The sequence below is a fragment of the Peromyscus leucopus genome, chromosome 5 (genome assembly GCF_004664715.2).
Source record: "Peromyscus leucopus breed LL Stock chromosome 5, UCI_PerLeu_2.1, whole genome shotgun sequence".
Lineage (NCBI taxonomy): Eukaryota > Metazoa > Chordata > Mammalia > Rodentia > Cricetidae > Peromyscus > Peromyscus leucopus.
Window position 1 is genome coordinate 78,120,572 of NC_051067.1, and position 72,089 is coordinate 78,192,660.

A 72,089-nucleotide genomic window follows, 5' to 3' on the forward strand; every position below is an offset into this window, starting at 1 on the left:
CCACTCCTTCCCCAAGGTTATAGAAGTATGGGTAGCTGAGAAGAGGAGACTCTCAGACCTATTGAGCTTCCTGCATATTGTACAAAGAGGTCCAGGATTGGACTTTGTGATCATCACCCATGGTGGGGTGGGCTTTCCAGCCATGCAGCTGTCTATGTTCCTCACATTATACTCTTGTAAGTTTGATAAATTCCTTGGTTCACCAAGTTGGACTTTGTTGGAATCCTCACTTTGGTCTGTCATTTGTGCCCTATCCGGGGTGGGTAGGTATTTGCTCATGTCTCCTTAGGAAAGTCTCACACAACAGACATGTAGATAAAAGTCAAAGAGTGGGTGAGTAAACCTTCATTTTGTTCTCATTTTAGTGCTAATACAGTAACTTGTAAAAAAAAAATAGCTTTTTTTTAAATTAAAAAAAGGAGAAACAGAAACAGAGAAAGAAGCGGTGAAAAAAGGAAGCTGTGTGTTGTGACACACATAATTCCAGCCCGTGAGAAATGGAGGCATGGGGAACAGTTAAAGGACATCGTCAGCCACATCACTAGATTGGGGCCAGCCTGGGCTGCCTGAAATCCTATCTCAAAAGGGGGGCAGAGGAAAGGAGGAATAGGAAGGAATGTATCCTTGCTAGAAGGGGCAAAATCCAAACACAGTTGTCTTATAGTTTGGAGAACACTCGGTTCTCCTAGCACAGATTCCTCACATTCAGCCTCATGTTATAAGATGCTCATTTCCTGGTCAGGGACTGAGAAACTTGGCACACCCGCCCTGTCACCTTCTGTCACAAGGCCCTGGAGACAGCCATGGTTCAGGAGCCTTAGATCCCTGTGTAAAACATGGGAATCGTCCCCAGTCAAACTCTTAGGAAAATAGTATTTCCGCTTGGCAGGTAAAAAAGAGGAGAGATAAAGGTTACATCAACAGGTACAACCTCAGCTTCCGAGATTTTATATTTAGATTGTGGTGGCCTGGAGCTAATTAGGCCTGGTTGTCTGTCTTCCCACTGAACACCACTCACCTTCTTTGCCTTGACTAATTAGCTTGAAAAGGGGTTCTAAAGGAAACAGGAAGGTTCTCGGGATTGGTGATGTGTGGTGGCAGTGGTCAGGAGGAATGACCCCTCGGAACACTTTTGCTCTTAGGCTATTTAGAAGGCAGCATGCTTTTCAGGACGAAGGACGGTACCAGACAGACTGGGAATGTCACAGAGGAGGCCCTGGAGGTGGCGTCAATCCATAAGCACTAGGAACTCTGGGTACTTGGGCTGTAGCCTGCTACCTTATTTAATTATGCAATGATCAGCAACCTTTACATTTTAATTAGTGAGTCACTGTAATGAAGCCATCCAGCTTCCACCCAGAGCAAGTCTGATGATTCTTTGCGCTGGAAGGGTCTTCAACACTAATTGGCTGTTTGGTGGCTTGGTCTTGACAGTGTGAGGTAGGCAGTGATCCCCTTGCATTTCTGCTAATGCGTTCTCTGGTCTCCCTACCTTCCTCCTCTTTGATTTGCCTAATTAGCGCTAATAATTTAAAAGCTGCATGGCCCTCTTTTGATCCTGCTGTCGAAGGCAGACAGAGCCATTCCATTAGCAGATATTAAATAGCACTAATCTGTGGTGACACGGTTGGAGCTGGCTTACACACACACACACACACACACACACTCACCTTATTCACTTTATTCCTAGAGAAAAGCCATTCCAGGCAGTGTCAGCTTAAACGTTGTGTCTTTATAACTGTTTGAGGTCCCCTTTATTGTGGTCTGGCATTGAAAGCCACATGATTTATTCCACATTTCAGGATTTTAATGATTAATTCATGAATGTATATGCAAGGATGCCAAGGTCTCTAAAATAACACCAGCCTTTCCCCCCTAAAGTTGTTTGTTTTCATTTCAAATCAAAGCAATCTGTCTTGGACGTTTCTCTCTCCCAGCTTTCACTCTCTGTGCACCCTGAGTGGGGGGTGCCCATTTCACCAGGGTCTTGATAACATTCTGACAAGTAATAGAATGCATTTACATTCATCAAAATAAATAGATAAGGCTTCCGTCTTCCCCTGCTTAGCCGGCACTGGCAGGCCTCTCACCTCCCACAGGCATCGGTAGGCTCGAGGTCATTTGCAGTGAGTCCAGGTGTTCTGAAAATTTCAGTTGAAATTCAAAAGGGGGCTAAGATGAGTGGCTTCTGGTGAGCCCCTTCCCAAGTTCTGGGAAAGCAGACACACGACTCTGTGTGACTTGGGCTCCTCAGCCATGAGCTACTTCCTTATTTAAAGACAGTGGGATGCCGTGGTTGAGAACGCTGCTTCTGTAATTGGATTGATGGAGTTCTAATCTTAGCTTCATTATTTTCCCACCAAGTGTGTGGCTTTAGGCACGCTATTTATAATGGTACTAGATACAGCCTAGAGTTTCTAGAAAGATTCAAAGAGGTAATGCGTGCGACATCTGGGGTGTGGGATACTTATTGCACTTGGCACATAATCAACTCTTACAAAGGTTTTAATGGTGGCGGTGGTGATGGAGAAGCCCTATCCCTTCTCTTGGGCCAGGGTTTATGCACAAGACTCTAGGGGGAGGGGTCACAGTGAACAAAAGCATTTGGGGCCTGTGGGGTCACTGTTGTTTTCCCTTGTGTTTGTCTTAGTTTAGTGTTTTTTTTTTTTTTTTTTTTTTTTTTTTTTTTTTTTTTTTTTTTTTTTTTTAAATTTCATTAAGCTGAGCACAGTGGCACAAACCTGCATCTGAGCACTCCGGAGACTGAAGCAGCGTGGGCTACACAACACAGGGAGACCCTGTCTCGATTATTTTTTTAATCTATTTACTTGGAAAAGTAACAGCCACATTCACTGAGTTTAAAGTCTGTGAAAGGAGAGACAGCGAAAAGTCCACTGTCTCCTGCTTTGACTTCTGGTCCCTGGCTGCCTCCTGGAGTCCGTCCTTATCTTGTGCTTTCTTTCAGAGAATTAAAACTCAACACACAGGGCCAGTCTCCCTCTCTTACCTTTTTCTTTCAAAAAAAAAAAAAAAAAAAAAAACAGTGCCACATTTTCTACTTTGCTTTATACTAAACGAGGCTTAGGAACATCTCATGTCATTGGATTTTGGTACAGACTTCTGCAGTTTCTCATTTCTGAAAAACTTTTATGTCTGTGAGGGTATCAGATTCCCCTGGAACTGGAGTTATATATAGTTGTGAGCTGTCATGTGGGTGTTGGGAATTGAACCTGCATCCTCTGGAAGAGCAGTCATTGCTCTTAACCACTGAGCCATCTCTCTGGTCCCTGTTTTTTTGGATTTAATCAGAGGAACACAGCCTTGAAACAGATTGAAAAGTCTGTCGATCTCTTTTGTAAGAAGTACAAGCAGGGTAGTAGCAAGTCCCTGGTATCCATTCTCTGTGACTTTTATGGCAGAACCAATTCCTTATGCTCAGGCATACTTTGTGGCCGAGAGGTTATGTGGCTGAAATCTCACTCCTTAGAATTCAATGTAACTAAGACGTCTGTCTGGGTTCCGAAACTTCTAGCCACCATGACTGGTTTAGGGAGGGCCATGTGACTAAGTTCTGGCCAAAGAGACTCCAAATCCAGACTTCTGTAACAGAGGCTTCCTCTTGGCATGGGATGTGGTAGGTGGGCCAAAGGGAGAAGGCTGATGATGGCCAGGGGGACGACTTGGTGGAGCAGAAGGTGGAGGTCTGTCCTCAGCGCTGGCTGCAGAACTGTGAAAGAGTCATTTGTTTCAGAGAAGAAATGGTAGGGCTTGCTGGCACTCTGCCGGGAAGGCAGGCCGTGTGTTGAAGACTCTGTCCGTGACTCAGGGAAGTCATGTGGGAAGGAATGAAGCCACAGGATGAGCATACACACTGGGAGGTGAAGTTTCCTGGGTGAGCACAATAGTAGGTGATTTGCCTGTACTTCTGTTCTCCCCTGTGTCCCAGGACTCTATGTCCCCTAGATTCCCTTCATCTTGAATTCAGGGAGACAAAAGCCAGAAGATTGGAGAATGCAAAGGCAAGGAGAATTCAGTAAGCTCCCCTTCCAGCTCTCTCTGTTCCTGGTAGCATGTCTGCAGTGTTAAGCCTCGAGTCCACCTGCAGCCAGATGATCTCTCTTCCTCTGGGCTCCGTTTCTGCCCCATCTGTTTGTAGGGGGTTCTGGACACCTTCAGCGTACAGGACCTGGTGGTACCACCTCCCGCGGCTGCTCCACTGCGGTTGATCTTCCGGTTGCCTCCGTTCTATCAAGGGAGTAACAACTGCTCACATAAACTTCTCTCTCTTTGAAGAACCTAGCATGGGTGAGTCATAGCTGGAGTGGGAGTCATGAAGTGGGAGAAGAGATGAAATGGGGTGGTGTACGAATCATGAGCAATTATGGAAACACAGGCCTGGGACTTGGTCATAAAGTAAGATGCTGAAGGAGAATGGGAGAAGGCAGGTGAGCATGGATACAGGACCTAAAGGAAGCACTAGGTAGCTGAGGAAGAGTAAAGACCACCAGTTAAGAAGGCCAAAAGGTCAGGTGGCTGAGAGGTCATAGCTTCCAGAGAGATAGGAGGACCCCTCAAATGCATTCTCATTGGAACTAGGAAAGAATTTTAAGGAATCGGAAGAAGAGCCAGCAGGTTCATGTACAACTGGAGGTGAAACAGGATGGAGAACTCTCGTTCTAGATTAGGTGGATCTACATAGTGCTGTAGCACTACAAATCAAAGAGACGTGTAGTGTGGTGGGATTAGAAATGGTCAGGGGACATTGGGGCCAGGACTACTGTTTTTGTTACAATAGTGACTTTATGAAACATTTTTCATGCTTATTTGGAAAGATGTCTTGGATATTCATTGTCAAATCAACTTAGTTATGAGCCATTTCTTTGTCTTTTAAAAAATATGGAGAAGTCTTTATAGTCTAGTTCATTGTCTGTAACTAGAACCTAACTCTAGACATTGATAACTGCTGCAGTCTGCTCTGGCTTCTCTAGCCTTATGCTTTAGGGTAATGATCTATAGAGAACAGAAGTCCAGTGGCTGAAGCGATGGCTCTGTGGTTAAGAGTGCTTGCTTTCCTTAAGGGGTTCTGACTTCAGGTCCCAGCACCCACATTGGGCCTTTGGCATCTCTGGCCTCATGGGTACCTACACTCATTTGCGTATACCCACATACATATACATGGTTGAAAAAAAAAGCCGAAGAAAAGAATACATGTTTACTATGCTTGGCTCTGAAGGTTAGGGAGCCCAAGATCAACATGCCATTGAATCCAGTATCTCACCAAGATCAACACACCATGAATCCAGTATCTCACCAAGATCAACACACCATGCATGAATCTAGTATCTCACCGAGGGTTGTTCTTTGTTTCCAGGATGATGCCTTTGTCCTCTGTGGGGCAAAAATAAAAAGGAAAATCACTCAAATAATTTAAACTGTCACAATCCCAACAACCCAAAGGATCTGACTTGTTCTTGATGGTGCTTGGGATCCAAGCCCTGTACAGCTTCATGCATGCTACAGAGATGTTGGAGCACTGGGTGCATGGCACCCCTCCGCTTCTTAGCACCACTGTACTGTGGATTGCATTTCAACATGAGTTTTGGAGAAACAAGAACATCCAAGACATAGCAAAAAGGAAACTAGCACTTAGTCTAGTGTCATGTAACCATCAGATCTCTTCTTTGCACATGTTAATTCCTTGAGGGCTGGGCTGGTCATGTCCACATACAGCACATTGCAAGGCCCACTAAAAGGCTCACTAAGTGACTAGTGAATTTATGGACAAGAGCTGAGGAAGAGATGATCATTCTGACAGTCTGCAGATACCACAGACTGAGGACTCCATGGAAACCTCAGAAAGTAAATGACATCATTTTCTGAATAGTAAAGCTTGCTCATGGAGCCACAGCAGACTGAGGGGGCAACATGATGGCTGACATATAGGGATGCTGATGAGTCAACTAGAACAGAAAACTCAGTGTTCTTTGAGTTGACAGTAAGGTGTATATGGATCCACAAACTGGAAGACCAGAGTTCATGTTGCCTGTCACTGTGAAGGCCAGTGAGCAGAGACTGGAATTGCATCTTCAGGTTGAGCTTAATTCAGAGAGTCAGTGATTTGAGAAGGCAGCAGCTCAACCTCTAAAACGACTGATTCATATCTCATCTCTAACCAGCAGACTCTACATGGAGAACTAGGGAATAAATCAGCCAATCACTTAGGAGCTCAATCTCGCCCCTCTGGTCAGGTGGTCAGTCATGTGTCTGAGACTTAAGATGACTGTGGCTCTCTTGTCATCCCACGCATTCTTCTCTTGTTCTCTGGATGTCTGGGTTCAGGCACTCGTTGGAAGGCTGAGTCTAGTTAGTATCTAGACAATCCGGTACTTCTCCAGGAACATGAGCTGGGAGAAAGGGGCTGAATTCAGAACGATCAAAGTATAAACTGTGGATACAGCTAAGCTATTAATAACATGTATGTGCAGATTCTACTTGGCAATATGGAGTATGAGTATGTTGTGGAGACCCACAGAGGTTTCCTAGTGAGAACCTACTCAGTCAGAGAATCTGGGCTTGCTTTACCCAGCAGAGCTGAATAATGGGATGCTTTGACCATGGGCATGGTTACCAGGTGTTTGGAAGGGTCTACATTCAGCTGTATGGTGTGCTTTGATCTTGTGGGGGATAGGGGGTTCTTTTTCTCTGCCTCTTAGCATTGTTATAAAAAGTCCTTTTGAATAAACGAAGTGGCTGTCGGTATTGACCCAGGCCTTCCTGAAGCTATCCTGTGTTTCTGTCTTTCTTCTTGATGGCTAGGTCTCTTTCTATCTGATATCTCCTCATTCCTCTCTTCTCCACCTAAGAATCCTTTGAAAGGTGGGAGTAGGCTCCCACAGATGGTGCTCTGGATGTGGGACTTAGGTAAGGAGGACAAAGAGAAGGAGCACTGCAGGTTAAGGGGGCATGCCTGGTAACTAATTAAAGGAGGTGGTGATCTTCTAATCTTCGGGAGTAAAATTGTAAATATAAAGCAGAGTAGTTAAAGTTAGGCTGTAGCAAGTATCTCTTCAAAGTTGTAAAGAAGTTTTGGTGAAGGTTTAACTTAGGGTAGAGTAGCTTTTCCCTAAGCACAGGGGACTTGGGACGCAGAAAGTGGCATCCAAGACTGAACAGACACTGTGAACCTTGCAGTCCGAGAATGAAAAGCCACTTCAGAGACTATCAGCTTCAGAAGCCCCCACCAAAAGCAGCAGCAGCACCCAGAAATTGGCAGCTGAGACCTGTGGGGCATCATCAAGTTCATAGGCAGCAGAATCCGAGAGCCAGCACAAGCAGTGGGATTCTGCATGCTTTCTGCCGTGGCTGAGCCGCAGTGAGGAGAATGTAGTTAGCCAGCCAGAGGACATGACTTAAGGTTACTTGCAACCTTGACAAGCCAAGCAGAGATGCCACACAGTGTGAGAAGTGAATGGCAGGCAGCAGCTTGGAGTGCAGTAGAAACTTCGGACCCCAGAGTCCAGAGTAGTTCTGTCACCCAGAGCCAGAGTTCCTGGCCACCAAAAGCTAAGCCACAAGAGAGGCTAATGGTGAGCAGCAGTGAGCAGCAGTGAGCAGCAGAAGCCCTGTGGAGAGACTGCTGCCCCAGGCAGAGAAGTGGTATCTGGCATAATCAGAAGCAGCCAGATGAGCAGCTGAGATGCACTGGAGCTCAGAAAGCTGCTCAGATGAGGCAGAGCTGTGCTCCAGGCTGAACAGTCAGACTGGGGCTTTATGGGAACTGCTGAGACTGACACAGCCTGAGCTCCCAGTAGCGCAATGCAGTAGAGCTGGGGGCCCTGAGATGGCATTTGGTCTCGCAAGCAAGGCAGCAAAGCAAGTAAAGGAGCTGGGGTGCAACAGCCACGACTGGCAGTGTCTGGGTTTCCTCTTGAATCTGAGGTGCTGCTTGAGAGGTCGTAGCAGCAGTCAGCATTCAGCTGTTCAGCACAAGGTGTGAGAGAGTCCTTAGGGCCTCAGGACATAGGGCTTTTGGGAGGACAATCCAATTATGAGAGGCATAGACAGACTGGGACTACGAAAACTGAATGGAGCCATGAGCCAAAAGCTACACAGTTTCTGTTTACTGGTGGTGGGCCAGTATGTGGCTCCTTTGAGAGACAGCTTTGTGGTTAATGCTGGCTGCAAGGAGTGCTTTCTCAGAGTAGACTCTGCATCAGCCTAGCTAGCAGCTTTTGCCCTGGAGCAGTTTTTGCCTAAGGGAAAGCTAACTGAAAGTGACTCTCTGTGACTGAGAGTGAGGCTTCAGAGATGCTTGTCTGAACTGGGTTGCAGGTAAGGAGAACTGCAATAAGTTTTGGTTATGGGACTCCTCATATTTGGAGCTGTTTGCTTCAGAGTCATTATGACTTGGACTGCTATACAAGGACTTCAGGGCAGCTAACAAGCCAGGCCCTGGTTTTGAGTGCTAAGAGGAACTTTAAGACTGGTACCAGAACTATCTTTTTGAACTGTTCAGACTTAAGAAATGAGACAGACAGGAGTGATTCAATTGCAATGGGACAATTTTGAATTCACTTACAAATATAGAATTTATTAATTGTGATGACTTAAGAATTATTTTGTGTGTGCATATATGATTTATTAACTGTGGTGACTCATGAATTGTTTTGTGTATAAATGAAACTTTTGTGTAAAAATGAAACTGTTTGGTGTAGGTACAGAGAAATTTGTTTTTTTCTACCCAGGCTCAAGATGAAGCTTAAAAAATTATAAAGAAAAATAAGAGTTAATATTCCTCAGTCTCTTTAATTAAAAAATATATATTTTCTTGTTCCTTGAGTAGACTAATGTTAACTCGTGTTAATGTACCCTATGTTTTGTATGGTTCTATTAAGAAATTGCTTTTGTATGTTTGCTAAAGTTTGTAAAGTATAAATACTTTTATTGAGAGTTTACTTTTGGATGTAAGTTTGTAAGAATTGTAATTGTGTATAGTAATATTCATGCTAGAATCATGTTAACCTGTTAATGTTAATGGTAATGCTAAGGAGTTCTTAAGTTTGATGCAATTGCATCAGGAGTTTACTGATTTATTTGATGTGGTTGCATCAGAAGTTTACTGATTTATTTGATGTGGTTGCATTAGAAGTTTACTGATTTTAAAAAAGGACTTGGTGCATCTAAGGCTGCTATAGACATCTTAGACCAATTAAAAAAGGCCATTCTATCTTTATCATCCTCTATTTCTTTACTAGGAGGCAGCCATAGGGAGCAGGAGTATTACTGGGATTGTTCCAGCTATTTGTAAGCTCTTAGTGGGAACCTGATTCAGAGCTGCATAGAGTTAAGCTCTGTACCTTTCCCTGCCAGAGGCAGGTAGTCAGAGATGGGTAAGTCCTTCTTGCCAGCTGTCAACCTAAGATAGAATGCACTTGGCTGAAAGTGTATCTTGAAAATGGGTAAGGCTGTCCAGTGGTAGAGAGTGACCTAAGACAGGCACAGTCTATCTGAGGGGCCTGAGAGGCACTTTAAAATATTAAGAAGGAGGAGCTGTGGTAACCCACAGAGGTTTCCTAGTGCAAACTTACTCAGGGTCAAAGAACCTGGGCTTGCTTTACCCAGCAGGGGTGCATAATGGGATGATTTGGCCATGGGCAGTTACCAGGTATTTGGAAAGGTCTACACTTGGCTATACAGTATGCTTTGATCTTGCAAGGGGGAGGCCTTTTGCTCTACCCCTTGGCATTGTTATAAAAACCCTTTTGAATAAACAAAGTAGCTGTTGGGTATTGACCCAGGCCCACTCAAAGCTATTCTGTGTTTCTGTCTTTCTTCTCATCAGCTAGGTCTCTCTATCTGATATTTTCTCATTTCTCTCTTCACCACCTAAGAACTCTTCAAAAGGTTTCTGGTACATGGACTGCTCTCACCCAATGTGAGGTCGAACTATTGACCTTGTGTACATCCTACTTCACAAATGAGTCTGTCAGATACACTAAGCCTATAGGATGAAGATGATGCCCCAACACTGTGAAGAAATCTCAGGAGACTGTCCAGGAAGCTGGCTGTTTCTGTCAACTCACAATTTTTTTTGGAAGCTGCTTGCATGCACTTCCTGTTTTTATTTTTTATTAGGTAATATTATTTTCCTTCTTGGATCTCTGAGGGAGTTGAAGATTAGTTAGTTATAGTTGAAGATTAATTAGGATAGAAAGTGAATTAGATACATTTTGGACTTAGAAAATAGGATAGATAATGGAATTATTTTCTCTGAAATTGTCAAATACAAATAGACTAGACATTGTTTAGGTATTTATTACTTGTATATATTGTATATAGTTATTGTACTTTTTTATATAGTTTTTCTCATGTTAGTTATAACTTATAGTGCACACACACACACACACACACACACACACACACACACACAGGGTTAATCCATGATCATCATGGCAAGGAGTATGGCAGCAGGCAGGCAGGTGTGAAATAGTAGCTAAGAGCTTACATCCTGATCCACAGGCAGCATGCAGAGACTGGGCCTCCAAGAGCTATTGAAACTTCAAAGCCCACCCCTAGTGACACACCTCCTCCAATAAGGCCATACCTTTTAATCCTTTCTAAACAGCCCACCAACTGGGAACCAAACATTTACACTATATTAGTCCATGGGGGCTATTCTCATTCAAACCATTCACACATGAACACACACAGATTAAAAAAAACATATGCAAACATATGCATATGCACATACATATAGTTTCACACACACTCAGATACACACACAGACACAGACTCAGACACATTCTCTCTCTCTCTCTCTCTCTCTCTCTCTCTCTCTCTCTCTCTCTCTCTCTCTCTCTCCAGAATGAGAACTCTGTAGAACCCAGGCTGAAAAATCAGTTGTTTAAATGGCAGTCTCAAGTGAGCACATTCTTTTTTTTTCATATTTTTTTTTGATTTTGAGACAGGGATCTTATGTGGTACAGGTTGATCTCAAGTTTTATATGTGTAAAGCCCAGGCTGGTCTTGAACTCCTGATGTTCTGACCTGCACCTCCTGAGTGCTGGGATTTCAGGCACTCACCACAATACTTGGCTTTTGTCTAACCCTTTGAGACAACAGAGGTACACCCATGCACTTCTCTGCTAGGCTTCTTTGTGCTGAGGTCTGTGGGAGAGCTGAGGTGTTCAAGTCTGCCTGAAGCAGAGCAAGATGCATGGGAGAGTACCTCATGAATAGGGTCCTGAGCCTACCCCAGGGCCCACCTCTAAGCTGGGATCATCATATCAGCCTAAATGCCATCCCTAAATGCTGAAGGTCCCGGAGGACATTTTGTTTTTCCCTAGAATCCTGGAAAATGTGGACATGTCAACGCACTGGTTTGATCATCTAGCATTTGCTGTGGCCACTGTGGTTCTAGCCAACCAGGAACACACTCTTGCTCTAGAAAAGCAGCTTGTGGAAAGTCATAGTTCACCTGAGATGGTGGCACACTCAGGTGGCAGAGGCAGGAGGATCAAATTCTAGACCAGCTTGTGCTACATAATGAGACCTAATTCCAAAAAGCCAAAAGGAAGAATGAAAAGTGAAAATCCTAGTCCATCTTCGAATGTGTCTACATCTCCCTGCCCCATGTAGAAGAAGTCAGCACATGCTGGAGATGGCTCTGGCACACCTCACCATGCTGTCCTTTCCTGCTCCTAGGATGGCCACAGTGATCCCCCCTGTTAGTTATCATAGCAGCTATATCTCTCCTTCAAGCCTATTCCTGCCCTAGGTCTTTGGCACATGCTGGTGTTACCTGGAGTGTTCGTCTCTGGCTCAGAGCTTCTTGAGCCTGACTTCCTGTTCAGAACTTGCTCAAAACTGTGCCATTAATGACACTTTCCTTGACAGGTGTCACACCTGTAATCTCAGCATTCAGGAGCCTGAGGCAGGAGGATCACACATTCTGGCCCTGTTTGAGTTACGAAGAGGTATGGCATTGTTAAATGTGCCCATTTCTAACAGCAGAGCAGGAGCTGCCAGACTTATCTTACCCAATCACAACCAGAACAGCATTCTGTGCACACAGAATGTCACTTGGATCACACACCCCTCTCCAGCCAGGACTCAGCCATTTGCACTGGTGATCTGCAGGGTTTCTGTGGCTTCTCTCTATTGTCTTGGTATTTTTTTTTATTTCTCTTTTGTTTCCCACTTTTTTCTTTTTCTTTTTTGAGATAGGGTCTTACTCTGTAACCTTGGCTGGCCTGGAACCAGCTGACCTCGAACTCAGAGATCTGTCTGCCTTGGCCTCTCAAGTGCTGGGATTAAAGGCATGAGCCACCATGCCCAGATTGTTTGCCAATTTTCTTAATTATACTTCAACCCTTCCATAAAAGAGGGTTGTCCCCTGCAGACTGTGACATTGGTAGTGCCTGTGTTTGAGTCTGTCCTGACATAGGCTCTCTGTAAGTTTCTGCTGAATGAAGAGAAGACATACCGGTCCTCTGGCAGTTACAGAGCTGTCTGCATGGACCACACAGCACAGCCTCAAAATCCATGTTCTGGAATCAGAGAACCTGTGAAGCTGGAGGTAATTCTAAGTTGGAGGACAGAGTGATCCTGTCACATGGCAGATGTGTCCAAGTTATGGGGGGCACAAGTGGGAAATGTCAGGAGGGTAGATGCTTACCAGAAATGGCTATAGTTCCAGAGTCTCTTTGCCACGTCTCTGGCCCGGGGCTGGGACAGCACTTACTGTTTGCAAGGCTGGCCCTTTGTAGAGCCTGCCAGGAACATTCCGCTTGTTACATTAAATGCCTCCTTTAATGGTACCACTTAAAATGTTTGATTCTTTGTGATGCTTTTGTAAGGCAGGTGAGTAAAATCAATCCCACTTTGTGGACCAAGAAACTGAAACTCAGTGAGATTAAGTGTCTTGCCTGAGTTACACACTGAGAAAGGGACAGGGGAACTCACATGGGTGCTATTTTTGCTGAATCCAAAGTGGGCTTCTTAGTGGCAGGGACCACGGTCAGCTCAGTGTCTCCCCAGAGCTCTCCAGGACCCAGGTGAAGCAGGACAAGTAGTTTTCCTGTCTTCTCAGACTCACCTTGGAGAAGAGAGAGCTCTGGAGATCCAAGGCTGTGTCTTGTCAGTCACAACAAGAGCTCTGGCTGGCTCTGAGTTTTTCTTCCTTAGCCTTCTCAACTGTGAAAATGAAGGGTTTGGATAATGGCCTAGGAATCACCCCAGCTTTGATGTAGGAGCCTGTGATGTCAAAGCAAGAGAGATTGTATCATTGCGAATTGAAAAATAATGATCTTTTATGTCTCACATGTAACTTTCTATCTCTCAGGCTTCCTATTATATAGTGTCAACGTTGCCTCGTATATCAGACACAGTGGTAATAAGTATGTAATTTGTAGCTGTGATTTCCATTTTATGGCAATATCTGATTTACACGAGGTGTTTTTTAAAGTGTGTCACTTACAATACACACACCTGCCAAGAGCCTGGTTCCCATAATGACTTTGCAGTGAGGTCAGAGAAAGTGCCCAAGATGAAGTAAATAAACAGCAGGCATGTATCCAACATCAGGTATCCTTCTCATTGCAGAAGGCTGCTGCATCCTCCTTAAGACCTTCTGGATAGGTGGATTAGGATTATGAACTCCTGACATAAACTCCATAGCCTGTCTGCAGACAGGAAAACTGTACCCCCAGGGGAGAGGGTCCTGTTGATCAATTTGTGGAAATAGCTTAGCTGAGAATTAACTCAAAGAATGGTCAGTTTATTGTGTTTGATCATTTTGATAAAAATTTTGAGTCAGGGTTGTGCGTGATGGCTCATACTGGCTATCCCAGAATTTGGAAGGCCAAGGAAGAAAAATTGTGAGTTTGAGGCCAGCTTGGCTAGGGGACAAGATTCCATCTCATTAAACAAACAGAGTCTCGGAGTCTCAGCAGTTAATATCACTGGCTGCTCTTCCAGGGGACTTGGGTTCAATTTCCAGCACCCGCACAGGGGCTCACAACCATGTGTAACTCCAGTTCTAGGGGATCCTGTTCACTCTTCTGAACTTCACAGGCACCAGGCACGCAAGTGATACACAGGTGTAAATGCAGGTAAAACACCCATGCACATAAAATAAAATAAAAACCAAGCAAACAAAAAAGTTAAGATAAATACTCAAAGGCAGAGGTAGAGGCAGGGTTAAGTGTGGAAGCCACCTAGGGAAAAAAGTACTAATTTGATGTATTTGCCTTTTTATAGGACTTTTGGGAAATTGGCTATTTTGCAAGTTGTATTTTGATGAAACCCGTTTTAGCAGATTGGTCTGTTCTGTAGGGCCAGCTCAGGTCTGAAAGCTGTGAACATTTGTGTTCTGCAGATCGTGGGGTCTAATTGTCCCTCTGCAGTTCGACAAGACACCTTGGACTCTAAACCCCAGGGAGGGAAAGAGTGAAGGGAGATGGGTCACGCTGCCTAACCCTTCCTCCACACCTGAGTGAAGAGGCTCCCGAAGAATCTTGTTCCTTAATTCCAGGGGGAGTTTGTGGCCTTTGAAACAGACCCAAGCTCCTGGAAGCTTGATCCTCTTGCAAGCCTCAGAAGCCGTTTACAGCAGGCCCTCAAATGCGGCTAGGGTGATTTAGACTGCTCTCCAAGGTGGTGAAATAAAGACAGCAGTACCCAGAGGCCAGGAAGGGCCAGGAGCAAAGCTGCCTTTGGACTGCTGTCTGCTGCCTCAGCTTCTTCTGGACAGACTCCAAAGCTCAGTTAAGCAACTTGATGCACATGCTGGCTGCCCCTGCAGGGCAGACAGCGGCTGTGAGAGGTGAACTTCTGCCCTAGGGATTTTGGCTGTTTGTTCAAAATCCTCCCAAAGGTCAGTCATCAGGCTCGGATTTCTTCCTGAACCTTATCAGCGGAGCAGATTGGCCTGTGAAGCTTGTGTTGATCTGCAGTGCTCAGTAGCTTCTCATTGTGATGGCTCGGGGTCAGTGCCATGGAAGGCTTGTTGGACACGCTTGGACAAAACAAACATTTGAGAGTGGATGCTAGTTTTGATTTTTCTGTGATGCTAGAGATTGAACCCAGGGCCCTGTACATGCTAGGCAAGTTCACCCCCACCAAGATGCCTCCTTACTTTAGGCTTCAGCTTGGGAGGGCATGAAGTCAGCAAGGTGCCTGCTTTTCTCTTTTCCATTCTCGACTTCTTTGTCACAGTCAAGGTCTTTCTTTGCCAAGTTATAGGCGTAGAGATGACAAAGATTTCTCACTCCTGCAATGTGGTGGCACTGCCTGCCATGCCCTTGAACATGCCAGGAATGTCTTCTTGTCTGTTAGCTTATCTGAACTTCTCTTCAATACTCAGCTCAAATATCACTTTCTAAGCAACATCTTTCCAGTTCCACCAGGCTCTAATTTCTTAGAATTTGTAGCTGTTTGCATATTTCAGTCAACCTCTGCCACTGTAACATTGTCAAGGAAAGACCTTTATTCCTATTTATTTATTCACTTGTTTAGAGGTAGTATAACACAGTGGTTAAGACACAAACAGAGTTCAGAGATAACGTGGGATTGAAGACTGGTCCCTCATTATATTACATACAACGAATGCCTTCATCTCTTTAAAACTTATGTTTCTTGTCTATAAGGATGGACATAGTGATAGTATTCACTACCTAGGCTTGCTTAGGCAAATACACATTTAATTTATTGAGTACTTACTCTATTTAGAGATTACTCTGATAACAGAATTGTTATGATTATTTATTCAACAGTTATTTATTACTATTAGTGCCTGATACTATCCTAGACAATGCCCACAAAATATAGCAAGATGTTTGGTACAGTTAGAATTTAGGTGTTGTTTCAGATCTATCAGTCAGATAAACGGGATTATGCTGTGTAACAAATACCTCCTTACCCATCAAATCTCCGTGGTTTAATTAAAAAAAATATATTTATAGTTCCTCTTATGTGCTTAGTGTGGGTAGTTGAGACTTCAGCTCATCAAGGGTCAGAGTGTCAGGCTGACTTTGGTGCCATCTTAACGGCTCTTCAGCAGAGAGAAGGGAAACACCAGTTCAAAGTCAGCAGCAGCAGCTGGCCCCAGGCTTCTGGGTTGGAATTAAGTTTCCAGCCTTGGTCTTTTTTCCTTTCTCACTTCTGCACTCAATTGTGTTTGAGCAGATGAGTGATCCTGTCAGCCTAGGACAACAGCAGAAAGGAATGTATTTATGGAGAGCGCTCTGCGCTCTAATTGAGAACGCTCTAATTGAGAGTTTCTGCTGCCCCCAGCTTTGAGCCCAGGCGCTCATTTGTACTTTTGAAAAATCAAAATCAAAACTCAAAGTTGAGAAAGCTTGCGAAACGCTTCCGTGTTGTTCTTCATGGCTGCTACATGAATAAAAACAGCTCTTTTATTCCTCCCACGGCACACACCTCTGCTTCTGTTGCCTGATGGCTTGGACAGGTTTCTCTTTAAAGACAATTAAAAGTAGCTTCTAAATGCAGAAGCCAATGAGGCAGCGGACAGGAAGGCACACACGGTGAGTTAAGTGGGGCAGACCTTAATCAGGCAATGAAGGGTCGGGAGGAAACTGGCCAGGACAGCAGTAACTCAACCACAGCCCCCACTTCCCTGTTCCCCCAAGTAAGGTGAGGGTATTCATTGTGTATTTCTGTTTAACTCCAAAGCTCAGCACTTAAAGCAACAAACTTTGCTGTTGCCAGCCTCCAGATGTCAGGAAGCCAGCAGCCACAGACGGAGATGAAAGGAAGGTTCTCAATGTGTGCTACTGTGAAGGTTAAACCACGTGATGGTTGGCCTGTGGATACCACACCTGGTCTGTGGGTGCCACACCTGGCCTGTGGGTGCCACACCTGGCCTGTGGGTGCCACACCTGGCCTGTGGGTGCCATACCTGGCCTATGGGTGCCACACCTGGTCTGTGGGTGCCACACCTGGCCTGTGGGTGCCACACCTGGCCTGTGGGTGCCACACCTGGCCTGTGGGTGCCACACCTGGCCTGTGGATACCACACCTGGCCTGTGGGTGCCACACCTGGCCTGTGGGTACCACACCTGGCCTGTGGATACCACACCTGGCCTGTGGATACCACACCTGGCCTGTGGGTGCCACACCTGGCCTGTGGGTGCCATACCTGGCCTGTGGGTGCCACACCTGGTCTGTGGCTGCCACACCTGGCCTGTGGGTGAGCAGCTGCTGCAGTTGTGAGCTCTAGGTGCTGACATTAACTAGAACAAATCTTTTCCCACTGAACTTGTATCTTAGCTGAGAAATGAAGGATATGTTATCACGCAATGCTAGTTGTCCCTTAATTTTAGGTAAGTTCTGAGGAAATAGAGTGAAGATTTTGCCTTGCTACTCTCTATTCAAAAGGAAGCTTTGAGGTCTAGTGGAGAGCATCTGAGTAAAAGACTGGGGAGACACACTGGCCAGTTGGCTGTGTGATTTTAGGAATTCTTGGCCTCTCTGTTCTTGCTCAGTTTTTCAGGTGAAGACAAATCCTTGGCTTGGTACCCTATGGTTGTGTCTTATGGTCAAATGAAACAGGGATGCACGATACAGTTGAGGCAGGTCCTTGGAGACAGGAACCTTAAGGAAGCATGGGTCCTAGAGGCTGGGGCTAGGGCCTTTCCCTCTGTGATAAATAGCCTGGGGCCTCTGGGCACCCAGGGCAGAGGTCTACCCTGATTAACTTCCAGAGAAAAATGGCTGTTTGCAGATGGCGAGGACCTTGTCACACACACCTACTAATGGATTTCTTGGAGGCAGAGGCACAGAGGTGTCCTGGGCAGTGACAAAGCAACCTGCTCTGCCTTTAACCTTAGGGCAGAGCTGCTGGCAGTTGTTGCCTGCCTAGCAAAGAGCAGAAACTAGAGCCAAGGACAAGCATGCAGGGCAGGGGAGGAAGGACATGCAGGGCAGGGGAAGAAGGGCATGCAGGGGAGGGGAAGGAGGGCATGCAGGGCAGAGGAGGAAGGGCATGCAGGGGAGGAAGGGCATGCAGGGCAGGGGAGGAAGAACATGCAGGGCAGGGGAGGAAGGGCATGCAGGGCAGGGGAGGAAGGGCATGCAGGGCAGGGGAGGAAGGACATGCAGGGCAGGGGAAGAAGGGCATGCAGGGGAGGAAGGGCATGCAGGGCAGGGGAGGAAGGGCATGCAGGACAGGGGAGGAAGGACATGCAGAGCAGGGGAGGAAAGGCATGCAGGGGAGGAAGGGCATGCAGGGGAGGAAGGGCATGCAGGGCAGAGGAAGAAGGGCATGTAGGGGAGGGGAGGAAGGGCATGCAGGGCAGAGGAAGAAGGGCATGTAGGGGAGGGGAGGAACGGCATGCAGGGCAGGGGAGGAAGGCCTTCCAGGGCCCCTTTCCTTTTCCTGTTTCTGCTTCAGGTTCTGCTGCTAGCTGAGTGGCTCAGACCAGCTCCCATGCTGGTGGCTTTAGACTTTTGTCCTCTCTGGGACCCACTGATACTCTTCTGAGCTAGTGAGTGGGGCCTGTGCTTTCTGCTTGAGCGACTGGCCAGCCTTTTGCTGTCCCCAGCTCCATGTGGGTTGAATTCTGGCTGATGAAGGATGAGAAGCTGACCTACCCCTTGTTTCATGTGAGTGTCTGTGCTGTTCTAATGGGAGCGCTCTGGTCCCCACTGTGATGGACGGTCACTTCTGTCACCCAATTCCTACCTCAGACTCCAAAGGCAACATACACAAGGCTGAGAATACTATCAACGCACCCCCTTGAGGCTGAGTTTTCAGTCCCTTTGGCGAACTTGTTTTGAGAGATTTGTTTATTATTATTATTTTTAGTCAGCATCCAGAATCATGGGCTTCCTGTGAAAATTTCATCCATCTCCATCATTGTGCTTTGTTCATATGGAACCTTCCCAATTCCCCTTGCTCCTCCTGCCCACCCCTCCTGGCTGCCTTTTGTCTTTCCACATAGTTTTTTTTTTTTTTAGCTGAGGATCGAACCCAGGGCCTTGCACTTGCTAGGCAGGCACTCTACCACTGAGCTAAATCCCCAACCCCTTTCCACATAGTTTAAGGGTAGAGTTTATTCATTTTTTAGTCACCTTCCTATCCCTATGGTGTATTGGGGTTTATTCCTCTACACTGTGTGAAGCTGTGTCACTGTGACTGGTGTAATAAAAAGCTAGAGAGCCAATAGCTAGGCAGGAGGTAGAGGTGAGCATTCTGGACAGAGAGGAGTCAGAGAGAAGAAAGGAGGAGTCACTGGCCAGATGCAGAGGAAGCAGGATGGGCAGTACAGAGTAAAGGTAAACCGAGCCATGTAAAAGACTGTAGATTAAAAAATACGGTTTAATTTAAGTTACAAGAAGTAGTCAGGAACAAGCCTAAGCTAGGGCTGAGCTTTAATAATTAATAAGAAGTCTCTGTGTCATTTTTTTTTTTTTTTTTTTTTTTTTTGGTGAGCTGACAGCCCAAAGAAAAATCTGCCTACAATGGTGTGTTTCTCCATCTGACCCAGGGAATGGTTTGTGAGTCAGCATCTTCTCCCCCCAGCCGCTTTCATAAGCCTCACAATGTCTTACCTCTCCCCTGGGACAGGTGTGGATTCCATGCACATGTGGGGGCGAAGAGTGAGTGGCCTGCTCCTCCGTGAGACCACAGCCCAACATCCCCAGAGGCCGTGCTCTCTCAGACATTTTAAGAGAGTTTAAAAACAATTTGCTCTCAAGGAGGCTAGAGGACAGGGCACACTCCCCGCTCTAGGGCCTTGCCAGTACAGTTCTTGCCTGAAGCAGGAGACTGTGGGGTCTGACTGCATGGGTGGCTCCAGGGCTCAGCTTCCTCATCAATAAGTGAGGGAGTAGGATGAGAAGATCTCTGTTTCTTTTCCCTCTGGCATTTTTCAGCTTTACATGTACTCATGACAGCCCCTGGGGCTGATCTACTCTGTTAACTAGATAAATTATATCCTCCACGGAGACCTGAGAACCAGGGTTAGAAGGCTGCCTGGGGTACCTGCTTCAGCTGTCTTCCTTAAGAGGCCCTAGCGGCTCTCTCTCTCCCTTTGGCTCACATGACTTGGGTAAAAGCCACCTTCCTAAGCTCTAGGTTGGGTATGTGATAATAGGTATAATCCAACATATTTCTGTTGCATTTGTGGATTGGCTTGTGAGATGTTATACTACTTTTCTGTCACTGTGATAAAATACCATGACCAAAAGCAACTTGAAAATAATTTATTTGCCTTACAGTCCAGAAGGCTAGATGTCCATAATACCAGGGATAATATGGTGGCGGGAACACACAGCTGAGAGATCACATCTTAGCTGCACACAGGAAGCCAGGAGCACAAGAAGGAAGCAGGGAAAGGCTATACATTCCCAAACCTACCCTAGATACGTACTTCCTCCAGCAAGGCTGCACCTCTATAGGCTCCATAACCTTTTCTAATAGCACCACTAACTGGGGACAAGTGTTCAAACACATGAGTCTATTATGGTGGTATTCTATTTGTACTGAAATGTGATTTTAATTGTATGTTAATAAATAAAGTTGCCCAGGGGTCAGAGCTATTAGAGCCATAGAAAGAGTGTGGCGGTGGTGGTTCACGCCTTTAATCCCATAGATCTTTGTGTGTTCAGGGATACAGCCAGCATTGGAGACATATGCCTTTAAGACCTGGAGGGTGGTACTTACAGGCAGTGATGAGGCAGTTATGTGTTTGGATTTACAACCAATGAGAATGCAGAACAGAAAGATTATTTAAAGACATACACACAGGAAGTAGGTCTCTTTCAGAGAGTTAGGAGCACCGCAGGAGGAAGGGTAAGATTTTAGCTCTGAGCTCTGACCTCTTAGCTTTCTCTTTTACATTCGTTCTGTGTTCTTATTTAATAAGATGGTTGGTTACATCTACAGTCTATGGCGGACATTTCTTTCTTTTTTAAAACTATTTTTAAATTAAATTTATTTATTTTACATCCTGACTACAGTTTCCCATTCCTCTCTCCTCCCATTCACTCCTCACATCCCTTCTGCCTGCTCCCCCCCATCCACTCCTTTTCCATTTCTGTTCAGAAAGGGGCAGGCTATCAACAAACCATGGCATATCAAGTCATGGTATGACTAAGCACCTTCCCTTGGATTAAGGCTGGGCAAGGCAACCCAGGATGAGGACAGGTTCCCAAAGCCTGCTAAAGAGTTAGGGACAGCTCCTGCTACCACTGTTAGGACTTAGCAAGAAGACTAAGCCACACAACTGTCACATATACTAGGGGGCCTAGGTCAGTCCCATGCTGGCTCCCTGGTTGTCAGTTCAGACTCTGTGAGCCCCCAGGAGCTCAGGTTAGTTGATTCTGTAGGTTTTCTTGTGTGTGGGCATTTCTTCTTTAACCCACAACAGTTGGTGCATGACATGAGCCAGCCAATGAGAAGCCATCTACTCAAGAACTCCCTGCTGGAGATGCCTGGAATAACAGGTATGTGTCACCATGCCCAGCTCTTTGGAGATTGTCTAGAACTCTATAAATGTGAATTTATCTTCTGTGACCCAGTGGCATCTAACTGGCACACAAATGCCTCCCTTGTCCTCCAGGTAACCAAGTTAAAGCTGAAGCTGGCTGTCTCCTACTGTCTACCATGGCTTCTTTGCTTGCACATGGATGCCTTGTGCAGTGGTCCTGTCTCTTTTTAGACATTTATAGGTGGTCTCACAGGTCTCATCCCTGAGCAATTTGTCAGGGTATTACTGACTTACTAAGAGGGAGATCATAATGTCCATAATGATGCCAGCAGCTGGTCCAGGCAAGCAGCACTGAGTTTCTTGGAGTTCAGCTTTCCTCACAGGTGAATGGAGACCACAGCAAATGGGATCTCTGGCCTTTTGCTCCTTCTTCATGGGTCTTCTGAAAATTCACTGAGATGGTAAACGGTAACTTTAAGACAGAGAGTTTAGCCTGAAAATGAGAATTAATTTTATTTGAACAAGCTGAAATTTGTCCATCCATCCATTCATCCATCCATCCATCCATCCATTCACACATACATACATTTATCCATCTATATCGTCACTATCCATCCACCCATCCATCTCCCCATCACCTGCTAAATGTTTAAACGTACAATACAAGCCTAAGATAAAAGTTGAAATAGAGCTCTCACTTATAAAATAAGCACAGTAATAGCACCTACCACACAGAGTAAAGTCACAGTAGCAATTGCAATAAGTACTTGTGCTGGTTGGCTTTTGCCGACTTAGCAACCCCTGGACATGTTTGGGAAGGAGATCCTCAGCTGAGAAAATGGCTCCGTCGGATTGCCGGTAGACATTTTCTTAGTGATGGTATGAGGGGAGCCAGCTCACTGGGGACAGCGCCACGCCTGGGCAGGTAGACATGGAGGGCATAAGAAAGCAGGCTGGGCAAACCATCCAGTATGTATGTGTGTGTGCATGGAGAAGTAAGCCAGTAAGCAGTATTTCTCCATGCCCTCTGCTTCAGGTCTTGTCTCCAGGTACCCACCCTGACTTCCCTTCATGATGGACTACAATGGTCCCACCCCACGTACAAGTTGCTTTTGGTCATGGTGTTTTATTACAGCAACAGAAAGCAAACCAAGCCACCGTTCCTGTGGTGGGACATTATCCCACCGTCTTGACACCCTGATGAAAGCCCCTACACAGAAACACTGTCTCTAAGAGCTTCCGCAACCCAAAGAGAACAGCAAGTGAGCCCCAGATTCATTTTCCAGATCCGCTTAGGAGGAGATGGCAGACATTCCAGAACCTTCCTACTCAATTCCTCCCTGGTGGGAAAGAATCTGTAGGGACTCCAGGTCAGGAGGCTAGTGAGGGTGACACACCATTTTACCAAGGCGGCACCTTCTTGGTGCCCATACTGGGGAATCTGGGAACACTGCTGAGAGAGGAGTCTGACAGCTCCCACTGGCGAGGACACTGATGGACCGAGGAGACTGGACTCCCCTGGGACCACTGCTGGAAGGGGACTTCTTAGTCCTGGAAGCAGCTACCGAACTTTGGGGTCACGCAGCAAAGGAGAGACAGGAGCCGGTTCTTGCCTAGAGTGTTTGGGAAATGGGATCAGCCTGTGCTAGCTGTGAGAGATGGCACAGAGGTTGTGAAACGGGTACCATTTGGTGTGGCAAGGCTGTGCTTCCTAAGGGCTCAAGGGGTGCCATAGAAGCCAAGTGGGCCTGGAGGTTTGCAGCTGCTCGCTCATACAGATGTCCTGGCAGCTGAGGGGCATTGGCAGCAAGAGTCTTGTGCAGGGTGGCCAAGGCAGCGAGTCTGGGGGAGGTGTTGTCAAGGCAGAGTACAACCAGGTCAAGGAACAGCTAGCATGTCCCTGAATTACTCCATAAAATCCCAAAGAAAGCGGATATTCAGAGGCCACTGGAGTAGAGAGGGGTTACCGTACCCCTGCCCGACTGTGGGGACTTGAAATGTCCTCCACAGACTTAAGGTTTGAACTCTTTATCCCGGGTGGTAGCACTGTTTTGTCCGATTATGGACCCTTTAGCTGGAAGGGCGTGACTGGTGGAAGTAGGTGTGACTTTGAAGGTGACTGTGGAACCCTGGCTCTGCGTGCTTCAGGGACGGATCACAGCGATGCCCCTAACCCTCACTCCTGCTGCTGTGAATGCTGCTGTGCCTCTCCTGTAACAGCCCCGGGTGCATAGTCAAAGGGATCAAAGTCAGCACACTGGAGAGAACAGCCATTTCTCCTTCTTTTCTCCATCATTTGGACAGCTAAGACATGTAACTGGCTTAGACGATATCAACAGAAAAACAAAGAAAATGTGAATACATGCCTACTCAAACATACATACACAATGGTGGTTTATACGGCCCTACAAAGAATGAAATTTTGCCATTTGCAGGAAAATGCATGGAGCTGGAGATCATGTGGCAACCCAGAAAAACAAGTAATCACATGTTTCCTTTCATATATGGAATGTAGATTAACCAGAGGACCAGGAACTCTGGGCAAGATTGTGTCCTCTAGATATGCCAAGGAAGCCACACTCATGACATTTCAACCATATGGCTGCCTAAACAAGACCTGAACAATGAAAAACCAATTGACATGCCAACACAGATGGAAGAAATCTCACAGGGTGAGAAATCTCCACTCCTAGATGAAGAAATAAAGTCAATTAAGTCAATTAATAACTGCTGAGAGAGAGAGAGAGAGAGAGAGAGAGAGAGAGAGAGAGAGAGAGAGAATGAGTTAGTGTTCCTCAGGGATTGAACCCATCTAAGTGGTTATCCAATACCAAGTGGTCAGCCCTTAAAACATATACACATAAGCAACACTCAACAGATTCAGCAGCTTGTATTTATATATTTATTCATACGCACATATGTAACAACAACAATTAAAATAGAGGTCATGAATTTGAGAGGGATTGTGTGTGGGGTGGGGATGGAGGAAGGAGAGCAAGGGAGGAAATGATATAATTCTATTTCAATTTAGAAAAGAAGAAAAAGGACATAGTCAGCAGTGGTAGGGAGAGGAGCATGAGAAGATATATGCTCAAGTGCATTTTATACATATATGAAAATGTCATAATGAAGCCCAGTATTTTATGTAATTAATATATCTAATAAAACCTGTAAAACTTGCCAGTGTAAGCAGTTTCCATGAGAGACAATCTTGGGATCTTGAGAAGGCTGATGAAGAAGTTTTCCTTCTGGCAGTCACAGGTAAGCCAAGCAAAGGGTTTATGTAGCAGGGTGATATCTGGGTCCACACTGCTCAGTCAGGCGTCAGAGTCAAGGAAGCTATTCATCCTCAACTCCCTCTGTCACTAATGGAGTTGGCCACATTTTCCCACTTGTATTGCATTTCATAGGTGAATTGCACAGGAAACTGATCCTCAAGAGATTCTGAGATGCCAGCCAAACTCAGATCTGAAAACTTAACCTTGCTTTGAAAAGCTAGATGAGGCTTGACATAATGGTGTACATATCCAGTCCCAGCATTTTAGAGGCAGAGGCAGGAAGATCTCTGTAAGTTTGAGGCCAGCTGCATCTATGTATCAGTTTCAGGCCAGCTAGGGATACATAGTGCAACCCTGTATTAAAACTAACCAACCAGTCAACTAACCAGTTAGTCAACCAACCAACCAGCCAACCAAGCACCTAACCAACCAGTGAACCAGCCAAATAAACTATAACAAAAAACCCCAAATCAGAAAATGAGATGGTTCACATGCTGACTCTTCCCTAGATGTCTGAGTTAGACTTCCAGTACCAACAACATGCATTGACTCTTGCATTAAACAAGGAAGGCACAAGTGAGAAGAGCACAACACATCTTTACTTCAGTAGGTGGCCATCACCACCTGGCCAGGCTGGGTATCTCTGTGCAAGAGTTAGCCAGGAACCTCTGTAAGCCTTCTCTCTGCTCCGACCAGTGTGGACCTGAGCAGGTTGCTGATATCCAGTGAAGTTTGGTCCATTTACAAGCTGTGTAAGGGACTTTATTCACATTGGCCTTCAACAGTCATGGTCCTTGGTACCATGGGGCAGAGCTCTCTGTACTTTAGACATAAGAGAAACAAAATATAAAAATGAAAACAGCATCCATGACCCAGGCATTCTTGCCAGGTTGATGTGCAGCCAGAAAATCCAAGAAATAGGACGTAAAAAGAACTTTTGAAAGAAGCCACGTCTGAAGAGGAAGTACACATTTGGCATCAGTGTGCTTTGACTAATTCTGTGACTCACTAACTTGAAGTGGCTGCCTCCTGAAAGAGGTGACAGTCACATCTGTGGATTCCTGTCATATTTCAGCATTTCAGATGATTGGAAAATATGGAAACTGTTTCTTTTTAAAGCTCTCCAGAAGGATTCTTAAAGGAAAGAATAAAGTAATAGATCCAGACAGTCCAAGTTTTAGTTACCCAGAAATCAGGGCCTGAGACACAGGCTTGTCATTGAAGCTTGTAGGAATGTGATCCTAGAGAGCCGGGTTTCAGGAGGGCAGTCAGGCCAAACTAGGTTATTGAACTGCCAGCTGCTACAGCTACTTTACTCATCTTGGGGTCCCGAGGCACTCTATGGAGTGTCTGCCCGAAAGACCAAAGACAGAAGCATGAATCCACTAGCTTCCCTGCCTCTCCCTGGATCAAGATGGTCTCAGGTGAATTAACTCTGTTGGTCATGTGTGTTGAGGAAAGAGTACATTGGAGTGGTTGCTCCAAGCTGCAGCATTGGAGACACCCTCTGCAGAAAGTGAGAAAAAGCCACAAAGACCAAGGTGAGACATATGATCTCACTGCTCCTGCAGAGGGGTCCAACATAGAAGACACACTTCTGCAGCAGTGGTTTGGAGATGGAGGTGAGGTGTAGAACAGCATCTGTGTTCACTGTACTGTGGGTGTGGGGTCCGGGGATGGCAGGTGCATGGGCACACGTGCTGCTAGGCTCTTTCCCTCCACAGATGCCCACACTTCCTACAAAATGAGAATAAGGTCTTCTCCCCGACCCCTGCCTTGTGTTGAATCCAACACCTTGCATATGCCAGACCAGTCACTGGGCTGCATCCCAAGCCCTGAAAATATCTTGTCTATATTAAAAGATTGTTTTCATAAAAATTAAACCACAATGACCTCGGCGAGTTATGTGTTGAAATTTAAATTTGCACCCAGACAAGAATGATAGATGTATTTATTCCCTCGAAAAGCAGGCTTTGGAAGAGGAAGAAGGATGTATGCAATTGTCAGAGTCTAATGTGATTGGGAATCACATTTTCCAGCCTTTAGATTTTTTCCATTATTGGCTTTGCTTTGCATAGTACCTGTCATCTTCAAGGCTGTCCTGGAGTGTCCTCACCCTCGCCAGGGTAGCTTTTCCCCTAGTCATTCTCCATTGGCTTTTGCCATGAGGAATCTGATATGAGGCAAGAACTCAGCAAATATTCAAGTAAATATTTATGGAATGATATGAATAAATAGAGTTAAAAATAGAACATTTTCTTATTCTACTCTTGGAGTAGATACACAAACAAAGCAGAATGGATTTTGCATAGATTGAATGTCACCCTTCTGACCTCACCAATCAAGTTCAGCACTGGCTTCTGTGCTTTTCCAGACCACCCCAGGCATTCAGCTGTGGTAGCCTTTATTCTTGGTTTTATTAATGCCACGCTTGCTAGAGTGTGGGCTTCTCAAGGGCAGGGGCCACTTCTTATTAATCTTTCTGGGGAGCTGGAGAAAGCTCTATGCCCAGAGACATCGAATCAATTAAATTCTACTGTAGACTCTCCATGACATCCTCAATCACACCAGCACACTGAAGAAAAATCAGCTGCAGAGTGAATAGCTAAGGGGACACTTTTGGCATCTGACATGCTCTAAGCGGCTGTGGGTGGGTCATGGAATTCATCCCTGCCTCAGTTTCCCTGTCAAAAATGAGAGCTGAATTAAGGTTTAAGTGGGTCATCACTCTGCTTTCTGTGTCTTGACAATTTTAATGGGTTAGAGACACTTTTCCACAGTTGGGCCATGCATGGTATTAGGATTCTTCATTTACTTCAGTCAGGCCCTACTAATCCACTGGGAGGATTTCTTAAAACATAAATCTGCGATGTCATGACTTTCTCCAAACCCTCAGAAGTACTCTGATTCCAGTGGCAAGGTGAGATCCCTGGAAGAACTTGGACTGTTTATGAATGTGAGCTGTGTCACACCACCAAGGTCAACTGAGAAAGGAGGAGAAATGTGCCCAGTGCCAGAGCAGAGCGAGTGGAAAAGCACAGGTGAGCTGATGCTCCGGTCCCCAGAGAAAGAGGGCACTGAGGGTCGTGTGTGGTAGTCACTGGGTCATTAAGGGTTTAATCAAATGAGAGGCTGGGAAACACTGTCTTAGGTATGGATGAGGCAGAAAGTTGGGATTGAACACTGAGACAGGCTTTGGAAGAACATCTATACAAAAGCAAGGAAACAGAACTTGCCTACATTCTATCAACACCTCCATCAACTGATGGATGAGTGGATAATGGAAATGTGGTAATGTGCATAATTGAATTTTATTCAGCCATAAAGAAAAACAAAATTAAGAACTTTACAGGAAGGTGGGCAGAGTGGTACATACCTTTAATCGCAGAAGTTGGGAGGCAGAGCTAATAGATCTCCATGAGTTCAAGGAGCATACAGTAAGATCATATCTTAAAACAAAACAAAACAAAGCAAACAAAAAACAAATTCCAAAATGCTCTGTTGGAAAATGAATGAAAGTTGAAAATATTATATTGTGAACTAACCTTGGCACAGAAAGACAAAGGTTCATGTTCTCTTTCATATGCCGCACCTAACTTTTCATTTTATGGATGTGCAGTATGTGGGAGTGAGTGTCGGTGTTGGTCACAACGCTAGAAAGAGGACGGTGAGATGGGGAGGAAGTCTTAAGGAAGGGGCCGGGAAGGGTTACAGAACACATGTGACATGAGAGGAGAAAGGGGGTGCTGGCTGGGGCAGAAGGAAACAAATAGGAAGGGGAGATGGGCCTGGGGAGGGAGGGAGAGCCCCCCAAACAATGTATGAAAGAGTGGGAAGGAAGCCTACTACTTAGTTACAACTTTAGTTGTATCCTAACTAAAAAATAAAACTAAAAAGCCAAACCAAACGAATGATGAGTTAGTGGGTGAATAAGTATGATACAGCAGCTATAGATGTGGTTTATTCAGCTGAATTTCAGCTGCTTAATGTTGAATAAAATAAAGGCTTATTTTAGAAGGATGTGTGGTGTGAGTCTATTAAGAGTAACTCCATTTTATTTTTACTCTTTAAAATACATAGACTTTGTATTATAGAAGTTATTATTAATTAAAATGTCCTTTAATAATTTCATGCATATATGTAATGCATTCTAATCACTCCCGGCCCCAGTCTCTCTTATGTCCCTCGATCTCTGGCAACCCCATTCCTCCCCCAAACCCTCTCTGCAGCAGTTTAGACTCACATCAGCCTTGCAAACACAGCTGCTGTAATTGTGAATTGCATTTATTACCTAAGATATCAAAATAAGAAATGTTAATAATCCCGGCAATTTATGCAGAAGTGAGGTTAATTGTAGAATCTAAAGTAGTTTGTCAAATACTATAAGTTACTAAGTGATGTCAAGACTACTTTTGCAATAAAGTTTTCAAACTGAACTCTGTTTTGTACCTATACCATAAGACCTCTGTGTGTAAAGGAATAATAGCCATGCGTTTTTCTTTACAAGTTTTATATTTTCATGTTTATTTTGGGACAGTCTTACTATGTGTCTTTGGCTGTCCTGGACCCCTCTATGTAGACCAGGGTGGCCTTGAACTCACAGAGATCTGCCTGCCTCTGCCTCCTGAGTTCTGGTTTTAAAGGCGTGCAGCACTAAAGTGGGGATTTAACAAGGCAACTCCATGTAGTTTATCTGGTAGTTAAAAGGAGGTTTATTTTGGGGTAACTTATAGCCAGTAAAGGGGTTTATTACAGGATCAGGAGAGGTGAGGTGCAGTCCAGTGTGGGTCTCTGGAGAACCCTGACTTGGTCTGCAGTCCAGCATCCAGGATCAAGAGGTGCCAAGAAGGCTGGCACTTATGGATCTCGGGTCTTAAGGGGTCCCATCTCAGCCATGCCCCAGGGGCAGGTTGTAGGTAGGTGTGGCAGTTACCCGCTGCCTCACTAGGAGTGATGCTTCAAGGTCAAAGCTGGAACAGCTACCCACTACACAACACCATACTCAGCTATCATTTTCATAGTGCCCTTTGCTTCAGCTTGAAAACATCCTTTTAGCATTTCTTAAAAGGCAGGTTTTGTGATTGATAATGAATTCCTGAAGATTTTATTTGCCAAAGTCTCTATTCATTTCTGTATTAGTCAGGGTTCTCTAGTGGAACAGAATTTATAGAATGAATCTCTCTATATAGAAAGGGTTCACTAGAATGGCTTAAAGACTATGGTCCAACTAATCCAACAATGACTATCTTGAATGAGAAGTCCAAGAACCCAGTGGTTGTTCAGTGCACAAAGCTGAATGTCTCAGCTGGTCTTCAGTATATACTGGAATCCCAAAGAAGAAGGCTCTGATGCCTGTGAAGGAATGGACTTGCTATCAAGAGTGAAAACAAGCAGGGTGGCGGCGGCGGCACACGCCTTTAATCCCAGTACTTGGGAGGCAGAGTCAGGTGGATCTCTGTGAGTTCGAGGCCAGCCTGGGCTACCGAGTGAGTTCCAGGAAAGGCGCAAAGCTACACAGAGAAACCCTGTCTCGAAAAACCAAACCAAACCAAACCAAAAACAAACAAACAAAAAAAAAAAAAAAAAAAAAAGAAAAGAAAAAAAGAAAGAAAAAAAGAAAACAAGCAGGCAAAGAGAGAGCAAGCTTCCTTCTTCCATGTCCTTTATACTGGATGCCAGCCCAGAAGATGTGGCCCAGACTAGAGGTGGGTCTTCTCACTTCCAAAGATCTGGATTAAAGGTTGATCACTCACTTCTCAAAGATTTGAATTAGAAATGAGTCTTTCCACTTCAAATGATTTAATTCAAACAAAAGTCCTCACAGTTATGCCCCATCATTTGAGTTTTAGTTAATTCCAGACGTAGTCAAGTTGACAACCAAGAACAGCCATCACAGTTTCTGAAGCACAAAATTTTGTCAGATAGTATTATTCTCAACACATAGTTTTATTTGCAGAAGTTTGAATGTATCATTCCTCACTCTTGGCCTACAAGGTGTCTGCTGAGAAATCTCTAGATAGCCCCATGGGGGTCCACTTGTATGTAACAAGTCACTTTTCCCTTGTTTCAAAAATTCTTTCTTTTTTTTTTTTTGAGAATTTGACTATGCTGTATCTTGGTGAGAATCTCTTTATCTTTAATATTTGACATTCTCTGTCTTCATGGATCTGTACGTTCATGTTCATCTCTCCGGAGCAGGGAATTTTCTGTCATTACTTATCTAAATAACCTTGGTGTTTTTCTGCTTTCTTTGGATGCCACATATGATTTTTGGTTTGTTTGGTGGGTTTCCTGTAATGTCTGTAGGCTCTTTTCCACTTGTTTTCATTCTTTCTATGTCCTGAGTAATTTCAGAACCATCTGTCTTTGAAGCCATTGACCCCTGTCCTTGATAGACCGTATTCCTGCAGCTAAATATGGGATTTTTAAGTTCAGTTCTTTCATTCTTTAGTTCTGGATTTTAATTTGATTCTTTTCAATGGTTTCTCTGCCTTCATTGAGCTCTTCTTGTTCATGTGCTGTTTCTCTGGTTTCCTTAGTTGTCTGTGGGTTCCAGAAGACAATTATTTTGTATTTCTTATAGGAAGCTCATAAATTTCTGTCTGGCATCAGTTACTGGTGTCTTCTGTTTATTTCACCCATTAGTAATGAGGATTTTTTCCCCCACAAACTGTGGTTTATTCATTGAACCAAATGTTACTCAGCAATGAGAAAGGACCAATGACATGTGGAGAGGGTAGTAAGGGGATAATTTGGAGGTGAGAATGCTCAAAATGCGTTGTATGAAATTCTTTTTTTAAAAAAATTCTTTTAGCTTTTATTGATTCTCATATCACACATTCTGGTCCCACTTATCTCCTGTCCCCTTGCATCCATCTTTTGCCCTTGTAACTTTCCCCACCCCAAACAAACAAAAATTAAAAGAAAAAACAAACAACCCAAACAAACAAACAAATAAATAAAAAGGAGAAGAATCTTGTCATGGAAGCTGTAGTGCGGCCCACCGAGTCACACAGCTTACTCTTCAATCCATTCATCTTTACTTGCAAGTTAGTTGCCAGGGGTAATTGATCTGGCTCGAGGCCTCTGGGTTCTGCTACACCACCAATAATAGGCTCTCCCTGGGGCTCCTCTTGGACATACTGTTCTTGTCTTGTGTCACAGAGATCCCATAGCTTTAGATCTGCAAGACTGGCCCCTTCACATGCTCCAGCAGTTCATAGATGAGGTGGGTGTTGGGGTGGGCCAACTCATAGGCCTGGTTCTGGGCCTGCATGGTAGCTGGGTTGGTCAGCCCACCAGCTTTCCCTCATTATCACTACCTGGGCGAGTTCTCCAGCACTGCCTCGGCCAGCTCACCCAACGCAGCCTGCAGCAAGGAGCAGGGCCAGTTCTCCAGCTTTCAGGTCCTCAGATCTGGGTCACCCTCACTCACACCACCAGGACCAGCTCTGCTGTTTTGCTCAGGCGAAGTGCAGGACCCTCTCTCCTGATAGCTGTAGAGGGCATATGAGGTGGGGGGCAGGGTCAGCTCTCCTGCTCTCACACACTCAGGGCTGGCTCACCTGCTCCCCCAACAACAGGGTCAGTTCTAGTGTACTGCCCAGGCAGGGTGCAGGACCTGCTGTCCTGTGTGCTGCAGCTGGTGAGGTCAGGGCTAGCTCTCCCGCTCTCATGACCCCGGAACCAGCTCTCACCTGCCGCAGGTAAGAGTAAGTAAGCAGGGGAAGGACATCTCTCTCTCACCCATGCCACCACATGGAGGATGAGGTGGGTGTGGTCAGCTCTCCTGCTCTCCTGTGCTTAGGGTTGGTTCACCTGCATCCCTGACCACAGGGTCAGCTCTAGTGTGCTGCCCAGGTGAGGTGCATGCCTATGGTGAGGGGTGGGGTCATCTTTCCTGAGTACAGAACCAGCTCTCCTGCTGCAGTATCCAGCAAGGGGCAGGACCAGCTATCCTAGGGTCATTGAAGGGTGGGGCTGGCTCAGCACAACACGGTTCCAGTGATCCTCCTGTGCTAACGTGGGCCGTGGACATCATCACAAACCCCAGCTGCAGTGGGACCATGGGCCTGGACATGCTCTTGGCAGCAGCTTGGGCCCAGACATTCCCATGGTCCCAATGGCAGCACAGGCCACCTTGATCAGTATGGCCCCAGCAGGGAATGGTCCTTGGACACCGACATGGTCTCAGGTGACTGACCAGTCTTGATCATCCACATGGCCCTTGGTGGTAACAGGAGCCATGGACATCAGCTCAGACCCTGGCTGCTGTAGGGCCATGGACCCAGATATGGCCCTTGGTGGCAGTCCTGGCCTGGATGACACTATGGCCCCGGGTGACAGCATAGACCACTCAGATCAGCAAGGCCCTGGTAAAGGCACAGAGTTCAGACACCCTCATGGCCACAGGTTACAGCCTAGACCATGGGCATCTGTGTGGTCTTTGGTGGCAACATGGGCCTTGAACATCAATACAGACCCAAGCTGTGATAGGACTATGGCCCCAGACATGGTCCTAAGCAGCATCCCAGGCTCAGATGTCACCAGGGTCCCAGGTGACAGTGCAGAACACTTGGATTGGCACAGCTCCTGTGGCAGCATGGCCCTCAGGACACCAACATGGCCCCAGGTCGTGGCCCAGACCCCTGGCATCAGCCTGGCCTTTGATGGTATCAGGAGGTACAGACATCAACACAGACCCTGGCTGCAGTGGGGTCATGGACCCAGACATGGCTCTCAGCAGCAGCCCTGGCCTGCATGATACAATGGCCCCGGGTGACAGTGCTGGCCACTCAGATTGGCTTGTTCTTGGTGGCAGCACAGTCCTTGAACACCAGCATGGTTACAGGTGGTGGCCTAGGCTGAAACCTGTGTGGCCTAGGTGGCATCCACATGGCCTTTGGTGGCAACATGGGCCAGGGATATCAACACAGACCCCGGCTGTGGTTGGACCATGGTCCTTAACAGCAGCTCGGGCCTGGATGTCACCAACATGACTCCAGGCGGTAGCCCAGACTATAGGCCTCTGTACAGTCCTCAGTGGTAACAGGAGCCACAGACATCAACAGAGGCCTCCTTGGCTGCTTCAGGGTCTTGGACCAAGACCTGGCCCTTGTCAATAGCCCAGGCCCAGATACCATCTTGGACTTGGGTGGCTAGCAGGCCATTCACATCAACCTGTTCTTCACCAACCTCACCTCTTCGGACCTGCCTCTCTCCCCAGCCCATGAACCATTCTGGCCCTTTCTCTCTTCCATTTCCCCACCCTGTACTTGCTCAACATAATGGTGCCTGACTGCCCAGGGCCATGACTCCTGGTTGAGTCTCAGGTAGTGCTTGATAGAGTCCTGCCTGCCCCAGCTACAAGGCATGGCACAGAGTTGTTGCTTTTCTTCTCTTGTGTGCCCAGGCTTAGAAACCATGGGTGGCATGCTTGGTATGATGGTGCTCCTGGTTGATTGTGCCTCCTCACCCCCCACAGACCAATAGGTCTAGTGGGGAGCCATCTCTATCCTCTGCCAGCTCAGGCATCATGGTGATGTGTTTCTTGGTGTGTGTGTGATCCTTGTAGCTTTGTGTCTGCATATTTGAAGAAATACGAGTACTTTTCAGTTTTTATAGACTGGATGTTTTAAGGAAAGTTTTTTTAGCAGTAGAACCCCCAAAGGCTGTGGGCTGGCTGCCAGATGCATTCATAGATAGCCTTATGTCTGGAGTTATCTTCTGGGGTGTCCTGTAGCTGGTAAACTTGATTCCTGGGTCTATAAGGGGAAAACCAAGTGTTTGGGTCCATCAGGGCAAGTCTGGAGCTTGTGTCTATGGGGCTGGGCTTGGAGTCTGAAATTATGGATGGGGGTGAGGTTGACGCTATGATCCAGGGGATTAGTCTGGAGCCTAAGGCCATGGGTTCTAGCGTGAACCCAGGCTGGACTGATGTTGAGGTTTGTGGCTAAGCTGAGTACTTGCTTTGGTGCTGTCTTCATATGGAGGGTTATCTCCTCCTATGCTGCACATCCTGTTCTCGAGTGGGCAGGGTGGGTAATGTGAAACTCTCCTTCCACCTCTTTTGATCACTGTTCCTAGTTTCTGTACTACACCAGGTGCTCTAATGTCTCATTGAGGTTCTGTAGCTGTTTTTCTGTTTGGATGGTCCTTCAGATTGCTGTTTCTGCAAGGATACAAAAGCTAGAATCTCCTATCATCCAATGACTACACCTCATTTATAGTAAATTTGGATCAAATGCAATAATACTGTACATTGGCCATGTGATCATAGATATGTAGTGAAAATATAGAAACAAACATTTACAAATAGCCTCACAGATCACATTTACTTCTAAGTAGCAAGGAGAGCATTTTACTGCTTTTCAGCCCCATTGTAGGTGTATAGTCCCCTTAAATTGTCCTTATTCATTTAACCAGCTACAAGTAGCTGATCATCATCACACTTACAGAAAGAAATCATCAAATAAAAATGTATTTACCAAGAAAAGAAACCACAAAGCAAATAGATAAAAATTGGTGAAGACAAGATCAAAATCATAAAAAATAAAAACCTAAATACTAAGAATTTGAGAGACTGTGGAAATTTTGATTAAATAAAACTTGAGTAAGTGAAAAGTCTTCCAGAGAAGGGGAATAACTACTGGCCAAGGGCAAAAAAACAAAACACAAGAATGAGCGACATTTACGCCTTTGAAAATATATAAGAGTAGATGTTACAGAAATAGACTGAAGGCCAAATAGAGAAACTTGGAGAGATGTAACCTTTGGAGATCGAAATAAGTTGCAGGAGATCTACTCACTTAAACTTTTTTTGCAGTTCAGTTGTATTTAGCGGTTAATTTTGTACAGTTTTAAGGAATGCCTGGCTCCAATTTTTGCCTAATATAGCCAGATGAAAATCCATCCTTGTTACTTTGTACTCCCCAGAACAGAGTCAAAACTTTACAAGCAGAAAATGAATAGAAACTTAACCACAAACTATGCTAATTTAGAAATTATGAGCAAATTATTAGCAATAAAACTGAGATCAAGCAATAAGTACATAACAAAATAAATTATAGCCAAGTAGACCTTATTTCAGGAATTTAATGAAGATTTAAAATTAGGAAATCTTTAACTTAGTCTAGCACATTGGCAGAGTAAATGGGAAAATTTTCATGAAGATCTCAATAGGTAGAGAAAAATCATTTAATAAAACTCAATAGCTACTGCTACAGAATTAAAATGAATCTGTTGAATCCTGAATCCAAAGTGATGGTATTTATTAGAGGAGGTTTGGGGAGATAGTTAGAGTTGGAAGAATCATGAGAGTGGGGTGCTCATGCTAGGATTAGTGACTTTATGATCTTCCTCTGTCTCTGTCTCTGTCTTTCTCTCTGTTATGAATGAATATGAAGATGTCACTACCTGTAAGCCAAGAGGAAAGCTATCACCAGGAATTAAATCACATGATGCCTTGATCTGAAGCTTCCAGCTTCCCAAACTTTGAGAAAATTAATCTCTATTGTTTAAGATGCCTACTGTATGGTCTTCTTTTTCTCTCCCTAGTTGTTGTTGTTATGGCAACCCAACATGACAAATACATTCATTTATAATAAAAATTGGAATTAAGCTACATGTGGTGACTTACACTGATAATCCTGGTGCTTGGAGTCAGAGGCAAGAGTATTACTATGAATTTGAAGTGAGTTCCAGGCAAGCCTGGGCAAAGGAGTGAGGTCCAGTCTCAGAAAAAAAAATGGTATTGAACCAGGAAGACAAAACCCCAAAAAAATCCCCTAAGTGATATGTGAAGGTATTTATATTAACATTTTTGTTTGTGTGGGACATATGCATATGTGGGATAATATGGTTTTAGAATGTTTAATTTCACATGAAACTGTCAAGCTATTTTCTAAAATGATTCTACCATCTTGCATCCTTACCAATACTGTATGAGAAATCTGGTTGCTTCTCACCCTTGCTAAGCCTTTTATGCTGTGAGGTTTGTTTTAACAGATTTAATTTTAAATCTGTTTAGGCTCAAAGTAAAAGTCAAGACTAGAGCACAGAGACCCTCCAAATACTACCCCACTACACATACACACGTATGTGTTAGCTCCTGTATTCCCTACCAGGGTGGTAAATTTGCTACAACTGGTAGACATACATCAGTTAATTACTGTTCAAGGTTAAAGCCAGTGTTGGAGATTTTTCTTGGTGTGTACATACTGTGGGTTTGAACACATTTCAAATGACAGTTCCCCTAGCTATCCATTCCACTCCCTATCCCCAGCTCTGGCAACATTTAATGTTTCATTATTTACAGTCTTGTCTTTTCCAAGATGTCTATGTGATTGTTAATAGAAGTGACAAGATCCTTGCAATTGCACAGTTCATGGTCCTTCATCAGCTCCTGTATCAGTCAAACTTTCATCTCTGTGGCAGATCCCTGACATGAGCAACTTAAGGGAAGGATTTATTTGGGCTCATGGCTTCAGAGCACTCAGTCCTTAGTGTTTGACTCTGTTAGTCTGAGATGGCACATCATGGTGTCAGGTGCATATAACACAGGCTAGTTACCTCGTGGCAAACATGTCCTCAGCACTACTGTTGGAGTTATTTGGGGTATTTCAACCATTTTAATAGCTGTGCAGTGGTATTTCATCACTTTTACTCCTATTTTTGTGAGAAATGGCCTTATTGCATTATAAGCTAAGAGGCCTCCCCTAGCCTCCATGCTAGGGTTAGGCAAATGATGCCATGCCTGGCTGGTTGTTAGATTTCCATTTTCACAATGACCTCTGGTGTGAAGCATCTCAGAGGCTTATCTGCTGTCTCTTTTTGCTCTTTGCTGATCTGTCTTTTCAGTTCTCTGGTATGTTTTCTTACTGTCGACTTCTAGGAGTTCTTTGTAAACAGATGGCTCTCAGTTTAGGACTGTTAGACTTAAACAAGTTTGACCATTCTTGACTTCATGATGATGAGAAAAGAATTTTCATTGAGTGGAAACTGTACTGTGTGGGCTTTGTTTCCCCTGAGCTCATGGCATATGGTGCTACTGGGCAGCAATCACTGTAGCTCTGTCAGTCTCAATCATGAGTGTTAAACAGTCAGTACACTGCTGTACACTCTGCTGCTAAGCTGTGACTGTCAGCAGGTCAAGTTTGTTTGGTGATTTTTGTTGTTGTTTGTTTTTTAAAGTCTTACTATGTATTACTGTTTTCAAACTTGTGGTCCTTCTACAGCATCAGACTCATGAATGCTGGGATTACAAGCACTAGCCACATAGACAGCAGAAATGTACTTTTATGTATACTATTTTCAATTTATCAAACTATAACCCTATCACAAGTTAGGAGGAATTTATTTGGGATGATAGTCCTTTACCAAATAAGCCTTTTGCAAAGGTTTCCTCCCAGTCTGGATTGGTTTTCACTGTACAGACACTGTCTTTTGCAGAACTGTTTATTTTAACAATACCCAAGTTTTCAATTCTTAACTTTTTTATGTGTATGGGTGTTTTGCCTGCACGTATGTCTATGCACCACATGTGTGGCTGGTACTCTCAGAGGCCAGAAGGTGTCAGATCCCCTGAGACTGTAGTTACAGACAGTTGTGGGGTGCCATGTGGGTGCTTGGAGCTGAACCTGGGTCCTCTGGAAGGGCAGACAGTGCCCCATCAATTCATTCTTTTAGGAATTATGTTTTTGTCTTCTCTGTAAATGTCATTAGTGATGATAGTGGCAATCTAAACTTGTGCTGTCCTCTGGACATTCATACTTCCATCTCTGGTCCATTTGGTTAACTTGCCTGATGATAGAAGATTGGTATCTAGACTTATTTGCTCATTCACTCTTGCATGTGGATATCTGCTCCAGTACCACCTGCTGGCAAAACTTGTTTTTCTTTGCTCTGCTGTCCATCAAAGCTCAGTTATCTGTATTCATGGAGCTCGGTCTCTGACATCTGTATTCTGGTCCACACTTGTCAATTCCTTTCTCAATGCCACACCATCTTGATTAGTGTGGTTTTGTAGCAAGTTTTGAAACTGGGTCCTCTCAGCCCCTCCCCTTACCTAACCCTCATTGCTCCTGTTCTTCAGTATTCTGTTGCCCATCCTCGGTCCTTTGGATCAGTGCATAAACTCTTACATCAGTTTCCCTGGGGTCTGACTGGGATCACACTGCTTTTACATATCAAGATGGGAAGAAGTGATATTCTGAAAATGTCAAGACTTCTTAGCTATGAGCACTAGGTAGCCCTTCATTTATTTAATTCTTCCCTGATTCCTTTTGGCAGAACCCTGTGGTTTTCCTCATAGAGATAATATTATTCATTGCTAATCTATAGGAAAGAATTTGCTTTTGCATATTAACTTTGTCTCTCATGCCTTGTTATAATCATTTATTAGTTCTGGGGCTAAAAATGGATTCCTTTGGATTTTCAACATATAGGAGCACATCGTTTGCTAACACTGGCAATTTGTTTCTTCCATTTTTCTGAAGAGGGGTTGAGGTCTCAGTGATGGCAAGTGCTCTATCACCAAGCTCTATCCGTGGCTTTCTTTTTACTTTTAATTTTGAGATCACCAAGTTTCCTAGCCTGCCTTGAACTCACTTTGTAGTTCAGGTAGACTTTAAACTCTCAACTTCCCATGTGGGCCCCCTCATAGCTGGGATTACAGACCTGTACTGCTTGGCTATTTCTCCAAATCTATCCCACTAGCTAAGCATTAACAATGTTGGCAAGAAGTGGGGAGACAAGAAGCAGAGGGGGCTCTCCTTACTCCCATTTTTGAACTTCAGAAGAAAGCTTTGAGGACCACAACAGAGTGTCCTGGTTTTCTTTCTGCATCTCTTGAAACAGTGTCATCATGATTTTTGAATCTCTCACAGTACACACACACACACACACACACACACACACACACACACACGCACACACGCACACACGTACACATACACATACACACACACTCATGCACACACATACATACTGCATTTTGCTCACATTCCCCTCATTATTTTATTCTCTCCCTCTCCCACTAAACTCCCTCATCCTCCTGACACGTTGTTCTTGACCTCCATGGCGATTTGTCTGCTTGTGGCTGTTATTTCAAACCCCTGCTTTAATAAGGTTGCATGCTCTTCTTAACTAAGTCTAATTAAGGTTGCATGTGTGAGCATGGATGGAGGGTTGTGTGCTTTGGAAAGAACTTGCCAATGACTACACCAAGGAGGATTATGGCTCTCTGTCTCCCAGCAACTGTTCACTGCCTCTAGCTCCTCATGGAGGCTGGACCTCATGAGTCCTTCTGCACTATGGCAGATATATTTATATTATTTCTTTCTTCTTGTGTGGGGTTTTGCATGCTGCATATTTTAAGTATTTAGTCTGTTTCATCTATCTTATCAATATTCCTTTTTAATTTTTTGACAAAGGGTCTGCCTATATAGACCAAGCTAGCCCAGAATTTGCTATAAAGCCTAGGCTAGCCTCAGGCTTGTAATGTGTGCCAGTCTAGCTGTGCTGAAATTATATCCTTTTTATGCCCGTGGGATCTAGCAACATCTCTTTTTCATTTCTGGTATTCATAATTTTTACCTCAGTGTCTTTCTTAGGGTGACTAGAGGCCTCCCAGCTTTCTTTACCTCACAGAGAACAGTTTTGGGTTTTATTGATTTGCAAAAGTTAAAATTATTTTATTTTATGTGTATGGCTGTTGTGCTTGCATGTATCTGTGTGCACCATGTACAGGCCTGATGTCTTCAGGGGTCAGAAGAGGGAACTGGATCCTCTAGAACTGGATTCACAGGTAATTATGAACCACCATGTGGGTTCTGGGAATCAAACTTGGGTCCTCTGCAAGAGCAGCCAGTGCCCTTAACCCCTGAGCCCTCTCCAGCCTGTGATTTTTATTGATTTTTGTCTCTTGATTTCCAGTGTTTGAATTCATCAATCTTTGCTCTGGTTTTATTTTTTATGTTTTTTTCTACTTATTTGAGATTTGTGTTTTTGTTTATATTTGTTGAGTTTGGTATTTACAGAAATTTAGAAATTTCTCTCTCTAGGCAACATCTTCTACTCTAGATCCCCTCAGCACCACTATGTGGTGTGACTTTTGGCAGATTGTATCTTCATCTAGTCATAATATTTTAAATTTTATTTTGAGATTTTTTTGACCTATTATTGGGGAGTGTGTTGTTTAATTTTCAAGTATTTTAGGATTTTTCAGAAATATTTTTGTTATTAATTTCTAGTTTAATTCCACTGTGGTCTGAGACTAGACATTGCATGGTTTCTGTTACTTTCAAATTATTAAGGTGAACTCCCTGGCCTAAGATGCCATCTGTCTTGGTGAGACTCCCATTCAGACTTGAGGATACTGTGTATTCTGTTGGAGGATACCGTGTATTCTGCTGAAGGATACCATGTATTCTGCTGAAGGATACCGTGTATTCTGCTGAAGGATAACATGTATTCTGCTGAAGGATAACATGTATTCTGCTGGAGGATAGCATGTATTCTGCTGGATGATACCGTGTATTCTGCTGGAGGATACCCTGTATTCTGCTGCTGTCAGTGAAGCAGTGGGTGATGCTTGGTGCGCACATTCCCGCACCCATCCACACACATTAAGCTGCTCTTCTAGTGGATGTACAGTTCACCTTGATGTGATATTGATTTCATTTCCTTAGTATCTTTTCATTTACTTATGTGTTACTTATGTGTCCTCTTTTAGTACTTTTTATAAGCATGTAGTCATTGTTCATTAAGTGGGATTCAGTGTGGCATTTGCATGTAGCCTGTCCTGTTGAAGTCCAACCTCCGCTTCCCACCCTCCCCAAGAATAGTTACCAATATTCGACTTTCAGCTCCAGTGCACAGGAGATCATGAGGTATTGTCCTTCTGTGTTTTTCATTTAACGTTTTTTCTTTCTTTCTTTCTTTCTTTTTTCTTTCTTTCTTTCTTTCTTTCTTTCTTTCTTTCTTTCTTTCTTTCTTTCTTTCTTTCTTCTTCCTTCCTTCCTTCCTTCCTTTCTCTCTCTCTCTCTCTCTCTCTCTCTCTCTCTCTCTCTCTCTCTCTTTCTCTTTCTTCCTTTCTTTCTGGGCAAATTTCTGGGAAGGGTTTCATTCTCCTTTATGGCTGAATAACCCTCCATTGCATGTTTATATCACATTTTATTTCACTGGTCATCTGTTTTGGGGCATCTCAAGTTTTCTATATCATATCATCATGAATAATCTCATAGTAAGTTTGGGCATCAGGCAGATCCTCTGCACACATTGTTTTTTACTTTCTTGGCTATACACACAAACGTGGGATAGCTGCATCACATGGTTGTTCTACTCTGGAACTCACTCTGTAGCCCAGGCTGGCCTTGAACTCACAGAGATCACCTACCTCTGCCTCCTGAGTGCTGGGACTAAAGCTGTGCACCAACATGTCCCACTTAGAGCAGTTTTCTGAGGAACCTCTATACTGTTATCCATAATGGTTGAGCTGATGCACACCTGCAGACATAGGTTATTTTTCTTCACATCCTCGCCAGCAGTTATTCAAATTACCCTCCTATTTTGCTTTTCAAAAGACTTAATAGTCTTTTTTATTTTTTAATGAATTGCAAGTTTTCTTTTGGTATTCTGAATAAAAGTCTTTCACCTGACACACCTGATATATTCTTTGTGTATGTAGCATGTAATTGCATTTTATTATCAGTGTCTTTTGAGGAACAGAGATTTATATTTTGTTGTAGTTCAGTTTGTCAAATTATTCATGAAATAATTCATGGTGTTATATACATGAAGTGTTTATGTAACCCAACAACCTAAAGACTCTAGTATTTTCTTCTGGAAGTTTTGGTCTGTGATCCATTTTGAATTTTTCAAATACACTGCAAATGTGGATTGAGGTTCATTCATTTCTCTTGGAGTCCAGCAACATTTGTTGTTAATGTAAATCTTTCTCTGCTGAGTTATTTTAGCATCTTTGTCAATTAGCTATATAAGGATCTCCCTGGAACTCTGCTCCATTGACTGATGTATGTCTATCCTCCCACCAGCAACCTTGAACCAGCAGCTGTACCTTCAGTGTTTTAATCTGTGGAACAGTTTATGTATATGAGTGTTCTGCCACCATGTATGTATGTATATTGGCATGCCCACTGCATGTGTGTATGTGTATGCACACCTGATGCCTTTGGAGGCCAGAAGGGGCTTCAGATCCTCTGGAAGTGGAGTTACAGGTGATTTTGTGAGCCACATGTGGGTGCTGGAACATCTCTGTGCTCTTAACTACTGAGCCATCTCCACAGCCCCACATTCAGCCTAACTATCAGATAGCTGAGTCCTCCAGTATTACTCGTCTTTTTCAAGATTATTTTGATTTCACCAGCTTCTTTGCTTTTTATATAAATTTTAGACCCAGTCTGCCAATGTTTGTAGAAAGATCCAGTGGGATTGTCATTGAATCTGTACACTACCTTCCAGGGAACTGACTTATTAACAATTTCAAGTCTCCTAATCTTTGAACACATTTCCATTTTTTTAAATGTTATTTAATTATTCTCCAACAAGCTGATAAAGTTTAGGGAGAAAGAAGGATCACTATCCAGAAGCAATAATGATACAAAGAAGCAATGATGCTACTATTTCATACCCAGAGGTTGGGACAAAGCCTGGAACATCTTTGTGTGTGCAGCTGACACTCTTGTGAAGAATCACTCTGTGAAGTTTCACTCTGTGAATACTCTTTGAAAAATGAGTTGGTACACAGACAAAACTTGTCATTCTATTGCCACACTAATGTGTACCCCACAGACTGTTAAACAAAACAACTGGGTAGCAAAAGAAATACTTTTTGATACTTGGAGCATATGTTATTCAATAACTATTAATTATTTTCCAGAGAAAATAAAAGATTAACAATCATCTGAGACAGATAAATGCTGAAATTGAGTTAGAGAAATACTTGGTTAGCCAGGCAGCAGTGGTTCATACCTTTAATCACATCACTTGGGAGGCAGAGACAGGTGAATCTTACTGAGTTTGAGGCCAGCCTGGTCTACAGAGTGAGTTCCAGGACAGTCAGGGCTACGCTACACAGAGAAACCTTATCTCAAAAAAACCAACCCCCCCCCCCCAAAAAAAAAAGAAAGAAAGAAGGAAAAATACTTTGCTCCAAATTGGATAAATGCATTAATTGTAGCTGACTCCCTGTTGTATGAGGAGACTGGTCCACGATGCAGAGTGGAACCAGTATCTCTATGTCAACAGTTGTCAACTCTGTGTGTCTGCTGTGGAAAGACCCTTGTAGGGGGTCCAGATCCTCCTCATAGGCCGTTCTCTGTGCATTCTTCCTCAGTGACCCTTTGAAACATCCCAGGAAGCTTGGCTAGTGCAGTTGAGAAAGCAAAGGAGTCAGAGACAGAGCACAGGTTCTGAATTACGAAGACTTGCAGCTGAGTCCTGGCCCACCACTTGTCGTGATAGTACCATGGAGAAGTTACTTAACAAATTACATTTATTTATTTATTTATTGTACACCCACACCCACACATGCATACACATGCCACGGTGCACACGTGGAAATCAGAGGACAATTTGGAGAAATTAGTTCTCTTTTTCCACCATGTGGGACCTGGGGATCGAACTTAGGTCATCGGGCTTGGCAGCAAGTGCCTTTAACCACTGAGCCATCTTGCTGCTTATTTCCAAATCCTAACTTCCTTATCTGGAAAGCAGGGAAACTGATAGCTACTTTGAGGACTGTTCCAAGTCATAAATGAAACAAGATATGAAAAGTGTTCAGAAGATAGCAGTCACTCCGTAGTGGTACTTGAATGACATTGATTTGCATCGTTCCATAAGTCTGACTACATACAGTGTTCTCTGAAATCCATGCCTCAAGCTTTGAGAATGTTCTGTCGAATTAGTTTCCATTGTTATGCTTTCTTGGGTTGTTAAATGGTCTGCTTCCTGTAAATAAACCTCAACTAAAACAATCATCTGCTCATAACAGCGACAAGTAACTGCTCAACCTGGACAAAGCCTTGGTGGCTTCCCACCAAAAAGTCCCAAGGAGCACAGCCTGGGTCTCTAGGTGCAGCACTCAGCGGCTTTTCTTCAGTAAGGTCCATAAACAAGTTTTACTCCACTCTTAAATTTTAGTGTCTTTGTTTTTCTGCAGTGCTGGGTGGCGCGTTTTACTTCATTCCCGGAAACATTGTCATTAAACGCTGAAGATGGATGTGTGCTGGGTGCTCACATCTGGAATGTCACATCTGCCCACTTTGCTTATGGCTGTTAAGCTTTCTTAGGGGTCAGGGGCTCCTGAAGGGTTAAGGGGGGGGCGCAGGTCTGGGCAGAGTTAGTGAGCTCTTTGGAATGAATCCTTCCCACCAGAGGGCAAAGGTGGATTCTGGTACATTTAGACTGTTTTCTGAATTACTGTGAGCAGTCCTCGGAAGAGGTTTATGAAGAGACATATGTCCTCAGTATTTGACTAAACACACAGACACTAAAATATGGTGTGCTCACAAGCTGTGCACAGGTACTGAATGTTAAACAACCAGCACTCTTGGGCATCTGCTCAAGGAGAAATCTCAGCCTTCAGTACCATAACCTTCCTCTTGTCACACGGGGGAACAGGAAGGAGAGTCTCAGTAGATAGGGGGAGGGCGGGCAGAGGTGAGGGAAGAACAGGAGGGATGGAGGAAGGGAGGGGAGGAAAAGAAGAGAGACCAGAGATAAAGGAGAGACAGAGAGAGGCAGGTAGGAGGGAAAGGAGATAGCACAGTAGAAGCTGTTTACAGTATTGGGTTGCTTTAAAGGAAAACCACAACAAAATGGCAAAAGGCTCTAGCCTGGGCACATGCCCTCCAGGACTGGCCTAGATCTACCTCTGCCCGATTTGTGTTCCTCATCTTCCCTCGAAGGGGGTGCACCATTGACTTGGGCTCCTCCTGTAGTCTTCTGTTGCCCCAGACTTTACTGTCTCAGACACTGTGCTTGGTATGACTGAGGCTTGGAGCCTCGGCTTTTCTGTCTGGTCCATATGTACTTGGCCAGGAGACCCAGGTTCTGCTTCAGGTTCATTTCTTCCTTGAGTGAGTGATGAGACACACTAAACCCAGATGGACTGCCCTGAGCTCCACAGCTGTGAGCAGGCCACTGTGGACAGCTGAGGTGGAGTATTGAGGTAGATTTTTCTCATTTATCCGGGGAAGTTGCAAATTGTCTTAATCACAAAACCCAACATGGCAAATTCAACAACCAAGGTAAACAGAATGGAAGGGTGACTGCAGCTAGTTCATGGTGTCTAAGTGTTGTATTGTGTAATGTCCAAGAACAAATTTGTGCCAGTGAAATGCTCTTGTGCATAGGCAGTGATTTCCTCAGTGTGAAAGCTCACTCTGTCCATTGGCCCAACCACAGAAGACACGTGCCTGCTGCTCAAGAACAGCTGAGCATCCACCAGGAGCTGCTCTGCCACTGGTCCTGAGCCAGAAGAAAAAAAAGGTATTTGATCCGGGTGTGGTGGTACACACCTTTGACTCTGGCACCTAGGAAGTAGAGGTAGGTGGATCTCTCCATGAATTTGAGACCAACCTTGTCTACATAGTGAGTTCCATGCCAGCCAGGGCTACACAGTGAGACCCTGATTCAAAAGAAAGGTCTGTGAAACCCAGCCCCCTCTTCAACATTTCTATTAAAGAACATCTTTGCTTGTGAAACTGATATTTACTAATATTTCTGCTTTACCAGACAAATGCTTCACTCCTCTGCCCCTCATTTTCGGTCAAGCCGTCAGGGTGGGGCCATTCTCCCCAGGTACCTCAGCATGTGCAGCCCAGCTCAGAGGCTTTGATGCGAAGCCAGGGAGGTGGGAGCCCCAAGCCTCTGTTGTAGGCTGTTCGAGAAAGCCGTGCAGAGGGTGTGCTATGCAGACAGGCAGGTGGGTCATCATCAGGGACAGCCAGTCCAGTTCATCGATCGGAACAGATGCAAGGAGGCGCAGAGGCCAGCTGTGTTCCTTGTCTGTTGCTGTCACAACAAATGAAGACAGTAGTGGTTTAGAGCATCGTCTTCTCTGGCTTCTCCATCTTCAGCTCTTTCTGCCTTTTCACCTCTCTTCATGGCGGTCCACGAGCCTTGGGGGAGGGGTGGAGGTACAGGTGTCACATATGTGGTCGAGCACTCCACCGGCACACTGTGCACCAGACACGTGTTTCCTACTGGGGACGGGGCAAGCATTCACACAGAGAAAAAAACCACTGCCTATGGTGCAGTGGCATGGCCACAAGAGCACTTCACTGGTCCAGTGGGGCACAAATTTATTCCTAGATATGGTATCATTCAACACTTTGAAATCAGTGGACTAGCTAAGGTCGTCCCTTGGTTCTGTTCAGCCTGGTTGTTGAATCTGTCATAATGCGTTTTGTTTCTATCATGTAATCAGTATGATCTCTGTGTGCATGTGTGTATGTGAGAGTGGGTGGGTATGTGCCAAGATGAGCACATGCCAAGGGAGACCCTGTCTCAAAAAAAGCCTTTTGAATAATTCATGTGTGAGGGAGCATCATGGCATGTGCCACAGCAGTCAGAGGACAGCTTTCAGGAGAAGGTTCTCACCTTCCACCCAATCAGAAATCAGCTGGTTACTCCCACAATATTTGTGGTACCACAGCACTCATGAACATATCTTGCCATTCTGGTTATTACTGTAGTTCACAGGGCTTTTAGCTGGGTAAGCTTGTCCATGATTTCCCCCCTAGTGGCTTACATAGCACTTGGACTGTGAAACTGGCCAGCGGGGAAGAAGCTTCCTGGTCAGTACCAATTTTATATCTTCATGGCCTGTGACCAAAGTGTGTGGGGGCTTCAGCAATAGGGTCTCACCATAGAGTTCTGGAGTGCAACCAAGAGCAAAGGCAATAGCCTGTATCCTTTTGGAGGAATCTCCTTGTCTTTTCTGGCTTCTACAGGATGTGTACATTTTCTGGCCCATGGCTCCTTCCATCTTCTAGGTGTATCATTCCAATTTTTGCTTCCTTCATTCCATCTCTCTGAAATCCCTCTGTCAAGGTCATGTGAAGGTCGATTAGCAATTTGACTTCTATCACCTTTACCTCTCCTTGCTTGTAACACAAATTTTCAGATCCTGGGATAATGCTGTGGCTGTCATGGGGTCATTATCCTGTCTGTCACAGCAGTAGATAATAATGAGATAGCCTGAGTTAATATCCCCCTGATTGCCCAAGTACAGAGTTATGGAGGTTGAAGTGGGTTTAACTAAAAGGATTCCAGGGCTGAAGGCACAGTTGATTCAAAGTCTACTTACGCTGGCTGGAGAATGTGCTGTGTACACTCTACAGTGTTCAGATCCTTGTCATTTAGTCCCCCCACCTCTGACTTCAGAGCTTCACACTTACATTTTAATGGTTACAACACTTCTGTGTCTTCTCTCTTGGCTCCCCAAACCCTCACGAGCACACCATCTACTGGTTGTTCTGGCAGCCAGGGCTGATGTTCTGGTGGTCCAGATGTCTTTAGGGTTGGTACTCACTCATCTCGCCTGTGGCTATTCACCTCCTCCAACAGTGCTTGCTCCATGTACTCTAAGGGGTGAGGTTGGACCAAGCCAGACTTCTGCACATGCCTGCTTCCCCCATGCTCTGTGCTGTCGGGACAGTATCAGCTCTGCCTGCTCTGTGCTCATCACAAGTTTGTCTTGATCCAGATGGATTTCAAAATCTTCTGTTCCCTCTTCACACACATTTCAATCATCAGAAGAGCTCTTTGTGACAGTGTTTGCATTTGTTCGCTGCTACCTACTCTTCCTCTTATATCTGGTGTGTGTCCTTTTGTAGTGTTGTTTTCCTCCTAAGTACCTGGATGTGCAGGGGGAGGGAAGCAGCTCAGCTCAGCTCTCCCAGTCCATCCACAGACTAGCAAGCACTCAACACAGCATTCAGAAGCAAGGAGAGACCTACTTGTTGGGTGCAGGGGGTGCTGGGCACACAATAGCCACCATTCTTTGTAGCTTATGCCAGACTTCACACTTAGTGCTGCGTGTATTATTTATTAAAACTGCCAGCAACAGGAAACACTGTTGATCTCATTATACAGCCAGGGAAACTGAGGTATAAGGAGGTTTAATTTATCTAATGTCACAGAGTATAAAGTGTCACAACAGGGACAAAAACTCAGCCAGCTTCTCATACATGGAACCAGTCCCCTTGTCTTAATCACGTTTCTATTGCTGTGATAAGACACTCTGACCAATGCAACTCACAGAAGAAAGATTTTCCTTGGGAATTACAGTTTCATAGGGTTAGGATCCATGGCACTCATGGCATGGAACATGGCAGCAAGGCATGGCACTAAAACAGTAGCTTAGAGCTCCCATCTTGAAATATAACCATGGGACAGAAGGCTAACTGGGATGGCATGGCTTTTGAAAGCTGCCAAGGCCTGCCCCCAGTGACACACCTCCTATAATAAAGCCACAACTCTTAATCCTTTTCAAACACTTCCACCATCTGGGAACCAAGTATTCAAACATGTGAACCTATGGGGGCTATTTTTATACTAACTGCCATACCCTTCTACTGCCCCTAAAGGGGTGACAGAGATCCTGGCCACCATGTACACACATAATGTGTATGTTCTTAGTGGGAGTCCTCAGGCATTCAGATCTTTTTCCTGCAAGTGAGTTTGACACTTTTGGGGGGTGGGTAGAGAATCTCACTAAGTATCCCAGGCTGACTTGGAACTCATGATCCTCCAGTCTCAGCCTCATGAATTCTGGAGTGGTAGGAAGTATTCATACATCTGGGTTCAGGTTGAGATATTTGCAGTATCATTGATTCTCCTCAGCCTATGGTCTGGCTGAGCTGCATCCTTCCAGTGGTACTTACTTAGGGGAAAGACAAGAGGCAGGACAAGCCTCCAGCATCATCTTCACACACAGAGCAGGACAGAGCAGGAAGCAAACTGCAGCTGCAGCCCTTGCTTCCTGTTGAAAGTGGAGACAGTGGGCAGTTCCTCAGCTGTCCAGCCTCCACCAAGGTAGAAGCAAGGTGAAAACTTGACTTCCATCACCTTCACCTATTCTTGTCTATTTGTTTATAGACTTACTTATTTATTATATCTTATTTGTTTAAGGACTCACTCAGTAGAAACAAATAGTAACTGTGCCCTTCCATTTGTCTTGTTTAGGGGCCAGCATTTATTAACAACTGTATTTGTTTCCTGAGGCCATGGTGGGAAACACAAACTGAATGACATAAACAGAAGACTCTCTTGTCTCTGGCGTTTTGGAGGCTGAAGTCCTGAGCATTGGCAGTGCTGTTCCCCTTGAAGGCTCTAGAGGAGAGTCTAGTCTCTGGCTCTCTTTCACGCCATAGTCATTGGCATCCCTTAGCTTGTAGATGCGCCCCTCCAATCTCAGCGTCCTTTGTCACGTAGCCTTCCCACTATGCCTCTGTGACTTTCCACAGCTCCCCTCTCCTCACCATCCGGGGTCACTCTTGTAACACGGGTTGCCCTTGAACTTTCTATATAGTGCCGGTTAGCCTCAAAATCACCAGCCTTCTGAGTGCTGGAGTACCAGGCATGCAGCCACCTTACTTAGCTCTTTCATGGCTTTCTTACAATGATTCAAACATTGGATTTAGCTAGGGACCATCCAATCTAGCATGAGCCCATCTGAACTAATTACACCCATGAAGGCCTACTTTCAAGTAAGACTACATTCTGAGGTCCCAGGTAAATATCGAAGAAGGCACACATAAGTAATAGTTTAGCTACCTTGAACTCCACTTGGTTTGGGCTGCATTAACATCTTTCTTTTAATAGTACATTTAGATTCAGCAACATAGTGTCTTTACATGCACATACAATGTGCACAACCTCTCTCTGAACAATAGAGGTCTGTTAGCAAACCAGGACCCCATCTATATTAAGATACATGCATAGCCCTCTCTGAATTATAGAATAAATATCTTTTCTTCTTAATGACTATCAAACTGAGACAGATTCTATTCCTAATACCCCCACACAGAAGGCTAGGGGGGCCACTCCAGCCTGAATTGATTTGGGGTGCATGTAAGGCAAAGTATGTCCTCTGAGTGAACTTTTAGAGAAAATCCCTCTTTATCATCTTATGCCTTCATATAATTGGCCATGCTCATGATTAAAATCAGATGCATTATGGGAAGGGACATATGCAGTGAACAAAGGCCTACAAAATGAAGCTTGTCAATCAAAACAGAGACCCACCCATGCTATGCCTTAGCAACCAAACCCTTCTTTCCCTTGAACCTCATAAATGAAGCCCTCCAAATAACCAGGGTCCTTGAGTCCCCTCATTCATATGGCCACTGCCACCCCCCTAAATGTATCTGATCTGTTCTATCTTTTTGCTTTGAATAAAGCTTCCTTACAAATCAGTGAGTGAGCCTTTATTGAAATACGTGAACTAAGAGGTTAATAGGCTAGAATCACCTGCCCCAGATCCTGACCCCCAGCAACGACATCAGCTTGGGTGGGGTAGTTTAAGATGTCACCTGGTAAACAGGCTAAAACAGCCTTTCTGAAGTCTGTCATGATAGGTAAGCTTGAGTGTGCATTTGACTGCATTAAAAATGGTTAGGGGGCACTGGAGAGATGGCTCAGTGGTTAAGAGCACTGACTACTCTTCCAGAGGACCCGGGTTCAATTCCCAGCAACCACATGGTGGCTCACAACCCTCTGTACTGAGATCCGGTGCCCTCTTCTGGCCTGCAGGTATACATGCAGACAGAATACTGTATACATAATAAACCAATAAATCTTAAAAAAGAAAGAAAGAAAGAAATAGTTAGGAGCTTAGTGGAGCACACTTCTAGGGGTGTCTTTGAAGGTATTTCCAGAGTCAGTCAGATTAAGAACATCTGAACTGGTCCCTTGAGGTCAGTATTGGGAGTTGGTGACAGTTGGAGGCTGAGACTCGTTAGAGGAAGTAGGCAACCGTGTCTGTCCTTGACAGTGTGTCTCACTCTGGCTCCATGCTGGATTCCCTCGTCTCTGCTTCCTGCTCAGCTATGAAGTGATGGGTTCTTCCCAGCACATGCCCCACCTCTGTGAAGTTAGGGCAATGGGGCCAAGCAACCATGGACTAAATCCTGTGAAATCGTGAGTCACAGTAACTCCTTCTCCCCGAGACTGGCACTCTCAGGCAATTTTGGCCACAATGATGAAAAGCTCCTCTGCCACTCTCTCCTTCTCCAGCTCTCCAGATGTCTCTGTCATTGTAAGAATCATTCAGACTGGGGTCTTAACTAGGGTCTCCAGGTGCTAACTGCTGAGTGAGCTACCTCATTTGAACCCTAGCCCTGTTTGCTATGTGACCCTGAACACATCTCCCTGCCTCAGTTTCCTGGCCAGTAAAACAAGTATGACAGCATCTTGTGTAAGCATTAAAGAAAACTATGGTGATATTTTATTTGTACTGAAATGTGATTATATTTGTATGTTAATCAAGTGGCCTGGGGGTCAGAGCTAATAGCAAGCCATAGCAGAAGCTGGGCAGTGGTGGCACACGCCTTTAATCCCAGCACTTGGGAGGCAGAGCTAGGCAGATCTCTGTGTTCAAGGATACAGCCAGCATGGAGACACACACCTTTAATATCAATACCAACCTTAGAAGACCTGGAGGTCTGTATAGACAGGCAGTGACGAGGAGGTCATGTGGTTGGGTTTACAACCAATGAGAAGGCAGAACAGAAAGTCAATGAAAGGACAGACACACAGGAACTAGGCCTCCTTGCTGAGGGGAAGGACAGCAGCGGCAGTGAAGGATAAGAAAGGGTTTTTAGCTCTCAGCTACTGCTCTGACCTCTTGGACTTTTAACTCTTCAATTGGCTCTGTGTTTCTTATTTAATAAGACTGCTCATCTACAGAAAACCACTCATGTAAAGTGATGAGAAAAGTGCCTTGCTCCCAGCAAGCCCTGACAAACACCAGCCTTCACAGGGTTTTCTGCTCCCTCAAGACTCCCAGCCAGCTCATACCCAGGTGACAATTCTCTTTGTCTCTGCAGTCTCCAAAGGCTGGGAATGGCATGGCTGGCATCAGGGCATGTGCAATCTGAAACGAGGGGGGCTAGCTGCTACTTGTGTAAGATGGAGTAGATGATGGGGGAATGGTCTGTGCCACCACGGTGCCCCAAATACCTACAGTCACCAACATAGGTCTGTGATGTGGGAGGTGGAGGAGGGGATCTTCAGGAAAGGCTCCTCAGTAGACAAGGGGTGCTTCCTTCTCACTCCAGGCCAGCTAGGAGGAGCAGCAAGGCACCCTGTGGTAGCAGGGAGGCTGGTATTCCAGAGATGCAAAGGCCAGCTCTGATGTTGGGTTTGTGCCTGATTAGCAAAGGTGACAAGCTGCAGCCCTCCGTCCAAGAGCTGAGAGCAGGCCGCGCTGTGTGAGCTGTATTTTCAGAAGGTTGTAGTCGGCAGGTGGATTTTTGAGAAACCAAATGGGACTTAAGCAGGTAGCCTGATAACATTCTAAAAATCAGTGTCCTGGGTACATAGAGGTTCCAGTAGAAGGATGCCGTTTCCGGTGACTGCTGTAACACAGACCACCACCATACTCTTGGTTATGCTTCCCAAGTGTGCTGGCTGTTTTGTTTGTTTGTTTGTCTATTTGACACAAGCCAGGGATAGCTGAGAAGAGGGAACTTCAGTTGAGAAAATGTCTCCACCAGATTGGCTTGTAGGCGAGTCTGTGGGGGGCATTTTCTTGACTGATGATGGATGTGGAAGGGCCCAGCCCACTGTGGATGGTGCCACCCCTGGGTTGTATAAAAAAGCGGCCCAAGCAAGTCACTGGTGTGAACCAGTAACAGCATCCCCCACGGCTTCTGCTTGAGCTCCTGCCTCCAGGTTCTTGCTTGAGTTCCTGCCATGGCTTCCCTTAATGACGGGCTGTGATTAGGACCCAAATAAACACTTCCTTTCCAAGTTGCTTTTAGTCATGGTCTTTATCTGAAATAGCCCCACAGGGCTGTGTTACTTCTGGGAGTTTCTAAGGAGAATTCATGTCTTTGTCGTTTTCAGGTCCTAGAGGCTCCCTGCAGCTTTGGCACGGGGCCCTGCCCTCCTTCGGTGCCAGCTCTGCATCATTTTCCCATCTTTCTTCAGTCTTCACATCTTCTCCTTGACTCTTCTGATGACATTGGGCCCAAAAGACAATCTAGACTCATCTCCTCATTGTCTCAGGATCCTCCTTTATCCCACCAACGGAGTCCCTCTTGCACTACGGGAGAACGCACTGATGGTGTGGGGTGTTGGGAGGGGCACATTTTTATAGTTGACTATAGGGGGACGCTGGAGACCAGGCTAAGGCTGGAGTTTGGGGCTGAGGAGAGGTACTGTCTAGACCAAAGGAGGGGAATATATCCTATTCCTCCCAAAAGTGGGTGGTGGGGCGGGGAGGAAGCACTTGGCTGTTGTCGTTTGGAGTGTACCAGTTATGTGACCACACACAAACTACTCATTTTCCTTCATTTTCTCTACTTTTGACATAACTCTGGAAGAGCTGGAAATTTTATCTAACAAGTACCAAAAACATGCTGGGTGACAGCTTTTATTACATGCCTGGAAAATACAAGCCATCTAAAGTAGCCGCTTGATTATCCTGAGACAGAAGAAGATGAATCAGAGTTCACAAGAGACTTGGGAGTCACAGAGGGAGAGAAAAGAAAACTGGCCTTTGGTTCCTTACTCTCAGCTCCAGCTCGAGTTTGACTTGATGGATAAACAGGCTACATCAGGAGATTAGGGCCCCTGGCCTCATCGCCGGGCCAGAAGGCCCTAAAGACAAGAACGACTCCTTCACTCCTCTTCTCTTGAGTTGGAGCCTGGTCCACTTGACCTAAGGAGTGTCTCTCTGGAGATGATGAAAGCCACGTGCCTTTGGGAGATAGAGGTCAAGTCTATTTCCAGCTCCCTCCTCTGGCAAAGTCAAGGCTGCCTCCCTTTTGTACCTGGAAGCCACTAAGTGAAGCAATGCAGACGGATATCACCCCCAGCACACAGTGACTGAAGGATGAGGTGTCTCTGTGTACCGAGAACTTCAGAACACAGAGGCATGTGACCCCAGGTGCTGACCTCAGCTACTACTGCTCTGTCTTTGCCAAAAATAGGCATGAGTGGCTGAGTGGCCCATCCTGGCTTGTCACTGGTGGCCAGGGTAATGAAGCCTTGAGCTAATCTGTGTGATGAACCCCAGAGTCCTACATCTTCATACTTCTCCACTTCCTCTCTGTTATCTCCACCAGGGAGTGTGCTGTCAGGAGCTCCGCAAGCTGGAGTATTAGTGGTGAGGGCTGTCACCTGGGCTTGACATTTCATTAGCCAACTAATACTTCTGTGACCTTGGGCAAGTTAATGTCTGCTAGAACCTCAGTTCTCTACTGTTAAATAGAGGTGATGAGTGAGCTCAGTTCTTTCTACTGTTGGATAGAGGTGATGAGTGAGCTCAGTTCTTTCTACTGTTGGATAGAGGTGATGAGTGAGCTCAGTTCTCTCTACTGTTGAATAGAGGTGATGAGAGTTTCTATGTTACAGGTGAGGGAGCTCAGTTCTCTCTACTGTTGGATAGGTGACGAGGAGCTCAGCTTTAAAAAGAGGTGATGAGGGAGCTCAGTTCTCTCTACTGTTGGATAGAGGTGACGAGGGAGCTCAGTTCTCTACTGTTGAATAGAGGTGACGAGGGAGCTCAGTTCTCTCTACTGTTGGATAGAGGTGACGAGGGAGCTCAGTTCTCTCTACTGTTGGATAGAGGTGACGGGAGCTCAGTTCTCTCTACTGTTGGATAGAGGTGACGAGGGAGCTCAGTTCTCTCTACTGTTGGATAGAGGTGACAGGAGCTCAGTTCTCTCTACTGTTGGATAGAGGTGATGATCAGAGTGGAGCTCAGTTCTCTCTCTACTGTTGGATAGAGGTGATGAGGTGAAGCTCAGTTCTCTCTACTGTTGAATAGAGGTGATGAGGGAGCTCAGTTCTCTCTACTGTTAAACAGAGGTGATGAGTGAGCTCAGTTCTCTCTACTGTTGGATAGAGGTGACGAGGGAGCTCAGTTCTCTCTACTGTTGGATAGAGGTGACGAGGGAGCTCAGTTCTCTCTACTGTTGGATAGAGGTGATGAGGGAGCTCAGTTCTCTACTGTTGGATAGAGGTGATGAGGGAGCTCAGTTCTCTCTACTGTTGGATAGAGGTGACGGGAGCTCAGTTCTCTCTACTGTTGAATAGAGGTGATGAGGGAGCCTGCAGCAGCAGTTGATATAATGCCACCATCAGTAGGTTCCAGATATGTAACTGCTACTGCATTCATCAGAACATGTCTTCAACTAGAGGGGGCAAGTTAGGGGACAGCTGCAGAAGGTGGAGTAAGTGTGCACATCAGGAATGCAGAAGGAGATGGAGAAATGAACAAAGAAAACACTTCAGAACAACATTGATGGAATTCCCCAAAATTAATGTCTGACTCCGAGATGCTCAGAGACCATCAAGCCACAAATGCCATGTAGCATTTGAAGAAACAAAGATTAAAACCGTCTTTAATTTGAGTATTAAAAAGATGAAATCCCAGCATTCACTCTCATACACATCACAGTGAAATCAGTGTCCAAGCAGGAAAAGTGCTCTGGCTGCTGAAGGAAGTGTAGGCAGCAATCTGCCTGTGCTGGCCAGTTCCCTGTCCAGGGCAGCCCAAGACTGAGGTTCCTCATCTGTGCACAGGCTGAGGTGGCAGAGGAAGGTGCAGATCTCAGCAGCCTTCACCCCCGAAGATCCTTGAAGGCTTAGTGACCACTGCAGGGGCATCCCAGTCTTCACTGCTCAGGTTGTCTGGAGTCAGAACCATTGCATGGCCCTTGCAGCTACCGAGCACATCTTTCTATTCTGGAGTACAAGCCACTGCTTTCCATCAACTCCAGCCAGGTTATGCACATCTGTGCTCCAGAAGAGCACTCAGGTGCCTCTCCTAGTGTCTGCTGATGACATTGTATGTGAGCCACAGGCTGCTCTAGTCACTGCTGTGTGTAAGCCTGTGAGACTGGTGGCCACGGGACTGCACATCCACCACAGCTGTGCCTGCCATATCTACCACATCTGGCTCCTGACCAGGAGTCTTTTGCTGTGTGTGTGTGAGTGTGTGTGTGTGTGTGTGTGTGTGTGTGTGTGTGTATCAGTAGGCACAGCCTCTGTATGTACCCATCTGGGTTTAGACCGGAAGGCGCACATTCCTCATTTCAGTCCTAGAGAGGGCTTTTTCTACCCAGGCCAGCCTGTGACATTTGGAAGCAGAGACTAAAGAAAACAAGACAGAGCTACAAGAAATGTGGAAACTGGAGAAACAGAGCACCAGGGACCACGGGCTCAGCAGGAACTGAGCAGAGAGAAACAAGGATCTACAAACCACCCGGCAGTGACTGGGAAGTAATTGTTCCAGAGAAGCTCAATGACCTAAGAGAGAACACAGACAGGCAAGCAGGTGACATGAAAAGATGTGACAATAAAACTGAAAGATCAACAGAAAAGAAAAAAAATATATAACCAAGCAAGTGAAAATTCTGGGACTGAATAATATAATTACTGAAATTAAAAAGCAAACAGATAGGCCAAAAGCCCAGGGAATGTCAACAGCAGAGCTGATCTGGCAGAAGAACCTGAATCCAAAGACAGATTGATCAAGTGATGCAGACAAGGAATAAACAAAATAGCAATGAAAACCACGAAGAAGCTACATATGCCTTACAGGGGCTTAGGGAGGAGAGAGCAAAGGGCAGACACAGGGACTGAGAAATCCTCAGTGTTGGTGGGAACGCGGCACCCAGACTCCGAAGGCTCAAATGTCTCCCATAGGACCAGGAGGACCAACAAAGGAAGAGCCCATTGCTGTTAAATTGACAGACGTCAGGAACAGAGGCACAATTGAGAGCAGCAGGAGAAAGCGACATGGAACGGATGGCCTGCATGAGGCTGTCAGTGTCTTGCTCACGCCCAGACAGGTAGATGGTAGATTTGAACTGCTGAAAGGAGCTGGATGGGATGGTACACACCTGTAATCCTGCGCTTAGGAGGCTGAGGCAGGAGGTTTGTGTGTTGGAGGCCACTGTGGGCCACACAGAGAGACCTTGTCTCCAAAACCGCCCCCTACCCAAACCCTCCACACCAAGTCCTGACAACTAGGAATTCTATGCTGGACAGAATTCTATTTTCTAAAAGAAATGATAACTCCTGTCCCGGACAATGGCTGAGAGTGGGCACCACCAGATCTGCTATCTAAGAAACGCTTCTGAGAAGTTCTACAGACCGAAATAAAAACCTGAGTGAAGATGTAAATCTCATGGGCCAAGGTCAGTATGTGGTTACTACAGAGGACCACCACCTCACATTTCAGTCATCAAGACGGCTATTTACACAAAGTCCGATTTCAGTAAGTGTCGGTGTGATTGTAGACAAAAGCTAACTTTCAACATTATCATTGGAAATATAAATTGGTGTAGCCAATATAGAATTTCCACAGGAAGTTATAAATAGCATTACCAGATGAAGACTAGGGATAAGGCTCAGTGGGTAAAGTGTTTGCCATGAAAATGTGAGGACCTGATTTCGAATATCTGTAACCCATATAACACCAGAAATGGAAGTAGATGTCCAATGTCCTAGCACTTCTACAATGAAATGGAGAGTGGAGACAGGAGAATCCCTGTAAGCTGCTGTGTTAGCTAGCCTGGCACAGGCAGCGGACAACATTAAGAGACTTCATCTCAAAAAGGTGGAAAGAAACCCAAATGTGTCCTTTGATTTCCACATGTATGCATGTTGTGGTTCATGCATGCCCACACTCACACACACAAATGTGCACACACATATATACATAAACCATAGGCACACCATACATACACTCAAAGACTATAAAACATGGCCATATGATCTAGCAAACCCCCACACCGGATATGTTCCCAAAGGAAATGAAATCAGCATTCCAGAGAGGGATAGCATGCTCTTGCTCAGCTCGGCATTGGTGACAGCCCTCTAGATGGGAGACAATCTAAATCCCCACTAACAGACAGGAAGTGTGGGGTGTATGCAGTTGAATATTAAGAAGGCTAGCAGCTGGTTTTAGCTAGCGTTCCGGCACTGTGCAAACTCTCGGAGTGGCTTAGAAAGAGGAAATGTTTATTTAGGCTCACAGCTCCAGAAGTTTCAGGCCACTGCCTCTTGCCTCTGAGCCTGTCATGAGGCAGAACATGACAGAAAATGCAAAGACAGATATGATCATGGAGAACATTATGCCAAGTAGATAAAGCTAGAAACAGTAGAACAAATGTCACATGATCTCACTTACTTATGTGCGGTGTCTAAAACAGTCAGCCTAAGAGAAGCAGAAAGTAGAATGGCAGCTACCAGCGCTGGGAGTGGAGGGCAGTGGGAGCTGCTGGGTAGGGCGTGCAGTCTCCACTTGGTAGGATGAGGACACGCTGATGTTTTCCTATATGGCACGGTGTCTATATGCTGTTGCATGGATCTTGAATGACTTCAAAGGTCCATGGTGTCACCGGAATGTGGCAGCATCTTTAAGGGGTGGCACCTAGTGCCTACTGGGAGCCCAGACCTGTCTCTTTCTTCGCTCCATCAATGCAATGAAGTGAGCATATTTCTGGTCCATACTCTACCATGCTTTGCTCTATCACATGCCTGAAAGCAAGTTGCAGTGGGTTCATGAGCTAAAATGTCTTATCTTTATAATGATTTTTCCATGAATTGTCACAGTGGTGAAAAACTGGCCCAAACTAAGAAGTTAGGGACACTGAAGTGTATGTTGTGTACTTGAAACTCACTGGGAGTAGATATGTGCTCTCACCACACAAACGTGAAAGGTAATTGTGAGGTGGCAAATGTGGGAAGATAATTGATATAGTTATCATTTCACAGGATGCATGTGTATCTAAATATTGTGTCATGTACTTTATACAATTTTGTGTTAAAAACAGCTCTAAAGAAGACATAAGAAAAATTACCTTTTCTGTAGAAGAACAACGATAAGAATCATATCACACTTCTCAGAAACCATGGAAGCCAAAAAAAAAAAAAAAAAGAATTCTGCACTTGGTACAATTATCTTTCAGAAGCAGAGGGAAAATGAAGAGTATTTTTATTTTCAGAAAAAAAATGTTTCAGGAAATTTGTGGCCTGTAGATATGCCTTACAAAAAATGCCAAAAGAAATTCTTTAGGGGAAAGGGGGAATGATGTGATGCAGGCTGTGAACTCAGCTTTCAAGGGAAGGAGAGCGAGCAAAGGCTAGGTCAGAAGTGGAGAGGAAAGTCAATTAAGGCAATCTCAATTCCTTTTAAAAGTTTTTATTCTCTCTCTCTCTCTCTCTCTCTCTCTCTCTCTCTCTCTCTCTGTGTGTGTGTGTGTGTGTGTGTGTGTGTGTGTGTGTGTGAGAGAGAGAGAGAGAGAGAGAGAGAGAGAGAGAGAGAGAGAGAGAGAGAGAGAGAGACATGTGGAGGCTGGATGATTTTCATACCATATGGGTCCCAGGGATCCAACTCAGGTCATCAGACTGGATGGCAAGAGCCTGAATCCACCGAGCCATTTTGTCAACCCCCACTTGGTTTTCTTGCTCTTAACTGATCTAGTAATTTGTTTAAACTAATGACAGTAGCTCAGAGTTATCTGTGCACATGTGCTCATACAGGCCTTTGTGTTTATGCCTGCATATGGAATTAGCTATCCTGAGAGTCGAGGGCAGACGGTGCGGTGCAGCAGTGCCTTCAGAGACGAGAAGAAGGAATTAGGATTCTTTTATCACTCTAAGGTTCTCCTCCTACCCATGAGGTGGTGTAGGGCTATTTCAAAGCAGAGCTGGGTTAGCCACAGTGCATCCTGAAAACTGTAGGGTAACTATGGCATAGGGCGAAAATAAAAGAGCATGTACATACATGTGAATATGTATTGCTAAGAAGGGAAGAAACCGCACAAATGCGGAAGGCCAGAAAGTGCAGAAGACTAACAGAAGACGGAGACAAGAGAGAAGTAGGGCCACGGCAGAAAATGGGACGCACATGCTGGACAGAGCCAGCTCTGCCCAAACCGCTTTCAAAATCCATGTAAATGTGGTCACTGGGAGACAGATTCTGGAGCAAACCAGGATCCCACCCAGCTATGGGTTGAACACAAGAAAACGTAAACATGCCTTACGAATGTACGTATGTTTGAACATAGATCAAGAGCAAATAGATGGACAAAGCATTATTAACACTAATGAAAAGAACGGGGACTGGGATGTAGTTCAGTTGGTAGAGTGCTTGCCTAGCATGCACCTAAGTCTTTGAGATCAGTCCCCTGTATGGCATAGAACCACATTCGAGGGTGCACACTTGTAATCCCGGCACTCAGAGGTGGACACAGGCCAACCAGAGAATCAAAATCATTCCCAGCTACAGAGTTTGAAGACCCTATTTTAAAAATATACATAAATAGTTCGATTTAATTAGAAACTTTGAGAACAAAGTTACAAGGACAAAGAGGGTTATAATATAACGTTAAAGGGACAATTCTCCAAGAAAATATAATTCTGCATGTATATGCATATAACAGCAGAGTATCAAAGTATATGAGGCAAAAGCTGGTTGAGTTTCAAAGAGAGATGGATGAACACACTCAGGCAATTGACAACTTTAGCATCTCCATCAGAAATGCACCAATCTAGCAGGCAGAAGTCAATAAGGACACACTGAAGTCAAGAGCGGCACCAGGCCGGTGGACACAATGAATGTCCATAGAGTAATTAGGTCACAAATAGCAGACCAGCCATTCTTGTCCAGTTCACATAGAACATTCACACTCTCAGCCATATTAACACATCTAAGAGATAGAAGTCATCCGATGCCTGTTCTTAAGCCATAAATAAACTACCTAGAAATCAGTTACAGAATGATATCTGAGAATCACTATATACATGGAGATTTAACAACATGCATTTGAGTAACATGTGAGTTAGAAAGCATATATCAAGAAAAATTTCAAAATATTTTTAGATAAATGAAACATGAAACTTACTGGTTGCTGCAAAAGTAGTGTTTAGAGGGACATTTATAACACCAAATGGGTGTATCAGGGAACAGAAGACAGAGACAGAATCAACCATCTCAGTTTTTGCCTTAGAAACGTTGAAAAGGAACAGCAAATTAAGTCCAAAGAAAGTAAAAGAAAAAAATTATAGATCAATCTAATTGAAAACAAAAAATACAGAAAAATCAGTAAAATCAAAAGCTAGTTCTTTGAATATATAAATTAAATCAACAAGCCTCTAGCTAGGGTAACTAAAAGAGGGCATAAATTACGAAGATCATTTATAAGATAGAAGCCATTTCTGTAGATACTATGAATATAAAAATGAAAGAATAGCATAAATATTTCTGTCTACAAATTTAATAACCTAGATCAATTTCTAGACATATATATTTGCATTTAGCAAAACACATGCAGTGCAAAAGCAGCAATCTGAATGAATCTGTATCATTTATAGAAATGGAATCATTAATCAACAGCCTTCTAAGCAGCACTAGGCTCAGATGGTCACTGGAAAGGTCTACCAAACATAATTGGAAAAAAGGAATACATTCTCTGTAAAATTTTCCAGAAGGCAGAAACAGAAGGAATATTCTCTAGCTCATCCTATGAGACCAGCATTATCCTAACGCCAAGGCTAGACAAAGATACAATGAGAAAGAAACAGATGACCAGCATTTCTCATGAAGTCACACAAAAATCTGCAGCAAAATATCAACAAATTGAACACAATGATGTTTACAAAGATTTCTATATCAAAACCAAGAGAAATTTATTCTAGGCATGCAAGATTGATCTAACATTTTAATATTAGCCAATGTAATTCATACCACGTGCAAGCTAAGGAGAAACACCATATTATCGAATAATAGATGAAGAAAAGTTATTTGACTAAATCCAGCACTCATTCACGATTTTCAAAACCATAGAAAAGGAAAAAAGCTGAGAATATCGTCTACTTCATAAGGAAGAGCTACAAGGCCTCTGACTAGCCACATAATGTTGACAAATGCTAACTTTTCCTGCTCATAACAGAATGAACCAAGAATTTCCAGTCTCATCCACTCCTCTTCGAAACTATCCTGATAGACCTAATTTAACAGGACAATAACATAAAAGGTATACTTATTGAGAAGAAATTAAACTATAATTGTTCACATATTACTAGATTATCAAAAGTCTGAAAGAATAGAAAAAAATCTTTCAAGAAAGCAACATATAGCAAGGTTATGGGGTATAAACTTCATGTGTTAAATCAATTGCTATATACTACATATTACTAATGAACAAATGTACCTTGACATTTAAAAAACATATTAACACACAGGAATGAAATCCTTATTGATAATTCTAGCAAAATATAAATCTAGCAGGCAGATCTCTGTGGATTTGAGGCCAGACTGGTCTACATAGCAAATTCTAGGAAAGTTAGGGCTACCATGAGACCCTGTCTCAAAATATTGTTTGAAGTGGCAAAGACTCAGAAAAGCCAATTCAATATCAAAGGTTAAAAAAGTCAGAGGACTGATGCTATGTGATTTCAAAATGAATTATTAAACAACACTGGTCACAAGACAGTGAGGTATTGGGGAATGAAGAGACAGGTAAATAGGACAGACTAGAGAGCTTTTAATAGCTACACACACATAGCCACTTCATTTTTGACAAAGAGCAAATGATTTTTGTCTGTGGAGAAAAGATTCTCTTTTCAGCAAACAACTGGATATTCATGTGCAAAATACACATCTGGGCACATATCTTACATCTGTCATCTAAGTTAAATTCAGTGGGCCATGATCATAAATGTAAAACCACAAAATTCATAGGAGATTATTCATGATGTTGAGTTTGGCAATAGCTTTTTATAAAATGCTTGTTCTCATAAAGCTCAGACTGGTCTCAGAGTCACTACGTAGCCAAATATGGTCTCAAACCCCTGACCCTCTTGCCCCAGCCTCTCAAGTATTGGGATTAGAAGCATGTGCTGCCATGCCTAGCCATGGATGGCAAAGACTTTTGAAAGGCAATGCCAAAGGCATGGTTTATGAAGCAAAGAACTGATGAGCAGGTTCTGCTCCGTGGAAAGAAGAGAAAAGACAATCTACAGTCTGGAAGAAAGTATTTTCATAAGATGTATCTAATGAAGGACTATTATCCAAAGTATAGAAATAATTCTCAAAAATTCATCAACTAGGATAGAAACAACCCCGTTAAAATCAGCTGAGAAGATTTGAAGAAGACAATGAATATATAAAAAGATACTCCATGTCATGTCCTTGGAGAAATGTAAATTAATGAAACACTACTATATAACTATTAGGATGACCAGGTCTAGAACAGAGGCTGTATCAAATGCTGATGGGAGTACAAACCTCAGGAATACTAGCATGTACACTGAGCAGCAGCTTGGTAGCTTCTCACAGAAGGAAGCATGTGTTTACCATATGTGAATGGCAGTGCTAACAGAGTGGTGGAATCTAAAAATATTTAGGACGCAAGCCTGTGGGCATACCTGTGAGGGATAATTTAGATTAAGGTGAGCCTCTGAGGAAGTCAGTGAAGGGATTATCTTAATGTGGAAAGGCTTATCTTTTAAAAATGTATTTGGTTATTTTATGTGTGTGTATGTGTGCCTTGGTGTATCTATGTGTATTGTATGCATGCAGTGCCTGAATAGGAATCAGATCTCCTGGAAGTGGAGTTACAGGTGGTTGTGAACCAACGTATGTGTATTGGGAACTGAACTTGGGTCTTCAGAGATCAGCAGCAATCGATCTGAATGACTGAACCATCTCTCCATTCCCAGAAGACCCATCTTTTGGGCAGGAGCATTCCCTGGGTCAGGATCCAGGACTGTATATGGTGGAGAAAGTGAGCTTAGCACTAGTATCCACCGCCCTGTTCTTCCCAACCATAGAGGAACCATGACCAGCTGCTTCAAGCTGCTCCTGCCTCAGCTTCCTCACTGTGATGGGCTGTGAGGCAAAAAAAGCCTTCTTTGTGTAAGTTGACCCTGTGTTTTCCCCCCAGCAACTGAGACATATAATATAATCCAGCAATCACTCCTCTTGGTATTCCCCCAAAAGAGTAAAGTTCAAGGTTACACAAAACCTAGCTTTATTCGTAATCGCCAATGCTTAGATGGAATCAATGCCTTCTTCAGTAGGTGGGTGGGTAAATTAACTGTGGTACACCCAGACAATGGAATATTCTTAACACAAGAGAGAAGTGAGCTATTGAGCAATGCAAGGATGTGAAGGAATCATCACACATCCCACAGTAAGAGAAGCAGCTTGAGAGTGTGGTACCATTGCTCCAATTATATGACTGACATCTGGAAAAGGTAAAACGATGCCCACGGTGAAAATATTGGTAGTTTCTGTGAGTCAGAGAAGAGGGAGGAATAAACAGGAGGATCATGGGGGATTGGAGGGCAGTGAATCTACTCTGTGTGACACAGTAGTGGTGGATGCATATAGTACATTTATTTGGGCACATAGAATGCATGGCTCAGCGGTTAAGAGCACTGGTTGCTCTTCCAAAGGTTCTGAGTTCAATTCCCAGCAACCACATGGTGGCTCACAACCATCTGTAATGAGATCTGGTGCCTTCTTCTGGCCTGCAGGCATACATGTAGGCAGAAACACTGTATATGTAATAAATAAATAAATCTTTTTTTTAAAAAAAAAAAAGAAAGAAAAAAGAATGCATGCCAAGAGGGAACCTGACATCCATGGTCTGCAGGCTTTGAGTGACAAGTGATGTGTCAATAGCGCTTTGCTGTGTGAGTCTATTCAGACAATTACTTGCTGAGCCGACAATAGGAATGTATTGTTCCGGAGCCTGGGAAGTCCAAGACCAATGCCCCATAAGATTCATTGTCTGCAAGTGCACATTCTTCACAGCTGGCATCTTCTGTGTGCAGTCACGTGGCAGATGAGGCAAACATGGATCTCTCATGAATCTTTTATAAGAGTACTATGAAAGCCAGGAAGTGGAGCCCTCATGACCTTGGTCTTTCAAGGTCTCTACTTAATGCTATTTAATAGCATATATAATAGTAACTATTATATTATAGATTAATTTCCAGCATACAAATTTAGGAGAGGGTCATAAACATTAAGGCAATGGAAACCATAGAAACGTAGTGCTGTGGTAGGTGTTGACTTTGGGAGAGGCTTTGTTTATGTGTAAGTAGAGAGTGTGTGAGGAATCTCGGTGTGGTTTGCTTAATATTGTGAACCAGAAACTGCTCTAAAAAATAACTCCTCTTTTACAGGAAGAAGAAAAAGGAGGAAAGACCAATACATTATATCTGAAAATGTCTATGTCCTTAAGCTAGTAAATGGACTCATATTGAATCTGTAACTGAAATAAACAATTTGAGAAGGCAAAAAACAATCAAAACAAAACAAAAAACAAGCAAAGAAAAACCTCTCAATTCACATCACTTTCCAGGAGAACATGGATGAGAAAGGAGGAGAGGAGAAGAAGTCTCCAGGTTCTAGTCTCCTCTTTCTTCAGGATTAGGGTGCCTCTCCAAAGTGCTAAATGGAAAAGCTGTTTGGACCTTGCCTGTGACTCCCTTCAGGTGACAGCGTGCATATAAAAGGGTGATAGTCACCTACCTTTCTGTCCCAGTCACACAATCACAACTTCTGCAGGCTTCAATTTCCCCATCTGAGAAATGAGATTGGATGATAGATGATCCTCAACATACTGTAATGGGACTTAAAACTTTTTCCAACTTATGGTGTTATAAAAGTAATGCACATTCCAAAGACATTATCTCAGATTTTGAAGTCTGGCTTTTTCTAGGCCAGGGTAGGCAATGAGATGATTAAAGGAAATACCTAATGCTCTACAGTGCACTGTGCTGTCTGTCAGTGGGCTTTGGATGCTGTTTTTCTTTTTGCACAGCATGTCTATGAAACACCCATCTCTGAGCACGCATGCGACCTTAGTTGTTATAAAGCCTGCTTTCTGTTAGAGGTTTTGCCCAGTTTGCCCAGGCTAGTGAAAGCATTCTGAGCATGTTGAAGCCACGCTAGGCTAGGATGTTTGGTAGGTAACGAGAGTAAATGTATTTCAGATTGACTGTGTTTTCAATTTACCGTGATGGTATCCAGGTAACCCCATGGCAACTACAATCTGCTTGTTGTCTCTTCTGCTTTAACCCATTCTAGATTCGGATCCAAAGGCTTATCAACAGCTCGGACCTCTTTGTGCAGCTTCTGCTCTTATCAAGGTTCTGGCCCCTGCTGTGATCGCCTCAACTATCTGATGCAAAGCAGGGACAGTCATTCCATCCACTGAGGATGTTCGCAAGGGCAGGCAGACAAATCCACAGGCTTCCCTCAAAAGGATTGTAGCGCCAATAGTATGAGTTTCCTGCAGTAATCACTCTAGCTTAGGTACTTGATAGGACAGAATACTTTGTTTTCTCCTGGGTCTGGTGAAAAGCACAGCCTGGTGTCAGGACAGCCAGGCCCAAGCCCTGGCTCCTCACTATTATTATAAGAAGGTGTTTCCTCCACTGTGAAATAAGCATAACACCACCCACGTGAGACTTGCTCCACGCGTGTCCATTAACAAAACCGGGTTAGCATCGTTATTACTTCCCATTCATTCACAGAGGACAGAGGACAGTACTAGAGCACAGTCCTGATGACTTCCTGCTACAACAGGCACAAGGTCCCCACGCTTCGAGGAGCTGGCAGAATTTACTGCCCTGGAATTTCTGGGACCGAACAAACTCAGAAGGCACAGTGTCCAGCCAGGGGCACAGAGACCGGATTCTTTGGCCTGGGAAGGGAAAGGGTGGATGCAGGGAGCAGGGTGGGGACTCGATGGGCTAGGCAGGGAGAGGCCGAAGCCAGGCGAGGTGCGTGGCCTCCCGGGGCGACAAGCGGCTGTGGGGCTGGTGGCCGTGAGGCTGGGACATGCTCCGCCGCGAGCCTGGCCGATTTAGACACTCAGTCCTAATTGCGCCGAGCTGAGCCCCGGCACCCGCGCCGAGAGGATGTGCCTGGTTGTCGCCGGGCCCAATTGCTCCCACTTATCAGGCCTCGCGGGCCCTGTGGGGAGTACGCAGCGGCGCAGGCCATCGATCTGACGCCGGGATCGAAGCGACCGCGGAGGCCCCAGCCCCGCGGGACTCGGTCGATCCGTCTCCAGGCTCTGGGCTCCAGGGACACCTGTCTCTCAAGTCGCCACGCCTTCGAGACCCCTGGTGACCTGAATGATGGGATGATCGGATGCCCCTGGGGATGTGGACCCTCAACTCGGTTTCCTCTAGTCCCTCACTTTTCTTCCCTGTCTCCCTCTTCTGGTCTTCCGTTCACTCCTCTTCATCTTGAACTCTCCAACAAGACTCCAGCTCTGCGCACTGCAACCCCTTTTCTTCCCAGGGTCCTGATTCTGACACCTGTCGCTGCCAGGGTGGGGCCTGGCCGGGAGATGGGAAACCTCCCCCTCACCTTCTTAGAGAACCAGAGTAAGGGTAGGGCTTTAAACTGTTAGACACCCCCAGGCTCTCAGTTCATGTTTCCATTCGAGTGCATGCTGAATAGGCTTGCCACAGCGAACCATCTCCACAGGCAGACACAGAAATCCAAAGGGCAAGGGCGAGGAGACCTTATTATCCTTTGGCAAATCCCTTCCCACCCTAATTCTTCTTTGTCCTCTAAAAACTTGCACAAAGCACAAGAAGATACCAGAACAGCCAGCTACTGACAGACTCTACCTGAAGAGCGCCCCCCTCCAGGGCTCAGGACCCAGAGCTTCTGTCTACTCTCTTCAGGGGAAAGAGGTCTGCTACCAAGTGTTTCTCCTGGCAATTAATGCAGGAGGTTCAGCTCTCCACCTCCTAATGCGTCCCCATTATGAGCCTTAACACACACTGTTGAAGCCGCTGCCTCTTCCTCTTGGAGATGGAGCAGCCTTGGGCTCTCCCCGTGTTAGATCAATCTGTTTCATTATCTGCAAACCTTGTGGCTTCACTAGCTGGGAAGGCTGCCTCTGTCAGCCCTCAGGGTCGCCACTGTGCTCAGCCAGACGTTATGGACTTCTTTCTCATCTTGCCCTAGCTTATTTCTGACCTTGCTTTAAAGAAAAAAAAGAGTAGAAGAAAAACAAGAGCCACAGCATTAGTGGCTAAAATAACACTTGGCCAATAAGAACACCGAGGAGATCCCCGCCCCCATCTCTTATTACCAGCCGAAGCTGTTGCCATCTCTGTGTGCTAAGAGGAGCAAGAAGGCCATTCGGCTTCTGTTTCTTTCACAAGAGACTCAAAGCTGTGTATGGTGGTGCTTACCTGTATCCTCCATACTCGGAGGGCTGAGGCAGGATCACAAGCTCTGGGCCAATGTAGATTACATAGTGAAACCCTGCTGCTGCTGTTGTTGTTTTAACAAAAGAAAGAAGAAAGGAGAGACACAAAATTACACTTTGGTGTGGGGGGGGATTCTGCCCCCTCCCCCTAACATGTGTGGTCTCTTGAGACAGGGCTAGCCTGGAACTCATGATCCTTCTGCTTTCACCTCCAAAGTGTTTGGATTACAGGCATATGCTACCACTCTGGCTCAGAAATTGTACTTGAATTTTTTAAAAAATTATTTTATTGTGTATATTGGTACTTTGCAGGAGTTTACCTCTGTGTGCCATGTGTGCAGTACCCTTGGAAGTCAGAAGAGGGCACTAGATTCCCCCAGCACTGGATTTACAGGTGATTGTGAGCTACCATGTGGGTGCTGAGAACTGAACCTTAGTCTTCTGGAAGAGCTGCCAGGGCTTTTAATCGCTAAGCCAGTGCTCCAGGCCCCCCACATCTCCCAAACTGGACTGTTTCTACAGCCTAGTGGGATCATAGACACACTGCTATAAACTCAGGACAACTTAGTATGACGACGGTAAGGGCCTCACTTTTGCACCACAGTTTACTTTCAACAGGCAGAGAGCTGTCATAAACCAGGGGTGGTGGCCCCTGCTTGTGATCCCAACATTCAAGAGGCCCAGTCAAGAGGACAGCTGCAACTTGAATGCCAGCCTGGTCTATACAATTCCAGGCTAACCTGGGCTACTGTGTGAGAACCTGTTTAAGAAAGAAAGAAAAAAAACACAAAGAAAATTGTCACAAAAAACAGATGTCTGTACAACAGCTCTGATGGCAGTGCTCTGCAGCTTGGCTGTACTTAGGGATTTGTCCACACCACCGAGAGAATACTGTCCTTCCTCAGGTGTAAATGTGTACACCACCCACGAAACTTTCTCGTAGAACTGTGTGAATTCATGTTTCTGATCCACTCTGCATTTTATTGGTGATTAGCAGCATTACACTATGTTGGTGTCTCTGTAGGAAATCATGACTTCATTGAGAGTTTGCATCAAGGATATCTCAGTGTTTGTTGCACATTAAATGATTGATAGAGCCAACCGAGGAGTCTAATGACAGGGAAATGGATAGAGAAAGTATAGCACACACACACACACACACACACACACACACACACACACACTCACACACTCACACACTCACTCACATACATACACAAGCTCCTTAGCTATGAAGAGGAATGAAGCTACATTGTTTGTAGGAAAATGGATACAATTGGAGATAATCATATTAAGGAAACTAGCTTTCAAGAGACACATGTTTTCACTCATTTGTCGATCCTAGACTTTATAGCTACATAAAATCATGCATGTATATTTGACATGACAATAATAGCTGAATTGTCTAGGAGAAGTAAGGAAATGAGTGGACTGGAAAAGGGGGAGGGCGAAGGTAGAGGAGTATGGGGATAGTCAATATAAAACATATGAGATGAAAATCTTCTTACATAATAGCTGCACAATAAATAAACATAGTGAAGAAAATTTTTAAAAATAAACTTTTAAAATGGAAAAGGAATATGTCACAGCTCTAGTGACTTGTGCCTAAAGTCCCAGCACATGCAGGGCTGAGGCAGAACTGTTTAAGTTTGAGACAGCCTAGGGACCCTCTGGTGGCAGAGTGAGACTCTATTCCAAAAACCAAATGTGGAACAAGGCAACAGCAAAAGCCCTCATGCTTTGTGTGACTATCTTTTGGCCTTGTTCATGTATTTTAATACAACAGAACTTTCACAGCACCTACTTTCCCTGATGAACTCCCAGGACCCTGGGAGCTACTCCTTCCTCTCAGGAGTCCGGCATCCATCCTTCCAGAATTGCCATTAGAGAACTTCCTTTCTTTCCTCCATACTATCTTTTTTTTTTTTTTTTTGGGGGGGGGGGTGACCGAGACAGAGTTGTACTCTGTAGCCAAGGCTCGACTTAAACTTCTGGAAATACTCCTGCCCCAGCCTTATGATTGGGATTACAGTCAGAACCATGGCCAGCTTTCATTTCTTTCTGACATGGAGTTTGAGAATTAGCCAAGGCTAGCCTCAGATTTGTGGCAATTCTCTTGTCTTAACCCCCAAGAACCAGAGTTACAGACGTGAACCATCACACCTACCTTGGAGAACCATTTCTTCCTGTCAGCCTGTGAGGCTGTAGTATGGATGGGTCTGGCCGTTGCTGGACAATCTGAACATTGGATTCCCCTTAGCATGTGACTAAACTTTCTCTGAAACTGTGTCAATTCAACTGCATCAGTGATAACTCTGGAGTACCCAAAATGTGTTGGTGTCATGTTACAGAAAGAAATCAGTGCACTTCCCCTTGGAGTACTTTGACCAGGGGTGAGAGCCCAGATTCAAATTCTCTCCATCCTCCCTGTTCTGTAGCTTATGAATTCTGACTTATCCACAATCCTTTTGTTGTATGAGTCTGACTCTGTTCCTATGCCTGGCTGAATATTGTTTGTCTCCTCTGTCCCTGTGTCTGTACCTAACAAGGGGCTAGCAAATAGGGAAAGAATGATGGATACTTTACAGAAATGTTTCATGGAATTTTAACAAAGGATTGAACTTTCATGATCCCAATAGCAAACAGTACAGCACACAGACTTATCAACCTGTATCCATGTCGCTTCCAACATTTATGGTGGATATTTGTTTTGTAAGGTTTCTTTTTAACTCATTTGTTGCTCTTAGCATTTATCACCATAATGCATGTGCATGTACACACACACACACACACACACACACACACACACACACACGTTTGTTATTGTTACTCATGGGTCAGAGGAATGAGAGAGTATATAATTTAAGATTATAGCTATGCATTAGCTTAGGTTGTAA